The 72,089-nt window shown below is 36.5% G+C and overlaps 1 non-coding gene across 1 annotated transcript; it reads right to left on the reverse strand.

Annotated features, from left to right (window-relative positions):
• Positions 1–32,052: 32,052 nt before the first annotated feature.
• TRNAI-AAU (transfer RNA isoleucine (anticodon AAU)) lies at positions 32,053–32,126 on the reverse strand. The gene has a single exon. It is a non-coding gene; the product is annotated as a tRNA-Ile (tRNA).
• Between the last annotated feature and the right edge of the window lie 39,963 nt (positions 32,127–72,089).

The raw sequence follows: 72,089 nt of genomic DNA on the forward strand, positions 1-72,089 counted from the left end.
CAATATCAGCTGTAAGTTTTGTAGTCTTAGTTCAATAAAAACAAATACGTACGACTAAGAAAGTTTAATGTGCACTGTTTATGGCAGATCTTAACAGCGTTCCTCCACCCTTCGCTACTGATTTACTAATACAGAAAAGGCTGATATTAATAGTGATTCCAAGAGAAAGCCTCCATTTTTCACGGTTTGTTCAGTTTTTATCGAGAGAATGAGATCGTTATCCCTGCGTGTCCATAGTCCCAACAAGGTCAAATAGATTCACGACTTTACATAATAAAATGGAGACGGAAAAAAGTAAAAACCGATAAAATTTTACCATAATTTGACAGGATTTCGTGCGTCAGTTTTTTTTCACTTTTTTTATTTTCTATCTGTTCTCGATATTCCGAGAGTTTTCTCGTGAAGTAATAAAACTTTTTGACGTAGGTGTGCAAAAAACTGTGGAAGAAGTGTGATAACTACTACATTGTATTCAGGGCTCGAAATTGATCGGAGCGCACCGGAGCGCCGTTGCATTCATGACATCCTCAAAATTATCAAAATTGTAAAAAAAAATAAGTTGACCATCGGCGCATACAATCTATACACAAGACTGATATCATATGTATGTATTCTTACGGTTAATTGTTACAATGAGTCAACTGTATGAACTATCAAAAAGTGGCATGTTTTAACAGCACCTCTCTTATCTGTGTTTACTTTTAGAGCGAGATTTTTTTATTTGTATTTTTTATTATGAGCGAGACAGTTTTACAAGTTTAGACGTCTAACTTATTGTAGCAATTATTATATCTAAATACATAAATAAGACAAACTACCCTCGATAGCAGCCTTGTTAGATATTGCCAATAGCGAGAACTGTGAGGCTGGTCACTCCCTAGAGATAGATGTAGACATTTTCAGCGATGAAATTAATATATATTGTGTTTTTAAAATTCTATTTTATTGTTTAATTTGTATTTTTCTTGAATTATTGTTGTTTTTATATTTTATTTATTTTGCTGTAAAATTATTTATTGGTTTGTTATTTGATTCACCTCTACTTTTTATTTTGAATGTCATGTTGTCAACGTCTTGAATTAATAATTTGTTATGTGTACTCAATGTGTCATCCTTGCACACTTTCTAACATAAGTAATGTATTCTGAGGATTTCTGGGTCTTAGCAAACAGTGTCTGAAGAGTAACATGATAATACTATTTATATTACAAGAAAAAAACACCAGGTAATAGTGCCACATGTCACCATTCTTGGCTTTGTGCTCAATTTATCGTAAATATAGCAATATTTTTTTTTTTCCATGTTCGATTCTAAAAAGATCATAATAATTATGTGCATCCACAGAGTGAAGGTTGTGTTAATATATTTATGTTTTTTCGAAAAAATGATGTTAGCCACTTGCACAACCTATAGGACCATACTCTGGATCTAAACATACATGGAAAAGCATATGAATATTCCCCAGATTCGAAACTGGGACCCACAATATTATAGCCTGACGCGTAATCGCTCAGCCATAGTCGATTTGAATACCAATATAGATTGGTGTGCATCTATTTCGATATAGCTGGTATATTTTACGTGAGTTTAATTTCGTCAAAATTGTTATTTTTATTTGTAACAAGCGTGGGAATGAAATACATATTATCCATGGCCAAGTGCAGCGCGTACGCGAGCGAAGCAACGTTGCTGTTATATTTTTACGGTCGCGCAACAAAGACGTAAGTTCTTTCGCATGCAAATTTACGTGCGTCAGAGACCGCTTATTGTTGGCTTACATACCTCTGAAGTGTGTGTGATGCGTTACAGACAGATATATACATCAAGGCAAATATACGTGGGGTTACTGCCAAAAGTTGGTAAGTCCCGAAATCATGTCATGGAGTAATTGCAATTTGAAAGATTGACATACTGTCATTTCCCTCCATTTTGGGAAGTGAAAAAATGCTGTCACTTTTATTTTTAGTATGGTTTTTCGTCTGGATTTTAGGATGTGGAGGTGGACAATTAACACACCGGAATTGTGATCAGAAACGGCGAGGTTTATTTAAGTTAAAATTGTATAATAGTTACATTTTGAATAATTTATTTTATGCGCCGAGGACGAAATGTACGTGTTTGCGATTTGGCTGTATGCAGCGTTCTGCCCGCTATCTTGTGTTTCGCTTTCAACCAGAAGCATTGTCAAAAAGGCGACGTTGCAAATATTTTTAACGGTCGTAATCTACGGCATTGCCGGGCTCTATTATTTTTCATTTTCGTAATCAGCTCTTACTATTTGTTGGATTTGATTCCGACTCGGGCCTCTCCAGATACACAGAGACATCCCCAAATGGAGACCATTCAGGGGTGTAACAATACCTTATAAAATCAGTCATAATGCTCAATTTCTTTGTGCTTTATAAATGCATGTTCTATGATATTATGTCGGATGACCTTGATTTTTTTCTAGCATACCTATTTATAATAATATATAGATACATAATCCGTTGTTATTTCTAAATATCTAAATTATCGACTTACCAACTTTTGGCAACTAAAATATAATTTTATAAAGTAACGAATAAATCTAAATGCTCTTCAGACGCCCATAAAGTGAATTTTATCTTGTTTCTATTAGGTCCCTATACCTATCTAGATAATTAGCCATAATATAATTATGAAGTGGTTCGTTGAAAAATAAGTACCCATCATATTATTTTCCACGTATACTATACGTGAGAATGATTTCATTTACTGGCTTAGACGCTAATAAAGAACATGCACGTTTCGCTGGCTTATTAATTTTACTTACTTACATAGAAACGTACATAGTTTATCAAAAAAGATTAGGGTGCTTCGAGCTAGTAAAGAATACAGCAGCTGTTCAAACCGGGGTAGCTAGGATATTCATATTATTATGGGGAATACTGAAGATTATTTTCTAGGTAAATTTGTTATATTCGTTGTTGTAAAGCTCAAATTACATCGGCAGACTCTCAAGCCGATCGTACGTGACGATCGATCCCGATCGAAAAATGTCAGTTTTAGATCGTTCATCGGATCGTGGCTAAAACAGAATAATTTATATTTTTCCCGCACAACTCAATCGACGACCGGTGACAGTTGGTTCGATGATTAGCAAAATCACACGGTAATCATTAACTTAACTAACAGCGATCTTTGATTGAGTAGTAAGCAAAATATAGACATTGTTCAATAAAATATTTTGTTTATTCAACGAATAATTTACAAGATGTAACATTTTTTTATTAAACATACATAATATTTAAGTAATTAAGTTAAGTATTAAAGTAATTAAGGTAATTCAATACTTTGATATAATTGATATATGTGTCGCTACATTTCAAAATCAGCCAACTCCACCTTTAGGTATTTTTGACTTTTTTGTGAATTGCTGAAGAAGCTACTGCTTTCTAACAGTTCTGCATTATCAAAATGTAGAATTTATTGATTTTAAATATTCTATACTCTAAATAATATAAACTTTCACCCTTGTGACTGTGTATTTAAGAAAACAAAAAGCTTTTTTTCTCCTAGTCATCTATTATGGACTTGGCTGATTTTGAAATCTAGCGACACATATATACTTATACTAAAACTACCGATAGCCAACATTCTAACACACTTCGATAAGCATTTCATGTAACAATAATTCCTAGTTAAAATCATCGTAATTAACTAAGATTCCCGTAGCTTAATTGGAAAAGCATCCTGGCGCAAATCAAGCAGATACAGGTTCAAGTCCCGTCTGGCGTCGTATTTTTTTTCTTTCCACAAAATGATTATTTCTAGTGTGCTAATTAACGAGATCTTTTCAAATAATGTACATTCATTATTAAAATAAATAAGTCGATTGTTAATAAGTAACGCAACTCAGAAAGCGCTTTAGAGAGTATTATAAAAACCATTAGTTGACTTCGTCGCAATTAGATAGGATACGTATGGTTTAGTGGACAGAGAACATAGGCGCGAATTCCGAAAGGCACAGGTTGGTTTAGTGCAGTGTAGTGTTTTTTTTCTAGATGAACGATTTTTTATAGCATGGAGGTATGGACATTGAATCAGTGATTATCACTGGTGTGACCATTTAGAATTTAGATAAAACTATATATACGTATTTTTTTCTTTCTTTTGATCATGTCTGATTCCAATAGGATCATATGGGCCGCCACGAAGTGGAGGTTTCTATTAATAGAATTGTTTTTACGTGAAATGAATGTTAACCACTTCCTAAACCTATTACTCCAAACACAAATTGAAAAACAAAATGTGTATTTTCCAGACCCATGATTCGAACCTGGGACCCGCCATTATAACCCGACGCGTAATCCTTTTGAATGATATGGTGACTGGTGACCAATGCTGATAACCTCAAATAATGAATTATTTATGAGAACTGATGGCGTGTAGGTTTTAAAACAAGAAAATTCTGAGTGGTGAAAGTGGTGGAATCTGAAGCATATTATCTATACTTCATTATCCTGTGTGTACAAGGCAAAGGAAGACGTTAGGAATCTCGTGATTTATGAGAGTGCAGCTTCATTGAACTGTACTGATGATCAGTGGCGTTCCTAGACAAAATACCCGCCCCTAAGCAGGGCCAAAATGCCGCCCCATTTTTTATACCGTATATTTTATCATCCTTTCATGACTCCAATATCTAAGAAATGTATTGTATATTTATTAGTTAGTAATGTATCCATATACATTACTAACAAAATATCTTCTTCTTCTTCTTTGGTCATATCCGCCCCTTCACTGGAGCATATGGACACCACGCGGCGCCTCCAAGAATCCCTGTCGCTCGCCAGTCTTCTTGCTTCGTTCCAGGTCAAACCAGCATCCCGTAGCTCCGCCGTATACACTCTGTAGATTGTATTTAGCGGCCTTCCAGGTCGCCGGAATCCGGTCGGCTTGAAGAACAGGCAAGCCAGGTTAAAGTTCTCTTCTGGCATCCGCAGCACGTGGCCGAGCCAGGTCCAACGTCGCCTCTTCACTTTCAGCGTGATAAGAGACTGCTTGGTGCGTTCTCTTATCTCCTCGTTGCTCCTAAAGTCATACCACCGCACACCCAGTATTCATCGCAAACATCTGTTTTCGAAGCTCAGTATACGGTTTCTCTGAGCCTTCGTAAGGTACCATGATTCGCTACCGTAAATCAACACTGTCAGAATGCAAGCGTCGAATAGGCGGCATTTGGTTTTGACCGAGTACAATCGTGAGTCCCAGACATTTCGCATCGAGTTGAATGTTGCTCCAGCCATTCCCATTCGGATAACGAGCTCTTTCTGCAAAATGCCATCAATCATCATCAACAAAATATACTTACCACTAAATCTAATTTTGTTTTAATGCAATCTCTGCTTCATTAGAAAATATTGCGAGTCCACGGCTTCAGATGCATTTAAAAATACACCTGATAACTTTCAAAACTCGCGAGTGACTGGCAAGAATATCTTTGGATAAATTTTAGATTAGCTGCTTACTCGTAAGTATGTGCCTATGAACCTATAATTCAATTATAATTCACGAATCTACACGTGTCGTTGCTGGTCATCAAGGACGTGACATCCAAGGACAACCGAAGTAAACTTGACATCGCGAACACGTCAAAAAATTAACAGTTCTGTTAAACCTTTTATGTTAATTTATACATTTTGTTTCCAACCAGTGAGCTGACTTTTTGAATGTAAATATATTTCCGTTATACCTAGCGATTCTACTTGATTTGCCGCCCTTCGAATAACTGCCGCCCCCAAGCGACGCTCAATCTGCCTACCCCCACGGGACGTCACTGCTGATGATAACTGACATTCGATAGAAGACGACATAGCTTTTTTACTGGTAGAGAAATGTTTCCAAATCATTATTTCATCGTCACATTATTTCTATAGTCTTAACTAGGGATTTCAATATCGAATGAAAATACTAATACATGTATTTCGGTATTTCTTGTTGTCTACCAGTATTCGTGAAATATATGAAAAAAATAGAATTATCCACCAATAAAATATACATTTTTTTTTTGTTTAAAACAGTAATATTTCATAGACAAAATATCTAGATTTGTACATCTTGAACTTGTAGACCGCATTGTATTTAATTACTATTCAATTACCGCATTTAAAAAACATGCTAATTATATCGACAGGCCAATTAATGTGGGCACAAACGGGTGTGCCGTCTGTGTGGTAAGGATTAAAAATAAGTAAAGGTAAGATACGTTGATGTTCATGTTTACTTAATAGTTGAATGATTGACACTTTCTTCTTCGAGTGATCTTTCAATATATTTATGTTACGAATTAGTGATCTAAGAGCGGAATGCACAATCTAAGATTTCGATCCTAAGGATAAGTCGCCGAAAAGCATGACTTAACTATAGACAATCATGAGTATAGAGTTAAGGAATCCTTAATCATATACTACTTTTGTTATGAACACGCCCCCTTCTGTATTACTATTTACCACTGACAGCTGCTGTCAAAATAAATTCGCATGTCTATAAAACAGTCCATACACTCAAATTCATTTAACAATGTATCTCAATATGGATATTGATAGTGTTAATTCGTTTGGCATGTACTTGCAGAATATTATTTTACTTTTTTACGCCAGCCCGCAGAAATACAAAATGCCAGGTGAAGAATGACACTTGACGCTAGTGTTACCATGTTAAAAAAAATATCTTGCGGTGCCTGTGGAATCACGTATAATGACTTATAACGGAAACATAAGAGTATTATAATTAAATATTAATATGTATTTATAGTTATTGCATTTATAAAATCAAGTTGTCATATTTTTGTCATCGTTTAACAATTATAACATAATTTACCTAAACTATAGGAAAGAGAATTTTTAAATATGGTATTATTTTCAATAGAAATGATCTTAACTAAGGACAATGTTTCTGCATAGTGTTTTCTGCTAAGGAAATTTTAGTTATGACAAATGTTTCTGCATTCCGCTCTTAGATGTATATGTGCCCCAATGATAATTCCACCTAATGTTTTATTAGTTTATTGCACTTTTTACACTTATACGTCGAATGGAAATAGAAGTAAATCAGACATCGCATAACCCGACTAAAAATTTACAGTCAATTAGTTAATACATTTGTTTCCACTTTCAATACAAATATATCGGTTTTTTCTGATTTTTAATACCGGTATTTCGGTATTGAAAAAACTGAGATACCGGTATTGCAATCCCTAGTTTTAACTGATCCGAACAGTGTATAATCTATGTATTATGACGTGATAAGTGTTAAGTATATGATCCGGTTAGAGATATAAAATATTCTTATACGTCTATAACATGGAAAACTACCGTTTTTGAAAATCATATCCGTTGACTACCTTAAAATATATATTCTCTACCAGTCTGAACGTAAACCTGAAGATTATAGGACGTTAAAATGGCTATAACAAATACTTTTGATCATAACTACTGAAACTGGGCAGTTTACGATATGAAAAAAGGCAATACAACCTTTCGATAGAGATCGAGAACATTTTCATTTTAAATTATTAAATCTAACCTGTACTAGCTAGAATATAATTACAACATTTTCAGATATAAAATAATTTAATAAATGACATAATAAACCATTTCTTTTATTCAATGAATAATTCACAAGATTTTGAGAATGTAACATTCAATTATAATATTGAACATACATATCTTGAAAAAAATACGAAACTAGACTGGTTTGAATCCGTATAACCATTGGTGTCGCGCCAATCTGTGCATTTATCAATTATGCTACGAGTCTCCTATTTAATTACGACAATTTAAATTAGTTGGTCATACATGAAATGCTTATCAAATTGCGTTATTATTGATTTATCGGTTTTTGTGTATTAAATCAATAGTTTATTGAAGAAGAACGATTTTACTCTTCTAAAAATTAACTCTATGACGAAAACAAATCGCCTGCTGCGCAATTTACTAACGTATCATTCAATATTACATTATAAATTTAATGTGTTTCCGTGCTCCATCGATACATATATATATCAATCTTTAAGACGTTTTACATTATAATTCAGAATGTTATATTATTTAATAGATAAAATATTCAAGTTTATAATTATTTTCCTTTTGACACCTTCTCAAACGAGTCTTTTCCGACTAACTTTCTTCAAGGCATGCTCGCCTTTCATTCTCTTGAAGCTCGTAGGTCACTTCTGGGTGAAAGCTGTTTCCTCAAGTCAGGCTCACCAGGCACCAATAGTGAGGGCTGTGTGGCTGGTCAATGCACTCCCTAGAGATGTAGATATTTTTGGCGATCCATTATATATTCTGTTTTTTAAATTCTATTTTATTGTTTAATTTGTATTTTTTAATTATTGTTGTTTTTTTTATTTTATTTCTTTTGTATAAAACTATTTTTGCTTTTTTTTTCTCCACCTTGTTTTTTCTCTAGCTGATAACTTGTAATTTTTATTCTAAATGTCATGTTGTGAACGTCCTGAATTAATAATTTATTATGTACCTACTCAATGTGTCTTTTTCAAATAAATACATAATATAAGTATTACGCTTTGATGACAATATAATAGTTTTATTGATACAACTTTTCATTGAATGACATATTATTATTTTGATTTTTTTTACTTTTGGGGAGGGCGAAATTTTGAGCTAGCACCCGGGCGGCAGCCACCTCAGTAGCGTCCTCGTATGTAGTCATAATAATATAATGACGTTTGGCGCCCGAGGCGTTGACGTGATAACTTCCACACATGAACTCCACGAGATCTCGTTAAAAAGGTGGCATGGAATCCAATCCTGGTGTTGAGTATCTTTTATATTCTCTGAGTCTCATATTATGGTGATTATATAAAAGTGGCGAAGAGATGAGGTAGGCTGTTAATATCCGCCATAAATAGTGCATTCTAAACTTTGTAAGTCAATCGTAATTGTTTTCATTGAAATAAGACTACAATTTACAGATGGTGTTGGTTAGTTTTTAAAATTCAATAATACCCTGCAAAACCAAGCCATAATAGATAATGGTCAAAAAATACTCGTCTATCTATAAAATATCTAAAATTATCCAATCAAATCATACATTATAGGTAGAATAATATTTTTATTTATTATAGTTTGGTTAGGCAGGGCTAAATGAATTTAATAAAAATGAACCAATAATATGTGTGACAATATGTATTCTTAATCCAATGAAAACAAATATGTATGAATGAAAAACTGTGCACAATTTTGTCATATCGCCTAAAATATACCAAAACTATTATGGTTCGATTTAGGCAGGGTTTAATTGATTTTAAAAAAAACTAACCAACACTATCTGTAACTTGTAGTCTTGGTTTAATAAAAACAAACACGTATGACTAACAAAGTTTAATGTGCACTATGTATAGCGGATCTTAATAGCCTACCTCCACCCTTCGCTACTGTTATGTAATAATAAAGGCAGCTAATAACATTTTCTTTCTTAACAACCATAAGAAATCTTACAATTTTACGTTAATTTTTTTATCAATTTGGATAGATACTTCAAAGCGTTCTGCCAGGCGTATACCATTTTATTTATTACATAACAGTATATGAGTTGCATAGAGTCATAACTCACATATTCCAAAAATCGAATTTTAAGTTAATCGCAATGAAACACCAGAGAACTGTTTTTTGTAATTAGAATAAGCGTATTGAACTCCCTTGAATATTAATGAGTGAGTGTATCGATTTACATTATTTCTTTAAAAATATATATAATAATATTCTCCTAAAACTGCAGACACACAGCACACTATGAGAAATAGAGCTGTCTGACTGATTAGAAAGGCCTTGATGACAAAACTCACATTATTCATTGAAACATGTGAGTTATGACACAAACAGTCAACTTTGTCAACGATTTTCACATGGTTTAAAGCAGAGCGTTGGAGCGGACCCTATTTTGAGTTGCTCCGCTCCAGGACCTAATACTTACTCCGTATCCGCTCCAGGGTCTGCTTCGCTCCGGGTAAAAAGTTTTAATAAGTTAGTATTATATGAATACAAAATGTTAAAAAAATAAGTACTTAGTTTTATAATAATTATCATTATCATTTTTATTTTTAATTCTATTAAACAAAAAAAAAGTGAGATTATTTATCACCCGCCAGTGTTGCCATATTTCAAATAATTCCAGTGTTGCAGTGTCAAAATATACTATTTTCATTGGATTTTAGGACGATAATTTAATAATAAAAAAAAATCCGCAGCAGTGGGGTACTATTTTTTTTATGTGCTCCAGCTCCGCCCCTGTTCCGGGTAAAATCCCATTGCTCCAGTGCTACGTGCTCCTGCTCCGATCTCAGCTCCAACGCTCTGATTTAAAGTGACTTTTGATAGCCTATTTTACAACGTTTTTATTAGGTCGTATTCTTATTTGTCCGGTGGTTGTTTATCCAGTACAAATCTTGCAATCGATTTTAACTAACTAACTAACTAAGTTTCCGACTAGCTAGACATTTGAAACTTTTAGAATGTATCAGATCAGAACATGCCAATGCATTTTTAAAATACTTTTAGCCATCTATAAGTAGAATTGAATTCATTTTCAGTTAATTCTGTTTTGTATAAAAAGTTATTTCGGAAGAAATCCGTAATCCAATCCACTATTATTGGTTGCTAAGGGGGTGGTCCTAGCAACTAAATTATTAATATATACATGCGTTACTATGGAAAACAAAGTTACATTTTATTATTCTATATTTGTTTGTTTGTTTGTTGGTTGCAAAATAGCAAAAAAATGATTTGTTGACCATTGCCTTATTTGTCCTAAATTATTAATACATAGAATTGTCAAGTTTATATGATTCAACAGAAAATTTAAAAACTTGGTATATAAAAAGTTCTTTTTATCTTGTAATTGTTTACTACTATTTTTCTTTTTTATAGATCTTGAGAATATTTAACTAAAAAATGACAAAATTGCAAAATGACTCTAGGGCCTAGGCGACTCATATCCATTATTAAAGATCTACCATCGTAAGTTGGCAGCCGGTCGAATTTGAAACTAAAATTGTCTATCGAGGATAAATTTGTTACAAATGCCATTTAATTTTACAACATGTTTCTCGAATTATGGATTGCATAATATTTGTACAGAAATTTACTACCAATAAAAAATTATAAATTACCATTTTTTTGTTAGTTATGGTAATATTCTCAATGTCATACTAGCGCCCTCGCTGAAATGCCAATTTATGATGGTAGATCTATAATAGCAATAAGCCAATAAGTATTTATAAAAAATATACTAGTTACCTATCACACAATATAATAGTTTACACACCTCTGCCCCGGTACGTGATGGGCTTATTTTTTTTTACAACTCTTTTAGCCTATAAAAACGGGGTTTTCATGTGGCAATCGCAAGCGGTCATCGGGGGAGGGTTCATGACCGGAAGAACTAATCGAGTGGCGCGTAAAAACCTGGGTTTTTCTACTGATTAGGGTAGATATTGTATTCTTATTTAGATAAAGAGCCTCTTCCGGATCAAGTGATTTAGGACAGATGCTGCCTTTTTCTTATTTAAAAAGTCTGACCTTTCCGCATAGACGCGTTTATAATAATAAGCATAATTACAGCTAAATTTGACCTTTCTACCCTTTTTTATAAAACATCGTTTACATAATTAAAAGAATTCGAGACATTATAATAAAATACAATTAAGCATACATAATTTTGAAAAACACTTTCCGAGAAAATATATTATAACCAATAGAAAAAAACCTTTTTTGAAAAAAGTAAGCCACCCCGGCGGGGAATCGAACCCTGCATCTCCCGGGTTTACGCCCCATCCACGCATTAATTCTATGCTACGCAGTGATACACAAATTGCGACAAATTTTAACTATTGGCCACTTTCAATACCCACTCATCAGCGGTTTTTCAAAATTATGTACGTTCAATAATTAGAATGGTACATTCTTAAATCTTGTTAATTATTCGTTGAATAAAAGAAATAGTTGATTATAAATACAATTAAATATAAAAAAGACATTATTGCGAATATATTAGAGCAGCTTATAGAATGTACCAGCGCATCTATTCTATACACAAGACTGCTTTCAGCCGCTACGGCAGTTAACTATGATAGGTTTGAATCAAAGTATTAGCACTTATTAAAAAAATTGCAATAATTTAGCCGTCTAAACAGTGAAAACTGTCTATCTCGCTCTAAAATTTAACATAGCCAAGAGAGGTGCTGTTAAAAAAATGCACTTATTGTGACGATTACAACTAATTTATTGTAATTGTTACAATAAGTGCTAATAGTTCGATATACATCTACCCTAGATAGCTGCCGTAGCGGCCGAAACAGTATTGCGTATAGAATAGAATATGCGCCAAATGAACTGGAGTGAAGTCCTCTTTGATGGTCAAGTATTGTAGTATTTAAAAAAAATGTTTAAAACAACGAATTTAGACTATAAATAGGTACAAGGACCATTATACGTTATATCGTGGGGTAACTGAAAAATGTTGGTAAGTCTCGAAATCATGTTATGGAGTTGGTTGGGCCAAATTTTAGTCGCAATAATCCTTTTTAACATGGAACATGTTTTACTCATGATCTCCGACGCAAAAGCGTTACGAAAAATAGACCAACTATATACGCGCGGCCCGTGCCCCGCCCCGATTACTTACGCGCGCCGATTTTTTTCATTTTACATTCAGTAGCCTACATTCTGTGCGACGTATTGTACTTCTTTAGTTTTATCATTGTAATTACATAATTTTCAGAAAAGTAAAAATGTTTGAATCATTTGGATTCGGTTAGTTTGACAAATAAATTTTCTTTTGGATTTGGACAACAACATTAAGAGAATCAGTAGGCAAAGCATGTTCCATGTTTGATACTTTTAGCCGTGAGGGTATCATTTGAGGGGCCCAGGGGATGGAGCCCCCCCACCCCCGCAAGGTGCAAGGTACCGTGTTTACCACCAACCACAAATCCCCAAATATTGTTACAAGACGATTAGTCACGGGTCATGATTGACCGTGATGAAAGTTAAATTTTAGTTAGCTCAAGAAAACCGGTGCGTGTTGGCCTGTTACCGCTAAACCACAGTCTATTGATTAATTCAATTATTATACAAACTGATTTAATAGTTAGCTCGAGTGACATCAAGAAACCGGTTGCGTTGCGTGGTTGTGATACGAGCGTCGTTAATTACCGAATGAGTCAAAACGAATATGTTTGACTTTCGTTGAGCTAAATCTTATACGGTTTGAGCGAACGTTGCGTCTATCATCCGTGAAACCGTGAGAGTGACATTCCGAACCGTCCGTTTACCAGTGCGTGAGTGCGTGAACACCGAACCGGCTTCAGCGCGCGCCAGCTCTCTCAACATAAAGGTCTGTGTCTGGCATCCTGTGCAAACCCCCCACTAGATTCGTAGTCCACCATCACCTTAAAATTACAGTCCACTGCTAAAAAGCGCCACCAGGAGTAATTGCAATATGAAATTTGAAAATGCCCTCTAAAATCAGGCATTATGCTGATTTTTTTGTGTTTTAATGCATGTTCTATGTGTTGGATGACGTTGAATTTTTTTCTAGCTATTAAATAATATGTAGATACATAATACGTTGCTAACTCTAAATACCTAATCTATCGATTTACCAACTTTTGGCAGCAACTCACCATATTTTCTGTTGTCTTTTGAAATTATTTAACAAACGCATGAAGCATGGTATACTTATAATCGTTAATTGTGATTACTTACTCAACTGCAGTTATAAAAGGGTAAACACACATTTATTTTCTTATCTACTGATCGTGACGTATTGTATTTTTACCAGCGCTCGAAATGAAATATTTTAAGAACCGGAGCGCTCAATAATTTTCTGAAAATATTAAAACGTGTTAAATTTTTTTGTTATATCCTACCTACCATGCACTTCCTAATATTCTTTAAGAAAAATATGTACGTAACGTAAATAAATTTAATATTTTTTTATACTCTATATTATCGAAAAGTAATTTATAAATTTCCCACTTGACAGAGCGATAGTTTCGAAAATTTCGTGAATCGGAGCTGCATTCCGGTCCATTTCATGACCTGATTTTTACACGCCCTGAAAATTGACAAAGAATGACAAATTAGTAGTGTGAAGTTCTCTGCAAAATATGAACCTTCAACTGTGGTAGTTTTTTGACGTCAATTTCATACATTTAGCCTCTATATAGAAGGTTTTTTTCAAAATCTTTGGTTTAAATAAATGATACAAATACATATATTTTTAAAGTTTAATCTAAAATATATTTTTCATTCTTTCTCGTAATGTTTCAATTACATAGCAATAAAATTATTTCAGTTTTTAGCTGAAAAATATGCATAGGTTCATATTATATTTGCGGCCAATGGCTTGTGTCTAAAGTAATCAATTTAAGAAAAATACCAACCCTGGCCAAAGGCCAATATAAAAAGTATTATTTTCCTCCACGATAATGCAAGACTTCATATTATGGCATATTTTACTTTGAAAAAACTGCGGCAGTTTTAAGTGACCATAAGATTAAAAAATTTTCAACAATATACAGAATGATATTATTAGTACAGAAAATGATCCGAAAGAAGGTTGATTTATTCTTCACATCAAAACCGAGAGAATTCTGTCACGATGGAATTGAAAATTCAAGTTCAGGGTGGGAAAGAATGTTAAATAATCATTAAACATTTAAAAAAAACCTTTTTAGTATATCAGTAAACATTATTAACATACCGCATTATCTATAGCAGTGCTCCGCAACCGGTGTGCCGCGAGACGATGATAGGTGTGCCGCAGCGCATTGTGTCAAAAAATGCAAATAATTTTGTATATTATACAATACTTACTTAATGGCCAAGTTTGCGTGCATGACTTTTAATAAAATTAATAAAAAAAAATGCAAGGTCAGAATAAAAATATATTGATATGCTTCTCTACCATAGGGATATTAAATAAATATACTACCATTGAAAACAAGCAATGAATTTTGGGTCCGGCCCAAAAACTTACAATATTGCTGCAAAAGAAATTTCATCATTACTTTCATACAATCAATACGACTGGATTCGAAACCCTTTTGCAACCAATGCCGGAAATTCTATAGAAGCACTATTATTATATTCGTGAGGAATTTTGTTGAATTGAGGAACGACGTGACGCTAAAAATGAATTTCGCCGATGTTCCATTGGGTATTTTCTGGATTTCGGTTAATAAAAAATATCCTCGGATTTCCGACAAGGCTATCGCAGTTCAGCTCCCATTTTATACGACATATACATATGTGAGCAACTTTTTTCAACTCAAACTATAATTAAAAATGATAAGCAGTCATACTTGACGGGTGATGAGAACTTCGGGTTTCTCTTTCGTCAGAGCTCTAGTCTGGGAGGCCAGGCTCAGGGGGGTGTGGCAGATCAACCAGATAAGTGAGATAAACACAAATTACAAATTTTCTCTAATGGTTAAAAAAAAGTCGCCTGCGGCGCTATATGACTACGCTAATACTAATATTTTTAAATATGCGATTGGGAAGTGTTTGTATTAATAAATACAAAAAATAGCCAAACATACAATGAATACCATTAATTTTACCTCGAACACTATTTGAAAAACACTAACTACTTTAGAGTATCACACTGTCTTTAACCTTAGCGATAAGTAGGGGCCCGCTTCAGCATGTGGGGTCCATATTTTGATGTATAATTGTTTTACCTGTGGTATGCCGCGGAATTCTGAGAATACCTTTGGTGTGCAATGGGTGAGAAAAGGTTGCGGAGCATTGATCTATAGGATGACCAACATAATTTATATTTTAACCTAGAAAATGTAGTTATATGTTTAGAAGAGGTCAAAAATAATCCTTTTAAATATTAATAATTAGTGAGCTACGAGTACCTATTTCTGAATAATGTGACATGTTTTAAATAAAGCGCGGAAAAAATAACCTGAGTGCGATTTGAACATCTTCAACTGTCCGTATGGGAATACTATATATAATACTAAAATATTTTTTTTTTTTAATACTGATAATTTAAGTGAGTTTAAGTATTTATGGTTCGGTTGTGTAGGGTGAACTGGGGAACTTCAACACTGTATATTTAGGAACATGGGTCATTTCATGAAATAAAAACTAGCATTGAGATCAGAATGGGTGCCTTTCTCAAAATGGGGCACCTCGTTAGCAATCGAGTTTTAACCTAGATCTGAGACTGCATTATGGACCATGTTCTCTCAATCCTTTTAGATGGAATATACGCTAAACCAGGAGATGTCTCCTATAGACGCATCCTAAAAATTCCATGGACTAACCCTTATTTCACACTATACGGGTTTAACCGTACGGAAAAAATCCAAATCGGCAAAAAGTTCACGTTCTTTTCACACTATACGGTTTATGCACGGTTTGGTTTATGCACGATTGGAGATAACCATGTTGACTGCTGCCAAATTTTGACAGGCCCATGGTGGGTTCGCTGCCAAGCTCTTTGAGCTTCGACTTGCTACCCGACCGACATGTCCATGTGGCGGAAAAAAACAGGATGCAAACCACATTCTCTGGGAATATCTGAGAATAAGCTCCGAGAGGGAAGATATGCTCAAGTCGGTCCAACCAGCTGTTGGGCCTATCGGGCCGTCCGACCTGGTTGCCATAAAGGCCAATTATCTTATATTAAACAAATTTGCGGCGTCTTATTGCGTATGATGAGCTTCGTTTTTTGTTATATATAAAAATTTTAATTCATTTTCTTTTTGTTAATTCTCTGTGCCTTTTCTCTCCCCCCGCACTTTACATTAGAGTAACATCAGTAAACTCGGTCAAAGCTCACTTGAGAGCGTGGCGGCAGCTACCCAAGACTTGGGTAACTGCTCCTGAGACATTCCCAGTCATACAAAATTGATTCTTCATATCCAAACGTAGGGTCTTGTGATACGCTTGATTAAGACCGGGTGTATCGCGGGGCGGGTGTGGTTTGATGAGGCCATTAACTTTAAGGTTCCAGGTAGTAGATGATAAAACAAATATCACCCTGATGGTAGTCGTGATCCATTAATGGATGGCACGATAAGAAGAAAATTTAAGATTGATTCATTTCGTTATAAACTCATAGTAGATTTTTAAAATTCTAAAATACGCACTCCAGTTGACATTATTTAATTTTATTTGTACTCAAGTATATTGCTTAACAAATAATAATGATTGTGTGAACACATATAATAAATGGATTCATATGAGCGTAACCTTACTCTGTTTAATATTGGATATTTATCACCACGTAGCAATTTTTCATTTTTCACATTAATTCCATTGTAGATATTTCACAACGAACAATTTTTCAATTATTCCACAGCGACTAAGAAAATATTTCTTTTCAACTTTTCTGTACGTATCATTACTCAACACTTAACACAAACAAAAAAAAGTTCAGCACTATTTCCTGACAATCGTATCACACCGGGTGATCCAACTATTAATAATTCTCGACCCGTTTAAGCAATGATAATATAATTGAATACAGATAAATTGAAACAGATACAGGTTCAAGTCCCGTCGGGTGTCGTATTTTTTTCTAGTGTGTATATGAATGAGATGTTTTAAAATTATGTATATTCAATATTCAAAGTAAAGCAGGGAGACTCCTGTAGAGGTTTTATATTTTAACTCTGCAAATTTCAAGTTGTTGTCTATGGCCATTGATCGACCATAGACAATAATAACGAAATGAGTCAACAATTGAGTTGCAAATCCAGCCTCCAACAGTACAGACAATCATGCGAGCAACTCATAACTCAATTCAAAATCATAATGTAACCTTCAGTAATAAAGTATAAAAACAATGTGACAGTCTTATTTTAGTGCCATGTAAATTTTAAATGTTTTTATGACAATATAAAACAATCCATATCAATTCTGTGTCTCATTTTAATTTCTCCCCGAACAATATATTATCACACACACGAACCAATCTTCAACATGCAAATAATAGATGTTGGATCCTACAACCTACAACACCAGATCCAACGTCTATATTATAGAATGTTACATTTTCATATCTTGTGTCTTATTCATTAAATAAAATAAATAGTTTATTAAATGATATAATTAATGTAAACTATACACTCTGAAGATAATGAATGATTGGCCAATGATTCCAAATAGCGTTGAAATGATTTGTAAAATTTTGGGAAACACGCACTTGGTAACATCTAGTAAATTAATACATTCACTGCTGAGCTACTAATTACCCCTTAATTACCCCACTTTGATAACATGCTAATGACCTCTAATGGCCTGGGGCCAAGCGCGGTGTGCGCACTCAACGAGTTAAAGAATTAGGCCGAGACCAGCTTCTGATAGTTTTATAAATAGGAATCGTCTGCAATTTAGATTCAAAATAATATCACATTTTATTTTATAAATTAGCTGCAACGTTCGTAGCACACGTTTACCTGAATAATTATTTTAATTAATGTAAATATAATATATTATAATATAATGATATAATAATATTCTAGAAGTACTATTTTTTTATATTAAGACGGTACTTCAGAGAAACGGCAGATAATTTTCAACTGTAGGTGCGACGAAATTTTGGACTCGCTGGCAATCAGGAAGCGATAGTCGAGCAGTGAACATGTCAATTTGTTTCGTGATGGCGACGGGGTATTAATTCTTAAATCGTGTAAAGATGACTAAAAAACGTTACCAATTTACTTGAAAAAGAAGACATGTAAATGAATATATTATTATTGTTACCAATAGAACAATAAACAGAACATTAAATGGACGCATGTTGGATTTATATGACAAATTATATTTCGTTCGGCACGCGTCATTTGCACAATCCGCGCATCGCCTAGCCACGATCTTTTTAGACCATGCCTCAACTGAGGTATAGTCTTAAGTATTTAAAACAGCTCCATGAGTATTATATCAAGCACAGAACAGATAATAGATAGAATACCGATAGGCAATATTCAATACTCCGCATGGTGAAGCAGGCTTTTGAATGTGTGTGTCCTACGAAAATGAAGCACGCATTATGCACGTGCAATAGTGTGTGTAATACACCAACATTAAATGAACGTAAATGCATAAACCGAGAGCAGTTTTTAGTATTCGACGTAAAACGTATTCTTAACACGTGTGTAAGTTTAACCCGGATTCTTCCTTACTCGAGTCGGTTACCTGCTATCGCCTTACCCGTTGTGTATTTCAGTTCCCATTATTTCTGAGTTTCCTGATATCAAGTCTTCTACGTCAACACAATAAAGTTGTTGAAGCAGCCGCTTCGTTTGCTTCGTAGAAAACGGCCACTGACCATAAACTCGAGTTTTATTAATTTATTATCGTCGATACAATGACTGCGACTGCATCGTCGGGTGTAATAAGTTCTTGAGGCTTATTGCAAAACATAGCGTGATTTTTGTCGGTAAACAATGTCCGGCGCAATAAATAAGTGCTTAGTGCCGACGTCGAGTCTACGAAAACTCGCTGTCGGCGCTGACTTCCCTGCGCCGAGAATCATATTATAGCAGGGGGAGTACCGTTTGGCGCAGTAAGAAACGTAACTAGCATACTTAGGTGGATCTTTTGTAATGAATGCAATTCGGAAGCGAAGTCGGCTGAGTTATTACTGCCATTGTGAATAGTGAAAAGTCCGTTATGATATTATCTTCTTTATTATTAATTAGGTGGAAAGCAAATCCAAGGATGTACGAAATAATATCATTATTGTATTAATTCTTAACGGCCCACATGCTCAGCGTAGGTAAAAATGGAGCTTTTATGGAATTTTCAGAGCATAACCCTGGACATTCCCTAAACTTTGTAGATAATCTATTTATATAATTTTGAAGCCTTATTATCCTTTATATTTATTTTAAACATTATTTGATGACTGTATAAAGTATTTTTATTACATAAAATAGTATTCTTTTAAACCTCTCGCTCTAATGTTTTAGAATATAGTCATATTTCAGTACGTCCATGTGAAGTGGTGTTAAAAATTTTTAGATTTATTTAAACTGTGATAAACATCCTACGAATAATATTTGCTTTATAATAATTATTGCCCTAAAAATAAGGTAGTATTTTTTTGAAATACGCCATTTCTATTGGCATATTTTTTCTATTGGCATTATTATTATTATAATAATTTTTATTATAATTATTATTATTATAATACTATTATTTCTATTGGCAGTATTTTTTCTATTATAATATTATATTGTTGCTTGGTTTTCGCAGGGTGTAATTGATTTTTAAAAACTAACCATCACCATTAATTGTAGTCTTAATTCAATAAAAACAAAAACGTATGATTGACAACGTTTAATGTGGACTATTTATGTCAGATCTTAATAGCCACCTCCACCCTTCGCCACTGGTTAGTGGTGTCTATAATTATTTAGGAACGTGGTCGGAGTTGATGAATATTTTAGACATATGTGTAGAACAAAATTATTTCCAATTTAACGGTAAATGTTATAAACAAATTTCAGGCCTGGCAATGGGAAATTGTCTGTCTCCCTTGTTAGCAGAGTTATATATGGACTTTTTAGAATCTATTATATTCGAAAACAAAACTAAAACCAGAGATATCATATATTGGTTTCGGTATGTAGATGATATACTTTGTTTGTTTAATGGTACAGATAGACAACTGACCAAATTCCATAAGTTTTTAAATTCACTAGATGATAATATTAAATTTACATTAGAAGTAGGTGTTAAGAAAATTAATTTTCTAGACCTAAATATTAACATAGAAAAGAACATACATGAGTTCAACATTTATAGAAAACCGACATATTCGGATTGCATTATACATAGTTCCTCGAATCATCCACCTGCATATAAACTAGCCGCATTTCATTCAGATATACATAGACTTGTAACTGTGCCCTTAAGTGAAACAAATTTTCAAAACGAACTTTCAACGATTAAACAAATTGCTATTAACAACGGTTATGAGGAGTCTCTTATAGACAAACTTTTAATAAAAAAGAAAATAAAATTAGTATCTAAATTATTATATAAAGGTATAGAACCTACCATACCGGTCATTGCTAATCATTGGTGTAGATTAAGTTATATAGGTAAAACCAGTGAAAAAGTTATAAAACATCTGTCCAAAAATAATGTCAAACCGGCATTTTATTGTAATAACACAGTTGGTAGATTATTAATAAATAATAAAGACTCCATAGAGATTGAAAATAAATCCGGTATTTACAAATTAAACTGTAACAACTGTCCTAAATTTTACATTGGGAAAACTACGAGGAGCCTAAATATTAGAATTTCAGAACATTTAGCAGCCCAAAGATTGGAGAAGGATACTTCAACGTTTGCTAACCACTTATTAAATGAAAAACACACGTTTGACATTGAAAAGGGTGCAAAACTACTTCACAGTCATACGGGTGATTATAAATTATTCTACCAAGAAATATTAGAAATAAATAGAGCACAGTTGCAGAGCTTACCTATATTGAACGATCAACTCAGCTTTCCTAGTAGCCCTTTGTTATATCCTATAATATGATGTTTTACATATGAGACTATATTACGGTCAATTGTATTGACACACAATTTATATATATGTTTGTATGAGATTATATATATATATTTGTATGAGAGTCTAGGGATGAGGATTTAGGTATGCATAATTGTATAATATATATATATATTATATTAGGTGAGTTATATATTATATTATATTAAGCGAGTTTATATGTATAATTTTGTTTTTGTTAAAAAATAATGTTATAAAAATAAAAGTAGGTACCTTGTAAGTAGTATTATTATAGACATCTCATTAGTTAACTCGATTAATTATTTTTCTTAGAATTGACGATTTACACTTCTTGAGTGTAGTATTTTTTATTGTTATAAAGAATTTTGACCTATTATTAGGTTTGACGATTTATTATAATAATATGCTGTCCAGTGTATTGTTATTAATAAGATAGGGTTTTTACTAATTGGGTTTTTTACTGACACTTCAGCTATTCATAATTTGTTTATTGTACTTTTTGTTGTAATTTCTGACTAAATAGGTAGGTAATGGAGTTTTTACCTACTTTATTGTATTGTTTTACTATATAAGGTAGAGTTAAGGGTGTTCGTTGTCAGTGTGTGATTGCCTTTGGTGAGTGTACACGACGCCTGAAGATGCCGAAAGGCGAAACCCGGGTCGCAAAAAACGACTTAAATGGAATAGTACAGAGCTTGAATCCATTAGAATCCCTCTATAAAGTTGGTACGTAATCCAACCATCATGTTTTTACCACTGCCAAGGAAAATTACTTCCGTAGATAGGTACTATGTAAAAGTATTATATCCACAATATAATTAATCATTAATGAAGTCATTCAAATGACCTGAATGCTTTTTAAATATTACATTTTTTTTTTCAAACTATGCGAAATGTTCTCCATAATTTTAAGAAACCTCTCTTTTGAAGCATTAATTTCTTTTTACTTCTTCGTGGGTTCATTTACAATCCGTCATACTGGCAAATATTAATTTTCAAGTTCCCATCAATATCACTGATAACTGCGGTCTTCATGATGCCCCGTCGCAGGACGGATGTGATGTTCCATGATGCTGTGTATCGTGCGATTAACCTATTTGATAGCACCATAATGGTTGGTTTATTTTTAATTAACTATTCGGATGTGTACGATGAAGGTGCGTCGTTCCGATCGGGGTCACCACTTTGGAGGTAGGATGAGGTGGTAAAGAGAGAAGAGTCGTTGTTGCTTGGTTGAACAAGAATACACTGAATACAATAATAATAATGATGACATGAGATTATAATCGCGAGGTAATGGTGTATTGATGAGATCGATATGATCAAGAGATTAATAATTATAAGAATGCACTAAGAGACTTGATTCGAGTAGAATAACGGATGTAAAATGTTGAGTGAAGAACTTGTGACAATAGCAGCACGTCTCGTGACGGACTCGATGAGTTGAGTGAGTATTCATAGATTGTCCTTCTTATTTATACCAACGCAGTACATATATTACAATAGATATTATCGAACAAGAAATAAAAATATAATTAATATTAAATTCTAATTATATTTTCATTTCTTGTAAAATGGAATTCTACCAAGTAAATGCTAACTCAATTAATAAGATATTGTCGTAATTACCAATCAAAACAAACACTACTGATTTAGTTATGATTGAAGAAACGCTAACAATTATTATTGTTCTAATGTTTTGTTTTAACAACAAAACCTGCATATTAAATTGCTACAACTATAATACTCGTATCATGTTTATGGACGTGTTAAATAGGTTACATTTATAATTGTATTTTTTTATTTTACTTTAATTTATCTATATAAGCACATAATTTATTTTCTACTTTCTAGTTATATTGGTTGTTATTTGTAATTAGGTCATTTTATAATTTGTATTTATTATGTATTATGGTGCACTGGCCAATCGCTGTAATGCCACAGTTCCTACTCTTTTCTAAATAACTAAATAAGTAATATAATTGATAGCAGTCGAAAAAATATTATAAGTATATTATCTTCTAAATATATTTTACGACCTTGGCGATTTTAAAAATTTGGATTGCACCCTCGCGGCAATAAGGGTACCGACCTAGAATATTCAATTTACCCTGGCAACGATCATGTCCACAGTAATTTAATCATTCAGAGCTTCATTATTTTGAAAAATATGACAAACGAATGGCGTGTAATATTTTCAACGGTACCACCAAAACCGTCGTACAAAATGACGACAGTGATTTTTTTCAATATCTGAAAAAGTTAATGTCATTTTGATGACGTCGCAGTTTCTTTTTTTATAAAAATACCAAAACAAAATTACACAATTTAAATGGTAGGGCTTGCATTTCTAAAATTCCGGGATTGAAATTACTCAAAACAAAAACTATAAGAACTGTATTGATTTTGATGTAGGTTCCTGATACTGGATTATTTATATTATATCAGATTATAATAATTTATTTATTTAAGAATACAAAACATTGTGGGCATAACAAATTTAAATTCAAGACGTACACGACATGAGATTTACATTATAACCATTAATATTACCTTTACAAGAGAGAAGAAGTGAATATAGAATATACTTAATAATAATAATAATAATAACAGAAAAAATTAGATCAAAACATCTTCTTCTTATTGTGCTATCCCCTAGCGGAGGTCGGCCACCATCAAGGCGATCTTATATTTGTCGTCTACTACCCGGGACAGTTCGGTGGAGCTGCACTCGTACCAATCACGGAGGTTCTTAAGCCACGAAATGCGGCGCCGTCTTCTGCTACGCTTCCCATTGATTTTTCCTTGAATGACAAGTTGGGGAATGCTGTATTTTTGTCCTCTCATAATGTGGCCGAGGTATTGTAGTTTCCTGGTTTTGATACTACGTAGAACTTCTCGGTCCTTCCCCATTCGATTGAGAACTTCAACATTTGTCACCCGGTCAGTCCAAGGAATTTTGAGGATGCGTCTATACAGCCACATTTCGAAAGCTTCAAGTCTCCGTGACATCTCTTGGTTTAGCGTCCATACTTCCATACCATAGAAAAGAATTGAGAGCACATAACAACGTACCATACGCAGTCTCAGACCTAGGTTAAGATCTCGATTGCTAAGGAGGCGTCTCATTTTGAGAAAGGCGCTCCTTGCGATCTCAATTCTAGTTTTTATTTCCTGAGACTGGTCCCAATCAAAACATACTTTAGTAAAATACAGAAAAATAATTTTTTGAGAACAAAAAACAAACAATTTTATACAGAAAAATAAAGTTTCAAAAACAAAATGCAATGTCTTTAGCGAGCGCTATTACTAATCTTGCATCCCTCGCTAATGGTGCCTGATAGGCTTGACACGAGGAAACGGTTCCGATCCAGAATAAATCATGGCTGCGACCACGTAGGTTATTGAAAGGCGCATGTATTTGCATGATCATATATATATAAAAAAATTACTGGTTGCAACATTTTCGCTTTAATCTAAGTATGTTTATAAATATTTATTGTAACTCTATTCAACTAAATATTAACATATTCCACTTGCGTGAGAATGAGTATAGGTGGGCACTTTTTTATAATTTTTTAAAATAGGGTCTGCTTAGCTCATTCAGTGTACTTCCTCGTATCTAATTTATATTTTTTGTATTTACACTTTTCTACTATTTAATAACTTAATACTTACTGATATATTTCTTTTTTATACAATACTGATGTATTAATATTTCTTTAATTATACATATCAGGCTGTGCACGTCTTAAATGAATAATTAGTAATGTTCGCTATATGTGAAAAAAAAATGATTTGAATTGACTGTTATTAAGGCTATACCTCAGTTGAGGCATGGTCTAAAAAGATCGTGGCTAGGCGATGCGCGGATTGTGCAAATGACGCGTGCCGAACGAAATATAATTTGTCATATAAATCCAACATGCTTCCATTTAATGTTCTGTTTATTGTTCTATTAGTAACAATAATAATATATTCATTGACATGTTTTCTTTTTCAAGTAAATGGGTAACGTTTTTTAGTCATCTTTACACAATTTAAGAGTTAATACACCCGTCGTCATCATGAAACAAATTGACGTGTTCACAGCTCGACGTTCGCTCTCCGATTGCCAGCGAGTCCAAAATTTCGTCGCACCTATAGTTGAAAATTATTTGCCGTTCCACTGAAGTACCGTCTTAAAAAAATATATAAGAAAAGAATTTTATTAGGCAATCTTTGTTCATATAAAACATTTTCTCCAATTTACATATTTATTAAAACTGTAGCTTATTTTTATTGTTACGAACAAACAGTTTCTAATATTGGATATGTGGTTTGTTCCAGGTGAAACGTAAAGCTGAGTAAATAATATGAGGAACGTAGTTTCTTCTCAGATTTGTTTACCCGAGATGTATAAGGGATGTTCCTAGTTAAATTAATTTGTTTCAACTATATCGGTTATCAGTTTGATATCAGTCAAGTTGCTAGTATGTGTGACATATTGTGTTCGGGACAGAGTTGAATAAAACACACTCGTTAGCATTTTATATCGTTTATATTATCGTGCACATTAACTTGTTTATTATCAAAAGTCAAATAACTTGGTGTTATATTAAATTTTGTCGCTAATGTTTACATGAATCTTTTAACTTGATAATTCAGCAAAAGGTCTGCAGCGTCCAATGACATTATTAAAGGACAACGCACTCCATACAGTAGCTAGCAAGTAAATTCACGCATAGCGACATTCGCACATGTATAGGTAGACGTCACGCAATTTCCATTATGCGATATCACGCATCGAGAATTTATAGCAATATCACCTTTATTGTAATGGCGTTAGAACAGTATTTCTAGTGTCAATGTTTATTTGAGCGAACCCGTTCGAACCGAACCATTCAGCAGACCTAACAAAAAGCATCGGGAATTTATAGTAATATCACCTTTACTGTAATGGCGTTAGAACAGATTATGCCATTCGGCAGACCGGACAAAAAAGTGAGTGTCATTTTTTTTCCAGATGCTTCGTCCATATTAATGTCATTCGCAGCGTGCTTATAACCTCTACACAGGAACGAGATTTCTAGACAACTGTCCGATTGGTGTTTCCGCTTCACCACTGTCCATGCCCCAAACATGAGCATAGACAATGGTGTGGCAGTTGTAGAATTGGGTAAAACCTCTACAGATGATAATATACACAAAAAGTCAGGATGAGAGTTTATACAGTTTATGTTTTATAAACCACTGAAAAGCAAAGATCCCGTCAATTAAATCGAATCATACGGAATAGTACAAAACTCTGATCAATAAAAAAGTAAATTAAATTTTCATCAAGCCATAATATTCTCTGCATATACGATACATATGCAATACGAAGCGGTGCCCAGCGTATCTAAATAGATTTAAATTGAGGGATGATGACTGTTGTCCATGTGACGGCAACACATCTCAAACTGTGTGACATGTCATCAACGACTGCCCTATACTAGAAAGGGAGCGATGGACTCGCAGGACTCGATGTAGACAGCATAATCATGAAATTGACCTCCAAAAGCCTCACGAAGTACTAAGTAATAGAACAACACAAGAACACTACACAAAATATTTAATCCTGGCCATAAAGAAAATTAAAGATATAAATGGAGGAACCTAATTAGCCCCACATCGATGCAACTAACCCACCCAACCACCTCGTACGAAAAAGCAAGGGCATGGTTATTATTATTAAAAAAAAAATCTCTGCATCGATAATATAAAGTATTCATATAATATATTCACAAATCTCGGGATCCCGGGATAATTCCGGTAAATTTTCATCCGGGATTACAATCCCTCGTAGATATCTATCTATAGGTACGCTATACGTAGTTGGTTCATTCAAAAAATAAGTAAAACGAGATATTTTTAGACTAATATGAATTCAGAATATATTCAAATTGCTTGACTAAAATATATTTCATTAATGCGCCATATCATTAAATTTTAGATGCTATATTGCATTGCCTAGAATATCCTTTTATTAAAGCAGAATAATATCATTTGTAATAATCTCATGGGGAGGATCTACCATGATACAGTAGCGCACAACCTGCGTCTCGCGGGCTGTATGCATAAATTGAAAAATAACTGGTTCTAAGCTAACGAGTTTAAAAAAAATACACATCAAATACATAAACATTGTTAAATGTTAAGATAAAATTTCATTAAAAAAATTCACAGCACAAGACTGAAAGTGTTTAAAGTAGCACAATGATTAATTTCACAATCTCTCACACCCTTCGCTAATGTGCCTAATAAGCCAAAAAAGAGGAATAATTAGTTCTGATCCAAAAGAGCTCATAGCTGCGTCAGGATTGGAAACTACCCCTTCTTCTCCTGCTATTCTATTTTTCATTTCACAATACAGCCTGGTATGGATGCCCTTGCCGTTTTAAGAGCATAATTCAGTGAAACGGCAAATAATTTTCAACTATAGGTGCGACGAAATTTTGCACTCGCTGCCAATCAGACAGCGATAGTAGAGTTGTGAACACGTCAATTTGTTGTGTGATGGCGTCGGGGGATTTAATTCTTAAATCGTGTAAAGATGACTAAAAAACGTTACCCATTTACTTAAAAAAGAAAACATGTCAATGAATATATTATTATTATTACTAATAGAACAATAAACATAGCATTAAATGGACGCATTTTGAATTTATATGAAAATTTATGTTTTGTTCTACACGCGTCGTTTGCACAATCTTCGCGTCGAGTAGTCACGATTGTTTTAGACCGTGCCCCAGCTGAAGTATAGCCTTAAGCAGAGTCATCCACTCTGTCCATTTTCAAATTTAAATTGATTGAATAATCTAAGTAGACCATTTTTAAATATTTAAATCAACGGTCCACCTTCATGCCCTCACGTTGGTGGAATTTATCAATATCCGAAGCAATTTAGGTGAACACAGTTATTGCCCTACCAATCAGCATTACCAATACAGGTACTAACTGCTCTCAGATTATGTACTGACGCTCATTCAATATTGGTATATTTGAAAGTTGCAACACACACTATTGCACGTCTATAATGATGTTCATTTTCGTATGCCACTCACAAATTCAAAACCCTGCGTCAAAATGTAGTGTATTGATCAATAGTATATTGGAATTATATTTACTAATCTGTTCTGTGCTTCACACAAACGTTGGGTCTCGTGATACGCCCGATTGAGACTGGGTGTAGTGCGTGGCGGATGTCAGGTTTAGTGGGTACATTAGTTTCAATATTTGGAAAAACCGTGATAAATTGGATGTTATATGTATTAATTGAAAGATTATGCATCACTGCCACAAACAGACTTGTTAGTATCGTAGTGTTTTATCAGATGGCACAGCTGCGGCTATTTTAACAAAACATCGAAATTATCCAGGGAAAATAATTTTGTAGCTTGGCAATAAATGTGTTAATTTTAGCACTAAAAATAGATATTGGAATACGTAAAATTTAATATTTTAAAGTTGTCAAGTATATATTATGATAATGAGTTGGCCAACGCGTAAACAAAATTTTAATACAATACAAATTTGCTAAAGTCCAATTTGCATAATAACTAACCGGGATCTAACAAAGCGCTGCTTCCAATCAATATTGTACAATATTAAATTTAGTATAGGTACCTAGTCAAAATGTTGCCATCAAACAAATGTTGGCTCTATTATAATAATGTACAAAGTGGGGTCTAATTGGCATATTAGAGCGTGATGTCGTTTGATGCTAGACTACGTTATCAATGCTTAGTTTGTTCGAGGAAACAAATGACAATCAGATTTTTTATATTTTTTCATACGCATGCGCGAATTTGATACAGTTTGAAAAATATTAACTGTAAAAAAAAAAATAGCGCGGGAAAATTGAAAAGGGAGTCTTAAATCTGCGATTGCATTATGATCACGTCACGTGCTTGTCACAATATGCTGCTATGGCGACAATTTAGTCTATTGTTTCGTCACTCCGCAGAATATTTTGAATGATCACTATCTCTACAAATTCAATGATGGAGAGTGCCAACTCTAATGTATTAGTATTTTTAATTATTATTAATTATTCATGCTATTTTCAATTAATGTTAACAGTTTCTACGTGTGCATATATTGTTAAAATTATTTGCGATATTGCATACATAGATAATAATTTGAATATAACCCAACCTGCGGGTCTATTCTATATAAAAGCCCTCTACGGCAGCTAAATAGAGTAGGAAAGTATCGAGTAATTAACACTTATTGTAACAATTACAATAAGTTAACCGTCTGAACTGTCAAAACTGTCTATCTCGGTCTAAAATTTATCACAGCCAAGAGAAGTACTTTTAAAACATTGTACTTGTAACAATTGTAACTAAATTATTGTAATTGTTATAATAAGTGTTAATAATTTGATACTTTCCTACCCTATTTAGCTACCGAAGCGGACCGAAAACAGCTTTGTGTATAGAATAGACCCGCTGCAGACTATAGATAATAGATAATTATGTCCCATTTATTTAATTTTCAGTTGAAAATGTCCCTCTGAGGCGGACGAAACCAGTCCCGATTTATTTACTAAAAAAATGAAATTAATCAAAAATAAGTACGTATTTCATGTTTTAGGTGATTTATTTTATTCTAAAAATAGCTGTTCTACAGGTAGTACTAGTAAAAATTGGCTGGCAGTGAAAAGTTTAAAATATCAAAAAGGTTTGAAATCCACGCCCCATACTATTTATTCTACTCGTATATCGGTGGGCTTTGTATTAAAAAATATACTATATAAAAAAAACTGTGAAATAAGAAGACTAAAATGGCGTCGAATGTCAAGCAGCGCCATGCCGCTCGCACTAAGTGACTTGGTAATTGCGTTAAAATTATAATTCTCGGTCGCGTGCTGTTAATTCCGACGTGACATCGCAACTGCGGGCGCTGCCGAGGGGTGGCCATTTTCCGCACCGCGCACACACAGTTTGAGAAACTGCGGAGGTGTGACGTAACTTAGTAGTGTACTAAAAATAAATACAGTAGATTTGGGTTGTTATTCTTCGTTTTGGTGTCCAGAGATCCTTGTATTTCGCCGTATGCCGGGTATTCATTAGCGAGCCGTAACTGTGACCGTTGCAGATACAGTAACCAGAATTAGACGCAAATAATTAGTTCATGAACCAAATAAATAATTATTTCGCACCTAGAGTTGGTTACAGTATCTACGCATCTATTCTATACACAAGACTGCTATCGCCCACTATCGGCGGCTATCGAGGGTAGTTTTTCATATTTTTGTATTGAGGTAATATAATTTTTACAACAAGTTAGTATTGATTGTTACAATAAGTGCTGTGTTTTAATAGCACCTCTCTTAGCTGTGCTAACTTTTAGATCGAGATAGACATTTTTGACAGTTTAGACGGCTAACTTATTGTAACAATTATAATACCTCAACACAAACATACACAACTACCCGCGATAACCGCCGATGGCTGATCCCTATATTTCGTCATAAGAATACATGAAAATATTGAGAAGTCCGTAGTATCATTCATTTGGTTGTAGGTTATCTCCCTCTTCCACGGCGACTTGCTTTTCCCTCCACCACCCGCCACGTCTCCACACCCGTTATGCAGGCGTATACCCTGGCGTAACGAACGCTAGACGCTCTTAAAAGTTGTGCCGAAAGTTTCCCAGTGGGTCTATTCTATAGACAACGCGGCTATCGACGGTAGTTTGTCATATTTTTGTATTGAGGAGATTAATTGTTACAATAAGTTAATCGTCTAAACATTATAAACTGTCAAAAAGTGCTATGTTTTAACATACACTATCTTGATTGTGTTAACTTTTTGAGCGAGATAGATAGTTTCGACAGTTTAGACGGCTAACATATTGCTACTGATAGCTGCCTTGTGTATAGAATTGACCCACAGGAGCAACTTCCTAAGACCTTGGTTGGCGTGCATTGGAGTGTGCGTGATTCCTACTTATAATATATTACGGTCAATTCTCGATGAGAAAAGACCTTCTCGCTCGCCGTAAAATACCGCAAACCTTTTAAAGACTGATCAATTTTCCCTAGCAGATTCCGAGTCGCACTGGCCGACCGGTCCAACTGAGGGTCGGGCCGACTTAAGATGCTCTTCCCTTTCAACCGACATATGGGGACACTCCCATTGGATGTGATCGGCATGTTGCAATTCGCCACATAAGCAAGTCGGAGATTCTATTAGGACAAGCTGACAGAGCTTGGAGGCAAAACCACCGTGTCCGGTTAAAAACTGAGAAGTCCAAACCCATGGCGACTCACAATGTTTCAACTGAAGTGACAATTGAGCAAGTTTCATTAATATTGTTAGGTACAATAGTTTTTGAGTTATAATGGAACAGACAGACAAAAATAGTCTGGCATCAATAAAGCAATCTCAAATAAACACTTATAAAATGTCTCTGCAAGACACCGTATAAATAGTATAAAATCAAATTTTTGTTTAAAAAAAAAATTGGCCCATGAGGGGATCGAACCCGCGACCTTCGCGTTATTAGCACGACGCTCTAACCAACTGAGCTAATGGGCCAGATGCTATAAGTGAAAACACAAAGATTAAATCTCAATAATGCAAGTATGTATATTTAGAACAATCGATTCAAATAATATTTTTTTTAATTAAAATTAAACCATAGCCAAGGATAAGATTGGCATATCATATAAATTCTCAATTAAATACAACGACAATAATATTATGTAATACTATTTATTATACCTACTGATAAAAATTTAAGATAAGTATATTTATAATTTATGTATAAATAAGTGCTACATAGAATGATTGACAATACCAATGCAATGCTTATCGTATTATTGAAATTATTAATAACATTATTACATTTCATAAAATTAATTTTAATTAATCTGAGATTATTGAAGTTGATAATAAGACCATACCAAACCATAAATCAATTAATGGAGTATTGATTAGAGTATAGTAGAAATGATTTAGTAAAATAAAGAACGCAGAAATGAAATTAGCTACTGTGAAACTGTAGTAAGTATTTTACTACAGTAAAACAAATGTACATTCGGTATATTAATCATTTTGACATACAATAAAATCAGCTTATCGTTATGAATATCCATTTAAATTCCAAGTAAGAGCCCACTTACGATATCAATGGATCTCTAAACTGTACTTACGTACCTTTTATTTCAAAGAAACTCACGGAAAGTTGCGTAACGTCATTATCAGAAAATCCTACAAAAAGAAAAAAAATATAAAAAACTTTTTGAAGCGATCACGAGATTGGGGCTCTTGTGACATATTGTCGTATCTGAAGTTTTAGGCCGAAAACTTTTCAAATACGGAATCGTCCCCTTAGAGTCAGACAAACGAATCTCCAATATTTACAATTTTCCATTTAAATGTTAATATTAACTGCATATAAATCACATTAAAAAATATATACAATGTCGAATATAATTTTAGTGTTAATTTTTACACATAATTATATACATACAATAGTTTCACCAATTGTTTTTGACGGTTACATATAAATTGTACGTAAAACATTTCACCGTGGCACAATTCGCTGTGAGCTTTCTTATCGGAAAGAGATGACCGTATACTATACGGTCTCCAATTTTATTAGATTCAATATGAACATTCAATTTTCATAGCTGATTTTGACAAAATTCATGAATTTGAGAATGAAAACCAAACCTAACATAACCTTACAAATAATCCAGTATTTTCAAAACTTGTTTGCTGCTGACTTCCTGTAAAGTGTAAACCAAGAAAAACCGTATTTTATTTAGACATAATTTTATGTCAGTACTATACGATCTTAACCTAGGTTTGAGACTGCGTATGGTACGTTGTTGTGTGCTCTCAATTCTTTTCTATGGTATGGAAGTATGGACGCTAAACCAAGAGAACTGTTTTAAACCGTTTAAAAAAAAATAAAAAAAAAATTCGGTTAGGTACATGTTCAAACACGCGCGTTAACATAATTTTACTCCCTACTTTAATTATAGTTTGTCATTTTATGGCTACGGCCGCATGTTGTAGCTTAACCACTAGGGAATGACAAAAGAAATGGCGTATTTCAAAAAAACACTACCTTATTCTTAGGTCAATAATTATTATAAAGCAATCATTATTCATAAGATGTTTATCACACTTAAATGGTCAAAGACATAACTTATAATAAGTATCTTTAGAATCATCTTCAAATGTGTTAATCTTGCCGATTTTTTGAATAATAAAATGACTAATTCTTGTCAAATTTGGGATCACAGAGATTATCAAAATAATTTTTTATCGTGAATATCTTACAAAAATTATCTCGTAATAAATTATACTAATGGTTTTAAAAATGCGTTTAAAAATTAATAAATGTAAAAAATCTTAACACCACTGCACAGTTCTGTACTGAAATATGACTATATTCTAAAACATTAGAGCGAGAGGTTTAAAAGAATACTATTTTATGTAACAAAAATACTTCATGCAGTCATCAAATGTGTAAAATAACTATAAAGGATAATAAGGCTTCAAAATTATATAAATAGATTATCTACAACGTTTAAGAAGTGTCCAGGATCATGGTTTGAAAATACAATAAAAACTCATTTTTGACCTTCGACGAGCATGTCCCCTCTTAAGAGGTTTTTTTTTTAACAAATACTAACGTCGCTTTGCTGTTTCTGAATTCCTGAAACCTATTGAGAAGAGGTTCCCTCATATTTAAATTTATTGTTTTGAAATAGCAAATGTCAATTTCAGAATTATGTTCTTGGCGATGTTTCAGCAGGTTTAGAAAGTGAATGGAAGATTCTCTTTCCAAATTTTGAGCAAAAAGGGATAATTTGTTTTCGAATGAAATAACTTCTAACATCGAAAAAACTATGTTTCCTTCCTCCTGCAGTTTACGATTAAGTTGATTTAGATGAGACGTAACGTCTACCATGAAATATTTTATTTGGATCAACTGATCGTCCATTATTTCTGGATAGTGAACACTCTTACATTCTTTATTTTATGTCAATAAAGAAGCGAAACGTTTTAAAACGTTTCCTCTTGATAACCGATGTACCTTGGTATGCAGCAAAAGATCTGCGTACTCACTCTCCATTTCAACTAAAAAATATTTAAATTGGCGATGATTAAGAGCTTTAGAATGGAGTTGATAACCTTAATCACAAATTCCATAACTTTGTAAATTTCTTCTGGAAATGTCTGCGCACAAAGCGCTTCTTAGCGAATGATGAAATGGTAAGTAAGTATCTCGTGATTATTTTTTTCTTTCAAAATAGTAACAAACCCTTTTCTTACGCCGGTCATACTTTTCACCCTGTCTGTTGAAATTGGCACAATTTAATCGAGTGGAATATATGATGTTTTTCCATGTACTCAATTACAGCATTATTTGCAATATCCTCTCCACGTGTTTGACCTTTGAGTAGCAATAATCCTAAAAGTTCTTCTTTAGGACATGTAGACGAAATAAATTGTACAAATTCGTGCTTTACCATTTATGTCACAAGACTCGTCAACTGCTGTTGATAAAGCTGAAACCAATTTCAGATCTTCGACTTGCTGGTTGGTTATATTCTAGCTAAATAGCTACATGTGGCTCACGAGCCGCGGTTTGCCGACCACTGTTCTAGACGATAGACAGTGTTCTTCAACCGGTGGTCCGTGGACCGGCGTCAGTCCGCAAGAACTTATTAACGGTCCGCGAAAGCTTTCACCATGCTATCAACCGACTATATCGCTACACGATTAGGGTAATTTGCACTAGATGATATACTGGAAGAATTTTTGAATACTACTGATATTAACCAGAAAGTCATATTCAACATCATAAGCCAACATTTAAAAGCGTTAGCTGAAAACTTAAATAAGTATTTCTCTGAAAATTAAGATATACGTAAAGGCGGACCTCTAACTCTGGATTAATAATCCCTTTTTGGAAGATATTAAATCATGCGCACTTGATCCTCGTGAGAAAGAAAAGCTGATCGAGCTATCTTCTGATATCACTCTGGTGTCCAGGCATAAAATGCAATCATTGTCTCAATTTTGGATATCCCTTGATAAATAATATCCATCTCTGAGATATAAAGATCAGATTATTGGTAATTTTTTCAACTTCCTATTTATGTGAAAAGAATTTTTTATCTATGTCAGTAATAAAAACCAAACAGAAAAATCAAAAATAGATGTTAATGCAGCGCTTCGTCTCTCAGAAAAAAAACTGCAACCACGTATATCAAATTTGCTTACAAATAAGCAGCAGTAGATGTGGCACCAACCAAAAGTTGTAATTTTAAAACATAAGATATAATAAATAAAATTCTATCTATAATAGTTATTATTTATGGCTAATACCGGTTCGCGATATGTTTCTCATATGTCCACCGGGCCCGGGTGTTAAAAAGTTGAAGAACACTGATCTAAACTCTAGACAATCCGTAATTAAGAATAGTCGAGATGATGATAGTATATCTTTAAAGTTACCCATTTACAATCTAATTTTATAACAAAACTATTTGAAGTCATAGAAGAAGTGTGTGTCAGCTTTTACATTATAAATATTCACGATTTTCTATGATGTGGTCAAATAATTCGAATTTTTAATATTACGTTATCTCAAAATCCCGTGTGTAATCTACAAAGAATCCTTTTGTAACTTTGTTGAAATAGAAATACGCGCGTGTGACTCTAAAAGGGCAAATAGACATCTTACAATGAAAAGAAAATCTCGTCCCTGTAGAGTGGAAGACTTACTTACTTCCCCAGCAGAAAGTGGAAGTTTAATCGACCGGAGATGTCGTAAAATGCCCTCCACAACTTCCATGTAGCTCACCATTAAAAGTTCGAGAGGAAAAATCCGAAAGTATTGGGTCAGTTCATAAGTTTAGTTATCTCGTACGTTTTCAAGGGATTTTTTGAAAAAAAGGTAAAGGGAAAGGTTCATTTTATTGACTGTGAATAATATCACATTCGTCTGCGGAATTGTTATTTTCCCACCTATTTTCAATGAAAATTACGGAGGTTTTTCTCGAACTAAAGGCACACAATAAGACATATTATAGTTTAATATTTTATCGTTTTGAAATCAAACGTAAGTGGGTACTTAATTAGAATCACATCTTTCATCCATTATGCCACCAATTCAACTGTTGTTCTTGCAATTAATTATGTAAAGATTAAGCCTATCTGAGATTCAAGCTTAGCAAGAATGTAGAAATGACTATCAAGCCTGGGATTTGTCAGTATTTCATTCTTTTAAATCACGATCAGTGTCATTGATAATGCCCTAAGTTAATGAAACTGAATGTATATTGATAGAATTATTTAAATTTTTAATTACTATAAAATATTTTGTTTTATTTAAATTCACTTAGCAATAGTATAATATGTTGTAAAGTAATTCGCAAGATCTAATAAATGTATATTGCTCCAATAAAAGAAGTCTTATATAGTATATAAGATAAGCGCCTTTACATTTCTCAAAATGGACAAAATGTAATTGGGATTGAAAGGTTTTGTTTTTTATTGTTTAACAACACTGCATACAAAAAACATTAAACATATTAATAACATCGTATACATAATTTGAAAATACATCAGATCACGGCCCCCACACCCTGAAGCGGGTCCCCATGCCAGGATCTTTGGTAGGACCCCTACCTATCACTAAGATTAAAAGCAATATGGCGCTCTACGGTAACGTTTTCCATTGGTGGTCGAGGTAAAATTAAGAGTAATTAGTGCATTTTTAGCGATTTTTAGTATTTTAATACATCCACTTGAATTATTGAATTGTCGAGTATAAACACACATCAAAAATTGGAGCGCATAACTACATGTTTTCAAACCTTAACCAACGTTAACATTTTAAGTAAATTAGCGCCGCAGACGCCTTTTTTACTATTATGGCAAATTTGTGATGTGTGTTCATTTCACTTATCTTGTTGACCCACCACGCCGAGACACTTCTGAGCTCAGGCCCTCAGTCTAGAGCTCTGTCAGCCCCCCACTTGTGGGGGCCATGCATCAGATACAAATACTAGAAAAAATCTGTAGCCACTGGATTCACGCCAATGTGCTTTATATAATATTCAATATAAAGTTATAATGATATATTCTTAAATTAATTTTATGAATAAAATTATTTATTGAAAAAATAAATAGTTTCTCATATATCTAATAAATGTTATTAATTATTTGAAGAGGGCAATATAACTGACTTGGCGTTATAAATTATAATACCCTGTTGATAATTCAGTATCTAGTCATTATAGTTATTGCAGTTTGCCTCAGCCAGTTGCAATCTCCTGTCATTATTGTCACTCCATATTAACTGCAAGCTGCTCATGTCCGGTTCCGGATATTAACACGTCCAAATTATCGAGGACATAGCTTTAAGCCGAGTTTAAGCTTCGAGAGATGCACGCTCTTGTTCCATGCACTTGGCAGACTCATTAATCCGCTTTGATAAGCAATGGATTAACAAGCAACATGCATGCTCTACCATAAATGCAGTAACATGATTGAATCTAATAATATATCAGTGGCTTTCAAACTTTGTCGTTTTATGGCGTATTTTCGTCTCGGAATCACATTCCGGAGCTTTTTTAAAAAGCTTTTTCGAGATGCCCATCAAAAGTGTTTATATTAAAATCAGACGTATGAAGTTTTTTTCACACTATTATTCTATAAACTTTATGGGGGCATATGAAAATGCAGAGACTACGCTGGATCAGCCATTGGCATAGAATGACGGAGGATATACTGGCAAGGCGAGCTGTGTACGCAACCCCTGATGGCAAGCGAAGTCCTCGACGGCCAAAACTGAGATGACTGGACTGTGCCACGGAGGATTTAAAAATGCTCGGTCAAAACAATTGGAGAGTTTTGGCGCTTGATCGTTCAGGGTGGAGGAAGTTTTTGAAGGAGGCCAAGACACACCAAGGATTGTAATGCACATAAATGATGATTATTATATATTATAGACACAGCCTAAAATAATACCTACATAAAAGGCAGGGTTTATTTATTAAATTTACGTTTTTTATTTCAACATAATAAAGGTTCATATAGAGTTTTAATTAATAGTGGTTGGGCTTTACACAATGGACTGTAATTGATTAGTGGAATGATTGTGATGATGGATATGGATGCTAAGAGGGGCTTTTTTAGGATGCCAGACACTAACGTTATTGCTGTTGAGGCTGGCTCCATGGTCTGGTTGCGCGCTATCACTCGCGCTGCATTGTTTATTGGGTTACCCGGTGCGTGGCACTTGATGGTACATTTTTGATGAATGATGTGATAAATGAGGTTGGTGAATGAAAAGAGGCTATCACGGCTTGGCAGGTATTCAGAATTATCGCTTGGGCGACGGTCACACTATATCAAGTTGACCAGGCCGTGGTCTATGAATAACTTTTCAATCAGTCTGTATTCGATTTGAATTACTCCCAACTGTCTAGGTGTAATAATCCTAGATTGCGTACGCTGTCTTCTTGTAACATGAGGTAACTCGCTGTTATTCAATCACAGTTGACTCATTACTCGCAACTGCTGGTCGCCTGGCATGCGACAATAACTATGAATTTGAGTTAGGAGGGATGAAAGCGACTATAAATGGCCCAACCAAATATATACATGTAGGTTTTTACATAAAAATAAATCTAAAGGTGACATCAATAAAATAAATGACGATTAATCGACATAGTAATAAAAGTTGGGCAGTTTACATTTTGTTATACCTGAAGAAAAAAGCTACCGAAACTAAAGAATCTATCATTGCGATCGAGATTCAGGGCATTGAATTCAGATCAAATGATTTACACCTATAGGCAGTATTACACAGAATCATAATGATTTGTGAAATTTAGGTAAACAATATTTAGACATCGTAGTAGATTTTTGGGTTTCCACCGTGTGTCCTTCTTCCTTCTTTACTCGACGTTTCGGGCTCGTTGCAGAGGTCATTATCAAGAGATGATATGTTTTATGATGAAAATATAGTGTAGAAAATACAATATTCGAGCCAGTATCTCTGGTCGTAACGATTGACAGATTACTCTGAGCAACGTTTGCTCTTAGCTAATCGGATTCCTTTTGACATTCTTAGAGCAACGTTTACATTCATATACCTACAATCATGGCCTCTGCAACGAGCCCGAAACGTCGAGTAAAGAAGGAAGAAGGACACACGGTGGAAACCCAAAAATCTACTACGATAAAAAACAACCGTGAAAGCCTCAAACATTATAATATTTAGACACACGCATACCATACGTACAATACCGAAACGTGTCTTATAAAAGATATTATGATTAATTACATGGACAAACATAGAAAAATAACAATTAACGGTACATCATACCAGTTGCTTAGAGTCATAACTCTCATTTTTTACAACGTTTTTATTAGCTCGTTTAAACCTAACTATTTTAACCGTTATTATTTTAATTTTAATAATGCAATAATCAGTTTATTAAATTATATAAATACTCAAATTAAATGGTATAATTTTATAAATGAACTGAGTTTTACCTTTTTTACAACGTTTTTATTAGCTCGTATTTGTCCGGTGGCTGTTTGTCCAGCACAAATCTTGCAATCGATTTTCAACTTACTTCCCGACTAGCTAGATATTTGAAACACGATGCCAATGCATTTTTTAAATACTTTTATCTTAGCAACCAATAATAGTCTTTTACTTTTTACGGATTTTTCTGAAATAACTTTCCATACAAAACAGAATTAACTGAAAATTAATTCAATTCTGCTTAAAAATGGCTAAAAGTATTAAAAGAATTCATTGTCGTCGTGTTCTGATATATTCTAAAAGTTTCAAATGTCTAGCTAGTCGGGAAGTTAGTTAAAAATCTTCATTCGTCCAATACAAATCTTGGATAAACAAGAAAAAAAATGTACTGGATACACAAGAAAAAATTAGTACTGGACAAACAATAATACGAGCTAATAAAAACGTGGTAAATAAAAATATACATAATTCATGTCACGCCATCTATACAAAGTAATAATTTGGACCCACAGAACAGATTTTTGGGTCCATTTAAAAAAAATACAGTATTATGCTCAGATGATCAATATCTTGGATGTCGATCAGAAATTAACCGGGATAACATGCCAGGACGCAGGTTCTTAAATGGGATTGAAACTTAAGGCTATACTTCAGCTGAGGCATGGTCTAAAAAGATCGTGACTACGCGACGCGCAGATTGTGCAAACGACGCGTGCTGAAAGAAACATAATTTGTCATAATTTAATGTTACGTGTATTGTTATATCAGTATTAGATAATAATAATATATTTATTGACATGTTTTCTCTTTCGAGTACATGCGAAACGTTTTTTAGTCATCTTTACACGATTTAAGAATACATTCCTCCGACGCCATCGCAAAAAAAATTGACGTGCTCATATCTCGACTACCTCTCTCCGATTGGCAACGAGTGCGAAATTTCGTTCCACCTTTTGTTGAAAATTATTTGCCGTTTCACTGATGTATGCTCTTAATATAGTAAATCTATCTACAATTAAGTATCAAAACAGGATGCCAAAAGTCGCGACTATAAACAAAATAATTTGTTTCCATGGATACCAATTCAAAATGCAAAGACAATAAATACTAATACAATAAAAGCCCACGAGGCCCACATACAGAATATTTGTTACACACAATCCATTACTAAACTATAATCAATCAGCTCAATATAAAAGTCCCATTTGTCTACAGTAAAAATAATAATCAACTCAGATAATCCAAATTTATGATTGAAATTTTCCAACTAAATCCACCATTGAAAAATATTTTATCGCAGAAACTAAAAGTAAGAACATGAAATATAACTTTATAGAATTTAAACTTAGCAAATGATATTATCATATTTCAAGCCAAGTGTAAAATTACCCACAGTCAATCAAGTGAGACGGGCCTAATCGATTTAGTTTAATCGAATCATTAATCATGTGAACTCGTTCAGTTAAAGTGAACGTGTTTTAAGCCCAAATTACATTGACAGATTCTCAGACCGACCGTCTTCCACGATTGCCCCCGATCAAGTCACTTTTGAGTCGTGGGCAAATTAGAATAATTCCTATTTTTAGGCACGATTCATCCGACAATCGTGTAAAAGATATTCGAAAACGTACGAAAATATCCGAATTAACCTTGAGCTTCTGAGTTTGACCTCACGTGACATGAACTGTTTTGCATTTGACATAACATCACAAATTTAACGTAAAAATAATACCCTAGTTAATACAATCAGCAACTAAATGTCATCTCCATGGGCCCCGCATCTTGAAGCGGGCCCCCAGGCTAGTATCTTTGGCGGGCCCTCCTACCTATCGCTAAGGATAAAGGCAGTGTGACGCTCTACAGTCCATAGTACAGCCAAAATGATGATGGCCATACTATGATGTACGCGGTAAAATTAATGTGTATATTTAATGTTTTTTTTGTATATTTGAATACATATACCTACCTATCCAATTGAATTATGGAGTTGTCGAGAATCGACACAAATAAAAATTGTATCGTTCAACCATATAATTTAAAATATTAACAATATCGAAGGAAACAAGCGCCGCAGGCGACTTTTTTTTGCTATTAAAGCAAATTTGTGATATGTGTTAATCTCACGTATCTGGTCGACTCGCCACGCCGGGCCCCCAGGCTCTAAAGTAACATATTAAATAAGACTGTTTAGGCCAGACGTTCATAAACTTTTTCGTCAAAGGGACAATTTTGAAATCAAAAATATTTGGCGGGCCGCCCTTTCATTTGTAAATATTTTCTGTTTTTAAAAAAACATTAGGCAAAAAGGTAGATGTGGTTGAAGACATGCTCGATTATAAAATAATTAATGAGGATCGATTTTGTGTTTATCAAATTATATTAGACAAATAATATTCTTAGATGCTACTATTTTTTTAATAACAAATCCACAAATAAGCACACATACATACCCAAATACACACTATATACATACATACATATTACATACATATCCACACATACATTTTTACCTACTTACTGGATTGATTTACTATATAAGTTAGAATTAATTGTACCTATTAATAAAATTGTCAGTGTGTATTTGCCTTCTGGTGAGTACATATAGGGCCCGAAGATGCCTAAAGGCGAAACCCGGGTCGAAAAAAACGACTAAAATGGAATAGTACAAAACTTGAATCCATTAGAATTTTAATTCAAATTCCATCAAGTACCTTCGGTCGACCTTTCCAAAGATGGGTTATAGCCCCAAATAGCTGTCAACGTAAAAAACCCAAATAAATTACAATTAATAAAACCAATATAATAGAGTTCTACAACGTAAACGTCAATTAAAATAACATATTTTAAGAATTCATAAAACAGCGTCCATTAAACTCGCTCCAAAGCAAGTGGAATATATTAATTCATCCGAAGAGAATTGGTTGTACACAGTTATTGACCTCCCAATTGGCTTTAAAAATACAGATTAATATTAAGCCTTGACAAACTATCAATAAATTTACACACCATAGAAACTCAGTCGGACAAAGTCAGGAATCGGTAAAGGAATCTCAATTGTACTCTCTTTACCATAAAGCTGTACTTCAACTGATGTGTGGGATCTAAAAATAGACCCACTCTCACGCCTGCTTTAAACTAATGAATTATAAAGAAGTTCTTATATCATAATATCCGAAAAGACATAAAAGACTTTGTTCAAACCTCAGCACCTCAATTATTGTTTAATGATTAATTTCTTATAATTGCATGTAATACAGGCTTTAAATTTAATTCTCGAAATAGCCATCTCTCTACCTAGGGGTCAAAATAAATATGATTTGTAAGAATATATTAAGCATATAGGTATATAACATTTGAACTCTCTTTTCCATAGGTCGTTAGTAGTATTATGTTATCTTGCCCTTTGAATTTTCAAATGTCGTTTTTTCCGCGAAACATTTCTCCATTATTTATTTCCCGCCGAAACGAATCGAAAAATTTATAGGCGAATTATCATTTCAAAGACTCTGTGCCTCGCCGTTCATATGCAAATGTCGTCAACATTGTTAGTCGAGAAGTCAGGCCTCGGAATGTAAACCGGAAAGCTGTAGTGGTTCGCGAAAATATCACTTCACATAAATATGTATTTATATTCTTACATATTGGAATGTTATAAAACTATTCAAAATTCATTTAATATTACTTCGCCATGTTCGATACTCAGAGGATCATATGGGCTTCTACAGAGTGGAGGTTGTATTGATAGATTTTGTTTTTTACGAGAAATGGATGTTAGCCACTTGCTCAACCTATTAGGTCCATACTCTGACGCAAACACAAATTGAAAAATAATATGTGTACTTGCCAGACCCAGTATTTGAACCTGGGACTCACGACGTTATAGGCCGACGCTTAAGCCACTCGTTTAATATATTATTATCTATTGTTTAAGACTCCTACCCCTGCTTTTTCAAAATTACATTATTATCTTTCTAAAATCAATCATATTTAGATGTGAGAAATTTTCAGAGCATGGAATGATGATGAACTTTTTGGCGAAACCACAGTGGACTGATTACTAAATACAAGACTCATCACCATCACCAATAAATACTAGATGTTAGTAATTTCTATAGTAATAATGTACATTTTCATATTTTTTGTGCATACATTGAGCTTTTCTTAAGACATTTTCAGACTGCGATTTTAAATGATGAGGCAATTATTATGACAACCTGTTATACCTTGTATATAATTTAAAGCTTTTCAGATTTCGTACAAATTATATCTTTGGGTTTGCTTGGACCCATTGCTTCCACTATTTTTTATTTAGCGAAAATTGTAGAATTGTTAGTCTTGAAGAATCGAAAATTATTGTAAAACTGTTTTATTATAATAATTCGTACAAAAACAGTACCATAATCAATCACCTGCTAGATGAAGACCTTTTCAATTTGACTCTATCCCTCTATGTTCCGCACTTTGTGTTGTACTGTGGGTATATTTATAATAGTTTCTCTGCCTCTTGTACCAGTTGCGACTGAACTGTCGAGCCGTGCGGACGTGTTTTTGCATCGCTATTATTTCGCTTTCGTTATCTTCAATTTTGACCCTGCTATTCACAAGTTTTTGATCCCGTTTCTATACTAATACCTTCGCCTGCCCTTGGAATACGATTTGTAAAACTTTTGTGTGTTTTCCCCTTGGACTTTCCCGTGAATTGTGACTTTTAATTCGTTTAATAATAGTTACGTAATTATTGTAACAATAATATTTATTGTGCGATAAATTGTGGTTGAGTGAGTGACGTGTGACGAGTGTTACCTAGCGCCATGGTCAACCACAAAGGGGACCCCATGCAAGTGGAAGGAATTTCCACTAGGAAGCGGAATTCGGACGTGGCTGAGGGTATTGGTGACCCAAAGCAGGCCCCTAAGGTCAAGGATAAAAGGCCTGAGAAAGAAAAAGAGAAAGACAAGCAGAGCGCTTCCACCACTTCAAAGGGCAAGGGCGTTAAGTCAAGGGCTGGTTCAACCTCAGCATCTTGCGAGGAGATCAGTCCCGTGGCTTTGAGTATTCTCTCTGAGTCTCAGGAGAGTGCGTCCCGGGCGACAATTGCCATCAAAAGGGCGCTTGCCACCCTCGAGAAGGACAGTCGTATTGCCAGAGCAACCGTTAACGCAGTTGCCGAGGAGCTTGAGATGGCAATCACTGAAACGTGGGCCATGGCGATAGAGCTGGAGGCACACAAGGCAATTGTGAAGGATCGTGCCTCCTTAACGAGAGCCATCATCCAGGCTCCTTCTAATGCTCCTTCCAGGGCTCTTTGGAGTGACGTAACCCGTAGAGAGGCTCAACCAACTAGAGTCTCCGAATGGCCACCAGTTCCTCCGAAAACTGTCGCCAGGCCGGGGGTGATGTTTTATCCGACTAAGGAGGGCCAAGAATCGACTGCCACAAAGGAAGCGGTCATGAAAACTATTGTGCCTGAAACTTTGGGAGTGCACATCACCGGGGTACGCAAGATCCGGGGAGGCGGGATCAACGTGCATCCCAAAAGTGACGACGAGGCTAAGCGGCTCATGGCTGCTCCTGGGCTGACTAAGGCTGGCTTAAAGGCCCAAGTCGCGGGGAGAAAGCTTCCCCGCGTCATAATTTTTAATGTACCCATTGAGACGACAGAAGAGCAGCTCAAGGAGGCAATCATAAACAATACCCAGGAGGCGTCTGGCCTTGCATCTGAGGGTTACGCTGGAACTAAACTGAGCCACAAGGCGGGACCGAAGACCGAACGTTGTCATATGATAATGTCGATCCCGGGAAAGGCTCGAGAGGCGCTGCTTAATGATGGCAGACTTTTCATGGGGTGGAATTCGTTCCCTGTGCGTGACTTTTGCGGAGTTGTCAAGTGGGCAAAGTGCCACTTATATGGACACATGGCTAAGGGTTGCAACGCTAAGGTTACAACGTGCGGCCACTGCACTAAAGAAGAGCATGACAGAGCAGACTGCCCCACCGCTGACGAACCGGGCAAGTGCCCTGCTTGCACGCGCTACAAGAAGCCGAACGGCCACTTGGCCACCGATCCCGACTGTCCCGCGCGCCTACACGCTATTGAGGAGGAAAGAAGCCGCACTGATTACTGTCCGCAATGATCTCCTTCGCTCAGATAAACGTGGGCAGAGGTCGAGCCACATCTGCCGAGCTGCTTGAGGTTGCTCGGGATCAAAATACGGACATAATTATGATACAAGAGCCATACGCCTTTGGTCCCAATCGAGGCCTAAGCGGTGGACGTATCATACAAGCTACCCCGAAATCTCTAGCTTGCATATTTGAAATTGACACCGCACTGACTGTGTTGCATCTCTCGCATCTATCCAATGAGCTCTTCGCGGTGGCGGAGATTGCTAATAACAGGGGGCTCTCCTTTGTAGTTATATCTGCGTATTTTCAGTACAGTTCTTCTACCCTGTATTGCACAAAACAACTGGAGAAAATCTTATATGCTTGCAGAGGTAAGCAGATAATTGTTGGGGTGGACGTTAACGTCCAGTCCTTGCTCTGGGCCCAGACGTAACAAGGACAAACCTGAGCCACTCGAGGAGCTCTTGGCCGCCTTTGATTTGACGGTGCTAAATGACCCTAACGGGCCGGCCACTTTCTCCACCAGAAATGGTGAGTCACATATTGATGTCACTCTGACATCCAGTGGCGTTGCTAGACGCGCCGTGGACTGGCAGGTCCACACGGACGCGGTGGCTAGCGATCACCGTCTGATCACATTTTCGTTCACAGTTGCGGGACATGCGGCCCTATTGAGCCAAACCGAGAGCCTACTACTTCCCAGGCGCTTTCGGACGAGCGGTGTCAATTGGGATGCTTTCGACGTCAAAATTGGTGAACTGGCCTCTGCCATGTCGGCTGACGATCTCCACCAAAGAGTTAATGACTTGACTGCGTTCATTACTCAAACTGCGGAGTCTACGCTGGGTAGAACCTCTCTGAGGCCACCCAACCTTGCGCTATGGTGGATACCAAAATTGACGTCTTTGAGAAGGACCATGAGACTTGCCCAAAGAAAATTGCAAAGAGCTAGAAGATCTCAGAACGACTTACCCAGGAATGACGAACCTACGAAGATTGCTTATAAATCCGCAAGGGCAAAATTCAAAAAAGAGTTAAATAAAGCCAAGAAAAAGCACTGGCGGGATTTTGTCTCTGAAATGGGGGGCTATGATCCGTGGGGACCGCCTTTCCGCGTGATAAAGCTGGGCTCAAGGCCTGGTAAAGTCATGGCGACTATGCGGCGCCCCGATGGCACCTTTGCGATGGACAGCGCAGAGTCTGCATCCATACTGCTGGAAGCTCTAATTCCACAGGACATACCTACGGCACATGAAGATGACAGAACCTGTCAACTAAGACTATCTGCAATCTTGCCGTTGGAAACTCACCATTCTCCTGAGCTTACCCAGTCGGAGGTGGGATTAATTTTTGATGGCCTCAGGGCGGGCAAAGCCCCCGGACCTGATGGGATCAGCAATGTGATTGCCAGAAGGGCGTGGCTTCGAGCACCTCATGAGATAGTCGGGCTGTATGCTGACTGCATGAGCAGGGGCATCTTCCCGGACTGTTGGAAGAAGGGTCTCCTTAGGATTATACCTAAGATGAGCACACGACCACCGCATGACCCAAAAGCGTACCGTCCAATCACTCTTCTGCCAGTGCTGGGTAAGATATTGGAGCGGTTAATCAGCAGAAGACTGGAGGACCACCTTGAGAGAATCTACCCTATCTCGGAGAGGCAATTTGGCTTCAGACCCGGCAAGTCTACTGAGGACGCTATCAGATTTGCACAGAAATTTGTTGAGGACTCAGAAGGAGTTATTGTGGCAGGCTTCTTTTTGGACATAGCCGGTGCCTTCGACACCGCATGGTGGCCATTAATTCTATCTAAGCTTCGGCTCCGATAGATCCCGGGGGACTTCTTTGCCCTAGTGCAAAGCTATTTTAATAAAAGGGAAGTTATATACGACTCTAGCACTGAATTGATTTACAGGGAGACCACCATGGGGTGTCCGCAGGGTTCCGTGCTTTGCCCCTTGCTATGGAATATACTTTTTGACGATGTTTTGACGTTACCTCTGCCACCGGGCTGCGCGCTCGTCGCGTACGCTGATGACCTTATTTTACTAGTTGGCTCGTCGAGCCGTCCGACACTCGAGCGCGTAGCTAAGGACGCATTATCGAGAATCCTTAACTGGGGTAAGCTTAATAAGCTTGCATTTGCACCTGGCAAAACGGAAGCTATCCTCCTAAAGGGAAGCTCAAGGATAAACATAAATAAGCGATCACCCGCAGTGCGCTTCGGCGACTCTGCTATAAAGTTTTCTCGAGAGGTGACCTACTTGGGGGTCGTTCTGGACGAGAAGCAGACCTTTTTAAAGCATGCTAAAGTAATTGTGGCTAAGGCCAACTCAGCCTATCAGAAGGTTGCTCGCCTGGCGGGCAACAATTGGGGCCTAAAGCCTCGGGCCCTGAGAATCGCCTACGAGGCTATATTCATGGGCATCGCTGGCTATGCCTCCAGCGTGTGGCACACCAAAGCCTCGCTGACAATTGTGAAGAGGGCTCTGCTTAGCGGACAGAGGGCTGCTCTGATTGGCCTTACTAAGGCCTATAGGACCACATCTTCGGATGCCCTGGCGGTCCTTGCGGGGGTCTTTCCCCTCGACTTGCACGTTCAAATTAGAGGATCGATCACTCTCCTTATGAGGAGGATCAATACAACTCTTGCCGGTGTCCCTCTGACACCGCCATCGAGAGTGGAGGGCGTGAGCTACAGAAAAACTGTATCTGAGCTGGTCTACAAGACCGCATATGCGGCATGGCAGGCGAGATGGGTGGCCTCCTCTAAGGGCCGCCAGACTTTTCTATACTTTCCAGATGTCTCGGTGAGACACATGACGAGGAGACTGGTGCCTACCCACTGGACTAGTCAATTCATGACTGGCCATGGAAACTTTGCGGCCAAACTGCAGGGGTTTGGTTTGGCAGGACATGGGTCGGGATGCTCATGTGGACACGACCAGCAGGACGCAGAGCACGTCCTGCGGGACTGTTCACTTATGGGCCCCGAACGAGCGGAGTTGTTTGCCCGGGTCCGACCCCATTCGGGCCCAATAGGACACGTGGACATGGTGGCAACCGAAGCCAATTTTGCGGCCTTTACTAAATTCGCCAGAGCGTACGGGGGGCGGGACACTCTCGACTCCCCTTGCGACTCTTCAAACTAAAGTCACTATGATAGTTGCCATATAAATTAACATCATGCATTAGCACTTCGGTGCAAGGTTGCATCACCAGTCCCGTGCGGCTCTGCTCGGGACAAAATGAGGGCTTAAATTCTTTGATCTGGCACACGTAAGGGTTATGTTAGCCGGCCGCGTATGACGTGGCTGCATATACATAACGGGAGCGGAGGTGGGAATTTTACACACCATGCCTCTTGTACCTTCCTACTTTTTATTTAATTATAATATTCATACATATATTCTTTTTAACACCGCAGTAGGCCACGGGGATTAGGTAGTGAAACAGTTGCACAGGTTATAAAGTGAAACAGTCATAGAAACACCCATGATTTGACAAAATTGCCTATATGTATTATGATCATATACATCAAGTTTCGCATGTTTTCCATTCAATGCAGCATATAAGCTTAGGTACTTGTTTCCACAGTTATTATTTTTGGTCGAACATTTCGTCGGCGGATGATTTTAATGCGTTTTACTTTTATGTCGTTTGTCAGCATACAATTGTTCCAGGTGCCACCAGACATCGTTCCAATGTTTTCACTTCAACCAAGCATTTATGACAAACTATTTGTCTTGAAGGTCTCATTAAAAAAGTGCGTAATCGATACCTACCGAATACTATTTGGAATATCAGTTGCTGAAATTTTCCAATTCGAGCCCTGTGAGAGGTATTCTCGCCTTTTACATTATCGAACAAGCATTAAAATGCCGAATGGCACAAGTACTTCAGTAGCACATTTTTATACGGGTTCCTGGGGCAGACATTTTTTATGATAAAATATTGGGAAATTCTCACTTAAAAATTGATTTATATAAAAATAACCCAACCCACAATATACACTATTAAAATATTTTATTGACTGATACCAATGTATTTGCAAAACAAAACCAGTGACACCTAAGGAAATATATTTGTTGTTATAATTATTATATTAATTATTGTCTTTTATCTTTTTCATGCTCATTCCGTCATGGCTGAGGTTTGCGACCACCATGAAATTCTGTCATTTTTTAAGCGACCAAAAATTTCAACCTCTCTCGATCCTCTGCTTCTCTCAGGGCAGAGTAAAGGCTGACCCCAGTCAGCTCTTTCACTTGGTCGCTCCAGCGTGCTGATGCTCTTCATCTGCTTTGCCTTCTCTAGAGGCTACCCAAAACTACCAGTCTCTCCAGGTCATCCGGTCCGTACCGAACAATAAATTATGTTCTAAAAACTTCAGAAAGCGTCTCAAACATATAAATTGTCGAAAGACGTTTCTTCATTCGTCGTTAAACCGCAAGCTACGTGGATTGATGCTCTGCCGTTTCTACTGTAACCTATTATATGACTAATTCTGCGATTTTGTTTCCATTTAATTTTTTAACAAATTGTTTAAGTAAATTGTTTATTTTTGTAATATCGCTATATAAATATATCCTTGTGAGTTTACTGTGGTTTATCTATAATTGAAGGCGTCCCCGAAAAGGGGTATATAATATAATACATCATGTCATAAAGTGAATTTATTGACTAAAAGAGTTCTATATAGCATTGCTCACGATATTGGAAAGTTTTATTATTTTAACTGCTACACTTTTTGAGATATTAAAAAATGCTTACCGTGGAAGAGGGGTCTATAAATGATTATTTTTATTATCCAAAATAAAAAAAAATTGTCAATGATAAAGAGGGTTTTTATGAACATAATTATTATCACAGATATACTCCAAAAGTCCGCATGATCGAATAAAACGTTTTTTCCTCTCCTGAACAACTTTGTTTTTGCATATAGACCCCTTTTCGGGGGATGCCTTCAATTTATAGTATACCTGTATTTGTTAAATGGCGAGAAAAGAACCTCTAAGTGACTGTTTTCCCAAAGGCATCAAAGGACCCGTTTCAAAAAATTAGCAGACGGTTGCGACAGGAGTCCCTGAAATTCTCAAGTGACTGTTTTTTCAACATCTTCTGATAATGTCCCAAAATGCGTAGCAACAGGGAACAACTTACTATTCACAGAGTTTCGTAATATCCATTTAGGATTATTGGTTTTACGTCCTGGGTGAAAACTTCTACTTTTAAAAGTGTCATTGAAAATCATGCTGTCAATAAGTATTATTAGTCGTCCATTTTTCCCTGAGTTCATAATATACCGTATTGCAAATTTATCCAAAAGATGAATTCCAGTTTCATTAATACTTTCCACGCGGATGGTACACCTGTTGTACACTAATTATTTTTCCATTCGATATAATTAGCATGCTATTTAAATGCGGTAATTAAATAGTAATTAAATGCTCTACAGTCAACAAGTTAAGAAGCTTTCTCACGTAGAACAATTAGAAATGCAAAGCCAGCCGCCATAGACCAAAATTTTGACCCGAATTTTGTTTATAACTTCACTTTTGCCAGGAACTTAAAAATATCACACGAACTTACACAGATACTAACAGGTCACGGAGCGGTGCGAGTATGTATAAATTTAAATTAAGGGATGATGACTGTTGTCCATGTGACGGCAGCACATCTCAAACTGTGTGGCATGTCATCAACGACTGCCCTATACTAGAAAGGGAGCGATATACTCTCAAGATTCGATGGAGATAGCATAATCATGAAATTGACCTTCAAAAGCTTCACGAATTACCTACTAAGAAATAGAACAACACAAGAACAACTACACAAAATATTTAATCCTGGCCATAAAGAAAATTAAAGATATAAATGGAGGAACCTAATTAGCCCCACATCAATGCATCTAACGCACCCAACCACCTTGTACGAAAAAGCAAGGGCATGGTTATTAATATTAAAAAAAAAGACTACATTAATGCCAAGCTATAAAATGCTTGAAATACAAAACTAACGGAATGTTCTTAAATATTACCTAACCTAACCTTTTTTTTTCAATCAATTTATTTTATTTATTCTTTCCCTTTCCAAGTAGGTTAAGAAAAGTATTCTATATATGGTTGCCTTTACGTATATATCCTTCCCCAAATTATATTTTTCAAAAGTATTCATCACTAGATCCTCGTTAATGTGAGTTACACTTTATTTCATTGTACTCACATTTATAAAGTTGAGGTAGATCACTCTTGTAGCTCCGGTATTGGGTTCATAAAACCTCTCGGGTAACCACAATTGATTGATACACTTCGCAATATATTGTTTAAAATCTTTTAGTAGATCTTAGTTATATTACAAACATTTACAGACATTTAATGCATATTATATATATTTATGTAACTATCAAAAATAACATAGTTTTTAACATGCATTGAAGTTTATCCCAAATTTGGAAATACCTACTCCAGAATTAAACCTTGTTACTATTACGTCTAGATCTAGAAGATATGCAATTCTCATTATTTTTGTGTTACCTGCTTTCTCGAAAGGCGTCAAAGATCGTCATCGAATTATAAAGCTAGTAAAAACAATACCCACCGTCTTTCAATATTTTTATTTTCTGGGCAAGATCCCTTTTTAAACATCTAATAAAAAATCGGTGTGTGTACTTATGTACGGGCGTTAGAAGTTATACTTCTTTGGCATAACAAAACGAAAACAAAACTTGTGATAAACAAGATTCTTTGACTAGCTCTTAATTATCTTGTTAAATTACACACTCAAGAAAAAGGACCGCTTATTGGAACGCCGTTGGCTTATTTCTATACACTTTAACTTATATTACTAAATTATATAATGGTTTCTCGTTGTTTTTATTTTTAAAGGACCAATGTCACTCTGACGTTTAATCGTTTGCTTACGTAAGGAATTGCAAATGGCCGACAATAATAAATTCGCTGCATAGGCAACGGAACAATTCTAAACTATAATAATATTGTACTGTATAATCGTCACGATTGCAGTACCATACTGTGGCGTAAAGGCAGTGCGTTCGGTTGATAACCGAACAATCGGTGGTTCGAATCCAATCGAGTGCGTTTTTTTTCGTGTTAAAAAATAAATTATGTGTTACATTTCACACGCCAAAAATACACTCTGATCTGATTTTCCAAACATGCCAAAAGAAGTATAACTTCAATAAATGTATATTAAAAATACAATGAAAAAATATATAACATTACCTAAACACTTTAATGCATAAGATAATATAGACTGTTTTTTAAAATAAAAAGAACTTTTATCTAATGACTTTTGATGTGTACCTATAAATGTTTTGAAAAAATACGTAATTTAAACAGCTAAACGCTTAATTTTATGTCGTCATTGAGTTTTTGAGGTTTCATTAAATTAGTGTGTCGTTGTCATTAGTGTGTACCTATTCATTAGTAGCAATATCTTATAATCTTCTTATTTCTCGTAAGTATACCTGACAAGTGTGTTCTGTTTATCAGATCTCCACAGCCTACCTCTTTCCAAAAGTCACCCTTCGCCACTGCTAAGCACACAATATTAACTTATAACATCTGATACCAATATATCACTATAATATCAAGAATGCTACTATTATTTCTTTGTATTGTTTTATTTTCCAAGTACCGACCTACCTTCATTAAATATATGAATAAATAAACTAAAAATCCTTTTAAAATTGCCTAGGCAACGGAACAATTCTAAACTATAATATAATATTGTATTTATAATCGTCACGATAGCATTATCATACTATGGCGTAATGGTAGTGCGTTCGGCTGATAACCGAACAATCGGTGGTTCGAATCCAATCAAGTGCGTTTTTTTTCGTGTGAAAAAATAAATTATGTGTTACATGTCACACGTCAAAAATACACTCTGATCTGATTTCCCAAACGCGCCAAAAGAAGTATAACTTCAAAAAATGTATATTAAAAATGCAATAAATAAATATATAACAATACCTAAACACTTTAATGCATAAGTATTTTTTAATTTATTCATTAAAAATCACCATAAAGAAAAATATACGTGTAACAAAAGAGTGTTTTTGTTTTCCCGGCGCAGTGCGTACGTTCTGAAATAGTTATGCCTGGTAGTAAAAAAAATTTTTTTGACGACCTCCGCATTTTCATACGAGTGCTGATTTTATTATTCATGTATTTATTTATATGTGGTAATAAAGTAACAGCTGATAAAAATATTACACAGTGTGTTTTTTGCGATTTTTAAACTACAGCAGCCAACGAAATAATATTCGCTCGTATGGCATCTGGGTGTATTCAAATAAAAAAAATACAGTCATAGTCACAACCGGCGTTGCCAACTTGGTGTTTTTATTGTCAGATCTAGCATTTTTCGAGAGGCACCTAGCTTGCAAAAAATGCATCTAGGTTATAGCGTTTTTATTAGAATTTTATGCCTTCAACAGATTTTTAAATATGCTAAAAATAAGCTAGATTTTAGTTTATTTATTCAGATATTCAGTGACGTCCCGTGGGGGTAGGCAGATTGAGCGTCGCTTGGGGGAGGCAGTTATTCGAAGGGCGGAAAATCGAAGAGAATCATTAGATATATGTATAAATAGCTCATGGCCCCCACACCTTGAAGCGGGCCCCCAGGCCAGGATCTTGGGTGGCCCCTCTTACATATCGCTATGGTTAAAGGCAGTCTGATGCTCTACGGTGTTGTTTTTCAAATGGTGTTCGAGGTCAAATAAAATTCTGTGTAATTTTAGCCATTTTTTAACACATCGAATTATTGAGTGATATAATACGTCACAACAGCTATATATTTTAAATGGTAATAACTCTGAAGTAAAATAGCGCCGCAGCCGACTTTTTTTTTACTATTAGAGCAAATTTAAGATGTGTGTTTATTTCATTTATCTAGACGACCCATCACGCCGCTCCCCTAGGCTAGAGCCCTGTCAGCCCTCCGCTTGTGGGGGCCATGAAATAGCTACATAAACTTAGTAATAACGGAAATATCTTTCCATTAAAAAATTCACCTCACTGGTTGGAAATAAAATGTAATTAACATAAAAGGTTTGACAGAACTGTAATTATTTTGTCGGATCCGCGATGTCTAGTTTACTTCTGTTGTCATTGGACGTAATGTCCTTGATGTATGTCCAGTATGTATATTTGAATTATAGGTAGGTACATACTTACCTAATTTAAAATGTATCCAAAAATATTTTTTCCAGTCATTCGCGAGTTTTGGATGTTGTCAGGTATATTTTTTAATGTATCTGAAACCGTGGACTCGCAATATTGTCCATTGATGCAGAGTTGGCATTTAAATAAAATTATTAGATTTGTGGTAATTATATTTTGTTAGTAATGTATCCATACAACACATTTCTTAGATATTGGAGTCATGAAAGGATGATAAAAAAAAATGTATAAAAAATGGGGCGGCATTTTGGCCCTGCCCAGCGGCGGCATTTTATTTAGGGACGTCACTGCAGATATTTAATGGAGATAGGTCGGTACTTGAGAAATGAAACAATAGTAGCATTCTTGACATTATAGTAATATATTGGTATCAGATATTATAATTTAATATGTGCTTAGGCATGTGGCATCGGATTGACGATTATCGGGGATTCCACTCTCTGGTATTACCTACCTAATTATTACCTATCGTATATTGTTAGATTATTTTTTTTAAATTTTGAAATGAGTGTGTGGTGTGATTTTTACACGTGCACGTACCCATTTTTTAAATTTTGCACTTTTTTTATGATCAGCAAAAACAGGTACTTAAGTACTTATTGAAATTTTATTTTCTCAAAATCGTATTTTTTATTAGGTAGAGGGAATATCTCGGGAGCAGCTACCCCACACTGAAGTCATCGTGCACTCAAATTTGCTTCGTTTGTGAGACGATACATCAGTGAAACGGCAAATAATTTTCAACTATAGGCGCGACGAAATTTTGGACTCGCTGGCATTCGGAGAGCGAACGTCGAGGTGTGAATACGTCAATTTGTTTCGTAATGGCGACGGGGGTATTAATTCTTAAATCGTGTAAAGATGACTAAAAACGTTACCCATTTACTTAAAAAAGAAAACATGTCAATGAATATTATTATTGTTACTAATAGAACAATAAACAGAACATTAAATGGACGCATATTGTATTTATATGACAAATTATATTTCGTTCGGCACGCGTCATTTTCACAATCCGCGCATCGCCTAGCCACGATCTTTTTAGACCATGCCTCAACTGAGGTATAGCCTTAATAGTACCAATTGAGAGAGGAGCACGTAGAGACAACATTAAAAATTGTAATTAGCAACAAAAGACAATATACAAAACTATCAAACTATATAAGTGAAGAGATCTTGACGTTGGCAGTAATGTGATGCCGCAATTTTCTAAATAAAATTAAATTGACCACAAAGATGGCTACTAACCCAACGTGATATATTAGGTCTAACTTTAAAAGTTAAAAGAAATGACTGGATAAAGAGGCAGGGATAAGTACTGATAGGCATGGGTTTACGTAGGGTGTTGATTCATACTTTTCCACTTATTAAAAACAGATTCAGGGACATTAAGTATTCCGTAAGTATATTTTGCTTGAGAAGAAGTAACATTATTAACAACATTTGTAAACGCACGCTTTGGCGCGAAAAGGTGGCAAATTGTATTTAGAGGCAACGTTCAAGGCTCAGGGTAGGTTACCAACTGACCGTACCTACTATCGATCCTTCGTCCGCCCAGAAACAGATAACGGTAACTTTATTTTTGTTTGTTTCGCTGTGCATCCTGGTCTAGCCTTGACTCATTTACAGTTTCAATAATATTATCATTATATTCCCAAGTCTGTCGATTGGAGGATTTTTGATGAGGGATTTAGGCATTATGATATTTGGTATCAATACGTGACACGGTGGACAACTGCTGCACTAATGTGACTATACAGTGGTACCCGAAGAGCCTAAACTACCACAAGGATGCCCTAAAAGTCGCTGGATCGACAAACTCATTAATTTTAAGATGTAAGTGACAGCAGAAACTAGGGACCGAAAAGATTGGATTCATCGAGCAATAAATCAACCACGACAGATGATTGTATTATTATTTTAAAAGAATGTAATTTCTAAACATTTTGGATTACCTACATAAAATTCAAAGTAGCAAACAAACGAAAGAGATTGTTCAATAATTTCAGTGAAAGCTCCTGTTTCCATACTGCGTAGAGATGAGATAATTACGACTGTTTGAATAATAGTTAATCTTCTTAATTAGTTACTTACTGAACTACTCCATTTTCGCTCTATCTTATTTCTTAATAAATAGGCTTAATAAACGCTTACTCACCATTCTCGAAAGCTTTTACAAGTATACAAATATTATATGTAATGTAATTTTAATGATACTATAGATTGTTTTATTAGATATAAATATTAAACACTTTGGAGTCATGTTTTGTGATAATATATTGAATATATTTTTGAAATACATTCAAAATATTTACTTATTATCTTTATATCGAGATATAAGTGTTTTACCAATTCTATGGCCAGAATAAATACAACTGAGTAAGTATTTTTTTCAGTATGATATTTACCTATCTGTTTCTTTCTTGTTATACGAGGAAAATGACTATTTTATCATCATTTTTTAGCCATCGGTATCACAAATCGACTGCTTGCAGATTGTGCAGAACCTGCTAATTCTATTTGGGCAAATTTTTCAGGAAGTAAAAAAAACTTAATAATTTAACTATCGATTGCAAAAATACACTTGGAAATATTTTTTTTTACAAATAAGCTGCACTATGAATTAAAAGACTATTTTATTTTCCGTTTTATATATAAAGAAAATGTATATGAAGAGCGGAGTTGTTCCATTAACTCGTTCGGCGCGGATGACACGGCAGCCGTGTCCCCGTTCAGCTGCCATTAGATGAAATTAGCATGTTATTTAAATGTGGTAATTAAAAATTAAGGCCATGCATTAGTTGAGGCACGGTCTAAAATGATCGTTGCTAGGCGATGCGCGGATTGCGGGTCGCGGGTGCAAATGACGCCTGTCAAACGAAATATTATTTGTCATATAAATCCAACATACGTCCATTTTATGTTCTGTTTATTGTTCTATTAGTAGGACTGGCTTTGCCACAAACTCTCGAGTAAGACGTACATCGTGTAGCTCCCGGGTCTTTTGTGCTTTAAAAATCGAAAAGTCATCCGATTTTGAAAAAAAAAAGGTTTCTTTATTTTGGCTCATGAATGTCAACCTGGTGATACCAAACTTTACCGAGAGATTCCTCCGGAAAGCCGTAAAACCGGAAAATCTTTTTGAATGTTAGTTTTTTGATAAAGTGTCGCGAGAAAGTGTTTCAGAAAAGTCGGTTTTTGCTCCCAGGCGTCGACGGGAGCCCCCTTGCATTCGAAATGGTCGGAAAGTTTTCGGAAAATCTCAAGGTTCTTCGTGAATCGAGTGAAAACCATTTTTTTTGTCTTTTTTTGTGCTATTCGTGACATTGTGAAGGCCCCCTTTGGGCTATAGTGATAAATTGTTTGTGGGATACCGGCGTATGCGCCCTTAACGTTTTGGTGTTTGTCCGAAGAAATTCGGTTCAGACCAACCGATTCTAGCTCCAAAAAACCATAATTTGTATTGTACCATTCCCCGAACACGTGCAAATTATTCATGTTTTGATTTGAACGATTTCCAGAACTTTCTCGAATTCGAAGATTTCGAAGTCCGCATAGCAATTACACTTAACTGCAAATCCTTCTAGAAGTTTCTCGAAACTACTGGAGGAAATCGAAAACTTCGAGGGACTTTTTTATTAATAATATTACTTGCATATATATTTTAAGTTTAAATTTAATTTAGATTATTTTATTGAATTGAATATTATCATTTATAGTTTTCTTTAATAAAGAATATACCTATATTTTATATATATTTTTTAGAAATATTTTTTAAATTTTTTTTATAATTCTAAAAAAGGATTTTTTAAATAGTTTTTTAATATTTTTTTTAAATAACATTTTTTTTTTTTTTCAATAATTTGAAAAAAAAATATATTTTTTTTTTACTTTTTCTTTTACTTTATTCACTTACTTATGCCACTAATCTTATATATATATATATATTATATAATAAGCTTCGCCACAGCAACTCCACAAGAAAAGCAACGGCATGGGAAAACCTGCAGTCGATCCGCCCCCGGGAGGGGATAAGCCAATAGTTCCCGAGGATTGGTACAATACGCAATCCGACCCCTCCTCCGAGGAATCTGACACAGATGCAGTGCTTGACACCACCAAATCCGAAAAGGAAACGGTGAGAACTAGGGCGGAGGCTGCCACAAAGGCGAAAATCCTTGCTCGAAAGGCTGCGGATCTGAAAGCGGAAAAAATCCTAGCGGAAGCTGGCGTGAAAGCCAAAGCATTCGAACGCCAAGCGGCCACAGAAAGAAAAGAGAGGGAAGAGGCGGCAGCCACCAAGGCCAACAAGAAGGTCAAAAAGGTCAGGAAGGAAAGACGTTCCCTGGCTGAGGAAATACCACAGGACTCCGAGGAAACCCCGAGGCCAAACGCTAAGAATCCAAAGAGCGTTGCCTCCCCCGGGGATAGGATAGCCGACTCGGATGTGACGGACTCCCAAAACGGGGCTACTAAGGTTGCTCAAGCAATCCAAAGAGTGAAAGAATTACTCTCCGGCGACGGAAATATCCCCGCATCGACAATTAAGGCGATAACAATGGAACTGGACGCAGTCGTCGCGGAGACTTGGTCTCTCGCAATCAAACTTGAATCCAGCAAAGCCATACTGGAAGATCGTGCCTCTTACATAAACGCGGTTGCCGCTGCCACTGGTGACGCAGTCAGTGAAGGAACCAAGTATTCTTGGAGCGACGTCACTCGAAAAAGCGCCAAGCCGGTCAGACAGACTTCTCCGGAATGGCCAATTGTGCCACCAACAACCGCCGCAAGGCCCGGCGTGTTCTTTTTTCCTACACAAGAAGGAATGGAGTCTCCGGCCACTAAAGAAGTCGTCAAGAAAGCCATCGTGCCCGCGGAACTAAAAGTCTAAATAACGGGCTTGAGAATGGTACGTGGAGGTGGGGTAATCATTCACCCCAGAACCGAGGAAGAGGCCAAACGACTGGCCGCCGCTCCCGGTCTAAAGGAGGCCGGTCTCCGGGCTGAAATCGCAGGAAAAAGGCTCCCGCGGATAATTGTATTCAACGTGCCGGTCAAGACGACGCAGGACGACCTTAAGGAAGCCATTAAGGCCAACACTCAAGAGGTCACGGGTCTCCCCTCGGAGGCATACCGCCATGTTAAACTGAGCCACAGGGCAAGCCCCAGAATCGGGAAATGTCACATGGTGATATCGGTCCCGGCAAAGGTGAGGGAAGCGCTCATCAATGACGGGCGCATATATATGGGATGGGAATCCTTCCCAACCAAAGACTTTTGTGGCGTCGTCAAGTGCACAAGGTGTCACTTATACGGCCACATGGCAAAGAATTGTTCGGCGAGAAGCGCCACATGCGGCCATTGCACCGAGGAAGGACATGATAGGGCTGAATGCCCTAATATTAAGGCCCCCGGAAAGTGCCCGGCCTGCGCCAGGCACAAAAAGCCGCACCAACATGCAGCGACCGACCCTGATTGCCCAGCGCGCAAGTACGCAATGGCACAGGAGCGGAACCGAACGGATTATTCGATTCAATGATTCGGTTCGGTCAGTTAAATGCGGGCAAAGGGAAGGCTATAACGGCGGAGCTGATCAAGACGGTTCGGGAAATGAACATCGATTTGGTTCTGGTGCAGGAGCCTTACTCCTATGGCCCCAACCTGGGTTTCAGTGGGGGTCGGGTAATGCACCACGGCCTGGGGTCTATGGCCTGCATCTTCGTTGCGAATCCTACCCTAGTGGTGCTACACCTTGCCCACTTGTCGAGCAAACTCTTTGCCGTAGCGGAGGTATCCGACCGATCGGGGAACTCCATTGTGGTGGTCTCTTCTTACTTTAAATTCAGCGTAAACATCCTGAAATGCATCGAGCAGCTCGGTAAAATTCTGGTTGCATGCCGCGGCAAACAGATTATAGTGGGAGCGGACGTCAACGTTCAATCATGGCTATGGGCCCCCCGGGGGCCGCGGTCTGGCCGGGACAATCCGGCGCCCCTCGAGGAACTCGTGGCAACTCACGACCTGACGGTGCTGAATAACTCTAATGGTCCAACCACATTCTCTACCAACAATGGGGAATCTCACATTGATGTCACTTTGATATCCACTGGTTCTGCCGGACGCGTCGTGAACTGGACTGTCCATTTGGAAGCGTCAGCAAGCAACCACCGTCTGATCACGTTCGCCTACAGGACCGAGAGGGGCCACGCGTCTCTCGCTCCACTTGTGAGCGAGTCACTGCCGAGGCGTTTCAGGACCAAGGGAATCGACTGGGTACGTTTTGACCGCGAGTTTGCTGAGGGTCTGGACAGGATGGCCTCGCGCCCTCCGCCAAAGGACATGCACGCTGCGGCTAAGGACCTCACGAATCTCATGATTGAAAAAGCGGAGGGCACTTTCGGAAGGACGACCCTGAGACCGCCGAACCTCGCACCCTGGTGGAAGCCGAGACTGACAAGACTGAGAGACACGATGAGGAGGGCCAGAAGGGCCTTACAAGCAGCGCGAAGATCGCTGGAGGGGCCGCTGCACGCGGACCATCCGCTTGCGGTCACCTACAGGACCACTAGACTCAAGTTCAAAAAGGCAATCAGTAAGGCTAAGAAGGTGCACTGGAGAGAGTTCGTCACTGAAATGGGTGGCAATGATCCGTGGGGCCCCCCCTTCCGCGTGATGAAGCTGGGCTTACGGCCCGGAAAAGTCATGTCGGCGGTACGGCGCCCCGACGGATCGTTCACCAATAGTTCTGAAGAGTCCGCCACAGTCCTGTTGGATGCTCTTATCCCGCAGGACAACGAGTCGCTCGACATTGATAACGACCGATTTCAGCAGCTTCGCGTCTATGCACTGCTCCCCTTAAACACTCCGCGATCCGCAGCCACTACCATGTCCGAACTAGGGATCCTGTTTGCCAGCCTCCCGATTGGCAAAGCCCCGGGGCTTGACTGCATAGATAACGCGCTAGCGAGAAGGGCGTGGTCTCTTGCCTCACACGAGATCACGCAACTCTACAAAGAATGCATGAGTAGTGGCATATTCCCCGACTGCTGGAAAAAGGGTCATCTCACGGTGATCCCCAAAGCCGGCAGTCGCCCTCCTTGTGACCCGAAAGCGTATAGACCGATTACGCTCCTTCCCGTCTTCGGGAAGATATTGGAAAGATTGATAAACAGCAGGATTGAGTCCCACCTGTCGGAAAACTGTCCAATCTCGCAAAGACAATTTGGGTTTAGACCCGGAAAGTCCACCGGGGATGCGATTCGCTTTGTGATCGATTCTGTGGAGAGCTCTGGTAAGGACCTCGTTGCCGGGATTTTTCTCGACATCGCGGGCGCGTTTGATACTGCGTGGTGGCCCTTGGTTCTGGCAAAGCTTAGGCTGAAACAGATCCCCGGGGACCTCTTTGCCTTAGTTCAAAGCTACTTCAGCAATAGGGAGATAACCTACGACTCCGGCCCCAGCCTGATTCACAGGAGGACCACCATGGGGTGTCCCCAGGGCTCCGTCCTGGGACCCCTTCTGTGGAACATTCTGTTTGACAACGTTCTGTCCCTGCCACTGCCTCCGGGCTGCACGCTCGTTGCGTATGCCGACGACTTGCTCCTGCTTGTTGGGGCGACGAGCCGACCGGCACTTGAGCGTGCAGCCACAGACGCTTTGGGCAGAATCCTTAATTGGGGGCTGCTGAACAAGCTGACCTTTGCCCCGAGCAAGACGGAAGCTGTCCTCCTCAGGGGTAGTTCTCGGGTCAACATAACTCGACGGCCGCTCACGGTTCGTTTTGGCCAGACCTCAGTGCGTTTCTCCGAAAGGGTTACGTATCTGGGAGTTATTCTTGATGACAAGCTGTCTTTCGTTCACCACGCCAAGACGGCCGTCTCTAAGACCAATTCGGCCTATTAGAGAATGGCCCGAATGGCGGGCAGCAATTGGGGACTTAAGCCTAGAGCCCTTAAGGTTGCATACGGCGCAATTTTCATGGGAATTGCCGGTTACGCCTCCAGCATTTGGCATTCCCGAGTAAACTCCTTAACTCTCGTGAGACGCGCACTATTAAGCGGGCAGCGACTTGCGCTGATCTCGCTTACCAAAGCCTACCGCGCAACTTCTACTGACGCGCTTGCCGTACTCGCGGGGGTGCTACCCCTCGATCTGCACGTCCAAGTCAGAGGATCGATCACCCTCCTCTTGAGGGGGATCAGCACAATACTCGCCGGTGTCCATCTGATACCACCGCAGAGATCCGAGGACGTTCCTTACAGGAAGACTGTAAGTGACATTGTGTACAAGACCGCATTTGCGGCATGGCAGGCGAGGTGGACCGCCTCCCCCAAGGGGCGGCACACTTACCGTTTTTTTCCAGACGTATTCTGCAGGCACCAAACTAGAAGACTCCAACCTTCGCACTGGATTAGCCAGTTCCTCACCGGCCATGGCAACTTCGCCGCCAGACTCCACGAGTTTGGCTTGATAGTAGATGGGCCGGGTTGTACCTGCGGGCATGACCACCAAGATGTTGAACACATCCTCTGGGATTGCCCGCTTATGGAATTCGAACGAGCGGAGCTGTTTGCCAGGGTCCGTCCTCACACGGGCCCAATTGGTCATGGAGATCTGGTAGCAACCGAGGCCAACTTTGCGGCATTTGAGAAATTTGCAGCGTCGTATGGGGAGCGGGATAGTCCCGACTCTTCTGTAGACTCATCCATTTCAATTCGTGACACTCAGTATGCGGGTACACAAAGCGCTTAACGTCAGCGGACAGCAGAGCCAGTCTAAAAACAAACATTTTCTTTCTTAACTTTCTTCTTTAAGCACTACGGTGCATGGTTGCAGCATCAGTCCCGTGCGGCTCCGTCTCGGGACGGAATGAGCACTTAAAATCACTTCTTTCAGACACGTTTAAAGCGTCATAGAAAGCGGCCGTGCATATCCACGGTTGTGCATATATGACGGGTGGTGGTGGGCACTTTAACGTATGTTCTATTAGTAACAATAATAATATATTCATTGACATGTTTTCTTTTTAAAGCAAATGGGTAACGTTTTTAGTCATCTTTACACGATTTTAGAATTAATTGACCCGTCGCCATCACGCAGCAAAGTGACGTGTTTCTGGCTCGACATTCTCTCACTGAATGACAGCGAGTCCAAAATTTCGTCGCGCGTACAGTTGAAAATTATTTGGCGTTTCACTGATGCGTCACCTTAATGAAAAGGTACGCAGTGATATTGTAAATTTGGCACCTGCACCTGGCTGTTTTGTGTGAACATTAGGAATTTGAAATTTTGTGTGAGCATAGAAAACATCATTTTTGGGCAAAAGTGCAGTTAGCTGGTTTGCAGAGATTAAGCACTCGAAATGTGTGTAGTTTTGGTCACGTTTCAGTATGCGTTAAAACCCAACAAGATGCCGATAAGTTGCTTATATTTTACATACAACTGCGTGAGGTTTATTTGTACACACTTAAACTTAATGGGTAATAATATATACAAGACGTAGATACCGGATATAGTGTGCTTAAGGAACAAACTTACATTACTATTCAGTTGCTTGAAGGAATCCTTTGAATAAGGATAGCGGTTGTAAGAGGTTGCATAGCATTCACTCACCTGAAAAAAAAAGAAAATACACTATTAATAAATAAATATTATTTTAATAAGAAAGCTTAGGAAACGATGCGTATATTTACTATGATACTTGGATTATGGTACTTTACGGGGAATGGCTAGCAACTTGATATGATTTCAATTCGAGGGATTAGTACTTCATAATAAATAATCGGGTCCGACTTCAAAGACTAATAATTTACATTAAAACACATTTATACGGTAATTATACACGGTTATGGAATTTATGTTTAACTTATTGGCGGGGCTCGAGATTACAGCACGCTCTCTTGTCGCGAAAGATAACAATCGTGGTAAAGTTTCGTTTAGAGTAGAATCTTGTTAGCAATTCACAAGGACAACTTTACTTATGCTCTCGTCCTTTTTCAGGTGTACGATTTAGAAAACGCATGTGTTATTTACTTTCGTCGTATCAGCGCATCTTGTTAAAACGACGCGAATTTCAAACAAAAATCAAACTGGCTCTGCTTTGGTTAATCAATCACGATAATGATAATACATCGGTTCTCACGTGTTATTGGTACATTATTACGATGACAACTATTTTCCTTTCGATAATTTGTCAAATGATTATTTTCTGACTGCCTTTGGCGTGCTTACTTTTCACTGTCTTGAATCTCGTAGGTCACTTCTGCTCTTGAGACATTTTTGCCTGTTATCGCGAGGGATATTTTCCAATACTAGTGTCCTGAAGATTTTGAATTTACATGCGACTGTCAATTACCTACGTGGTCGCAGCCGCGATCTATTCTGGGTCGAAACCGTTTCCTCGTGTCAAGCCTCTCAGGCACCATTAGCGAGGTGTGCAAGACTAGTCAATGTGTTCCCTAAGGACATATAGATTTTCAGTGACGTGCTATGTTTTTTGTTTTCAAAATTGTATATTTCTGTAAGTATAAAATTATTGTTCTTTTTTATACATATTTTCTTCTTCTCTCTTGTGAGGGTAATATTTGTTATAATGTAAATCTTATGTTATTGACGTCTTGAATTAAGATTTGTTATGTCCACAATGTTTTTTTTTCTTTAATAACAGTACTTTTCGACAGACAAGAAAGTGTGACCATTTTTAAGGGATTTTTATACTGTTTCATTAAAAGTAGCGACGCGTGGTCTTGTAAAATGCTGTTTTGATTAAAACGCGCAAATTTAAACGATATAGATAGTCTCTTTAAAACTACATTTAATTTAATACTATTTTGTAGATATGGACGTGTGTTGAGTTTCAAACAAACGCTTGCGCACGCAACTTTGTGTCGTGATAATAATTTTATTTACAAACCATTATGCGTATGTAATATGCTCATATATTGGTATATCCGCTACATAGTCATATATATTTACAGTTATTGAGGTAACATAGGTATCTGGGAAGACGTTGTATGTATTCGTCATTGTTGATACTTTACGATCACCAAAGCGTTCAAAAATTCAAATCACCTTCAGAACAGAGCTTGTTAGAACTGAAACGAATATTTGCTAAACCAAAAGAGCGTAAGGGAAAAATAATTCAGTGACGAAGTTACAACTATTTTTAGTAAGATATTTATTAAAAAATATATGACGAAACCAATAAAGTACTTATAGCAATCAAATTACCTATATACATTACGTTTTTATCTATCCGTCTTCTATCTGTAACGCTTACGATTTTTCTCTCTGATGCACGTAAATTTGCATGTAAAAGATTCGTCTTTATTGTGCGATCGTATTAATAGATTTTTTTTCTTTTCTTCTTTGGCCATATCCGCCTCTTAACTGGAGCATATGGACTCCACGCGGCGCTTCCAAGAGTCCCTGTCGCTCGCCAGTCTTCTTGCTTCGTTCCAGGTCAAACCAACATCCCGTAGCTCCGCCGTATACACTCTTTAGATTGTATTTAGCGACCTTCCAGGACGGTCGGCTTGAAGAACAGGTAAGCCAGGTTGAAGTTCTCTTCTGGCATCCGCAGCAAGTGGCCGAGCCAGGTCCAACGTCGCCTCTTCACTTTCAGCGTGATGAGAGGTTGCTTGGTGCGTTCTCTTATCTCCTCGTTGCTCCTAAAGTCACACCAGTATTCGTCGCAAACATCTGTTTTCGAAGCTCAGTATACGTTTTCTCTGTGCCTTCGTAAGGTGTCTTGATTCGCTACCGTAAAGCAGCACCGTTAGAATGCAAGCATCGAATAGGCGGCATTTGGTTTTGACCGAGTACAATCGTGAGTCCCAGACATTCCGCATCGAGTTGAATGTTGCTCCAGCCATGTGATGTGTACCCCCAGGTACTTCAAGCTGTCTACGCTCTCGATGTTTTGTCCGTCGCTAATCAGAGGGAAATCTGGATCAGGACAGGTGCTATTACACAAGACAGTGTTGAGTTGAGTTGAGTCTCATTTATAGAATACATACGATGTATCCCTCTCAAGCGCATTGCACTAAGTCGAATATATGTATTTCACTGACACGCTCTTAACCCAAAATAATTTAAATATATCGGCTTTATCGAAATAGATATGTACCAATTTATATTTATATTTAAATCGACGCGTTCTATTCCTATGCATATTGTTACCCTATATTCATTTAGTAATTATATCATAATTAGCTCAATAATATTATTAAGCGCATCAACGAGAATGTTGACAGGTGGCACTTCCAATTCTCAAAAGCTATTACATAGTATCTAACAGCGTCGTGATAGATAATTAATAATATTAACTGATTATTTAATACATAAATTTCAATAATAATTATAAATATGGATGCTAAATAATATAAGTGGGTAAAGTTGGCCTCTGCCTTACATCAAAGAACAATAATTGGCGCGCTTTATCCCATGTTAAAAGTTTACAGAATACTAAAAGCACACTATGTAGTGAACACACCCCCGGGCCCCGATGCATATATGACAATAGATTACAATATCAAAGATATCCTCTTATATTAGCTTCTTTATAAAACTCTTCTATAAGCAATGTATAACGTTGAGTCGTCTCACCAATATAATATAGAAAACCACCAAAAATTCCCAATGCATGATTTTAAATACGAAACTATAATTATTGTACCTATATATTATATGGTAATGGTAAGGAGGAAAAAGGATAAAAAACGGAAAAAAAACTAACCTGTAAGTAAAAACGTATGTTTAACTATTAGCCGTCAACAAGAAATCGGTGATAACAGGAAGTCGCTGTAGTCGCTTATAGACGTGGAAGATGGCGGCAACGCGTGTTAGTAGCGTATTTAAATAATGTATCGGCTCTTCTTTTATATGCGACTCCTTGTATTCTTCACAATACACAAAAAGTTTACTAATAATAATTATAACATCACTCTTGATCGTTTTAAAGATATTTTTATTATAAAAAGCTTCAAATCATGTAAATTGACGGATCCGTACACCACGGGAACGTAAAATAAAATAATAAATTTGGGGGCGTTTCTGATTTGAAAACGGAAGTGCAATTAGCTGTGCGGGAGGGGATTGTTAGTTCACAGTTTTAACACGTAGACAAGAAGTAATATAATCTTCTTAAAGAGTGACATTTTGGTGCTACGGTTGACGCATTCAGTTTACCGATAATATTTAAAAGTGTTTACGCTTTTTTTAAATTTAGTACCTACCTATGTATGTATATTTAGCGACATTGTAGTAATTCGTTTATATCGAGATCACCATTATTTGTAGTTGTTTAGTATTTTATATAAGTATGATGTCCAACTACTAAAGTTAATAGCACCTGTAGACGTGCATGGATTTACTATCACGATAATACCTGTTTACACGTAAAAATGCTGACTAATAATTGTATGGTACTATTTGACGGAACGTGAAAATTGGTTAAAGTCAAAATGAGTATCTGCGCGGTGTAGTTACTTTGAATACGATACGAATATGATATTGTTTAATTAAATTATAAAAACTAACCAACACCATCTATAAATTGTAGTTTTATTTCAATGAAAATAAATACGTATGACTGACAAAGTTTAGTGTGCACTATTTATGGCGTATCTTACTTATCTTCTTATATTACTCTTACTCTATTCTTACTTAACAGGCTATCTCCACCCTTCGCCACTGCTACATACCCATTGAAAACATTATTAGGAACTAGTACTAATATATTAACGTGATCGGTACATGTTTCACCTGCATATTGCAAGTCGTGTCCGGAAACTTGTACACATGCAGTTCGCCATATCACACTTCACCGTAAAATGTTGATCGGAAATATATGGCCCTATATTAAAGACCATCCAACCTCTTTGGGTCGTCTAGTGCCGACATAAAATCCATTTCCAACTAAAACACGGTTCTTGTCGGGCGGCAAACAAAATTTTAAAATAGCCGATATACTGGATTTTTTGTTAGGTTAGGTTAGGTTATGTTTTCATTCTTGAATTCATGAATTTTGCCAAAATCAGCGATGCAAATTGAATCAATGTTGAATCTAATAAAATCGGAAACCGTGTAGTATTCGGTTATCTCTTTTCGATAAGAAAGCTCACGGTGAACTGTGCCACGGTGAAATGTTCTACGTACAATTTACACGTAACCGCGTGGTACACAAGGATCCCATATATTATTACATACCTATTATTTTATGATCATGTTTATTAGTAAAATAATTATAGTATAAGTATCTCTAATTTACAGTAAAGATTTTTGACTAATTCATAACAAATTCAGCCTACCTCCACCCTACGCCACTGTGAGGTGTGGCTATATCTGATTGATTTAAATCGAATGTTTATTTCTTCATTTTGTATATCTGTCAGTATTTTCGCGGGCTCTCGTCAATATAATATTAATTCTAATGGCTGTTGACATTGTTTTATTATAGCCACAATACATGCCATATCATAATGGTGTATAGTGTAATATCCTCTATTCTAAATTCCCGTTTGAAATAACAGTATAATCCACATGCAGCACGTGACCGAGATAGGGCTAAAACGCTAAATCCACAGGCCTAAGTCCGCAACCCCTCACGTCGGACATGATTTAAATTATAAACTGTATCAGACATGCTGATATACCCACGTTATTATAATTTATGGCATGTCCTTACAGCTTAGGCTGCGCGCACACGGCAAAGCGAAGTTTCGGATTCATCCGCCAAACGTCGTTTTCGGGTCGAATGCGTTTTGTTTGCGTTTCGTTTGCGTTTCGTTTACGGCGATATATCGACGATGCTGTCCAAACATCTGGACAGAGAAAACACAGTTTTCAAGGAGATTCATAAACGCCTTTTTTTGAAACTGCACCCTGCTGCGAGAGTATTTATCTCTCATTACAGTGGTGTACAAGGGTAAATAAATCAATATAAAATCAGTACATAATTTTGCATTATACCTACATTTATTTTCCCACTATTGCTTCTTTTGGAGCTGGACTGTTTTATATCGATAGCGTTTTGAAAATTACCTATTATTGTGCCTATTATGTATCATCATAAACTTTGTCTGATCAATACTATCGACCGAGGGTACTTGATGGAGTTTGAATTTAAATTCTAATTGATTTAAGTTTTGTACTATTATTATTTATTAATACAATAAAAAAAAAGATTATAAGTTAATACACGAAGAAAGGGTAAAAACCTTATTACCTAGATACCCACTAAGTAAAGGATGAAGTATAAAAACATAATATTGTGAATAATTTGAATACTTGCATTGTTTCTAAAAACTTGTTGTAAATACTATTAATACATTCGGTAGGTAAGCAGTTTTACAAAATAAAATAAAAAGTTTTGACACAGCACAGCTATGAGAAGAAGTATTTCATCAGAAGAAAAGCTCGCCATAACTAGAAGGTAAACTAAACTAAACTAAAAAACATACATATACCTATACAAGTACATAGGCACATACCTATCAATAGTAGTAGGTAGGTATTCATTATTCTCACTACAATATATTATTATTGGTACCCGTTTACATTTTAGTGTATATATATATAGATCATCTAGATGAACAGATTTTAAGGGAGATATTTCAAATGTTTATTTATAATATGTGACAAAACAGAACACCCGGAAAAAACCTGGCTGTTCTGTTTTATCATGTTCTGTATTGTTATTGTTTTGTTTTGTCATGTTCTGTTTTGTCATGTCCTGTTTTGTCCGGTTACCATCTAAGTCATACCACGTGTCTGGGCAGTGTAAAAATAAAACCCAATCATGATGAATTGTTTGCAACCAGAAAGATTCACTTGAATGCTTAATGCTTATTTGGACTATGTCTGCATTTGCATATAGCTAACAAAAATCCGCATGAAAGTCATTTGAAATAATTTCTACACTATGAAAATATCTAGGTAAAACGGTAAAAAAGAAATACTTAATAATATGTAGGTAATGTTTACATCTTAGTTCGCCACTGGCCTCTGAGACAAAAAAAGGTTTTTTTTAATTCTTCGGATAGTGCAATAAATAAATTCTTCCATAATAACACTAGGGGTGAAAACAAAGACTACTACTATCAGTTTGCAGAACACAATAAGGCACATATTGTATGACATAATTTATTACTCGAGTCCGTAAAATTTGAAAAACTCCTTCTTTCTTAATAATTAGTGTCATCAAGAATTTCACAGTGGCGTTTATGCAATGGGGAAAAAAACAGATATAATTTAATTAAAATATTTTATAGATGTTTTGTATCTAATTTGTTAGAACAATGTATTATATTATTATACCTATTGTAAATTATTATTATGTTTACGGCGATATATCGACGATGCTGTCCAAACATCTGGACAGAGAAAACACAGTTTTCAAGGAGATTCATAAACGCCTTTTTTTGAAACTGCACCCTGCTGCGAGAGTATTTATCTCTCATTACAGTGGTGTACAAGGGTAAATAAATCAATATAAAATCAGTACATAATATTGCATTATACCTACATTTATTTTCCCACTATTGCTTCTTTTGGAGCTGGACTGTTTTATATCGAAAGCGTTTTGAAAATGACCTATTATTGTGCCTATTATGTACTCGTATCATCATAAACTTT

The sequence above is a fragment of the Rhyacophila brunnea genome, unplaced genomic scaffold (assembly GCF_057557595.1).
Source record: "Rhyacophila brunnea isolate RB1 unplaced genomic scaffold, BYU_Rbru_1.0 scaffold_22, whole genome shotgun sequence".
NCBI classification, from domain to species: domain Eukaryota; kingdom Metazoa; phylum Arthropoda; class Insecta; order Trichoptera; family Rhyacophilidae; genus Rhyacophila; species Rhyacophila brunnea.